Source organism: Triticum urartu, chromosome 1, assembly GCF_003073215.2.
Source record: "Triticum urartu cultivar G1812 chromosome 1, Tu2.1, whole genome shotgun sequence".
In the NCBI taxonomy this organism is placed as follows: Eukaryota; Viridiplantae; Streptophyta; class Magnoliopsida; order Poales; family Poaceae; genus Triticum; species Triticum urartu.
Genome location: NC_053022.1, coordinates 347,374,694 through 347,446,782, shown reverse-complemented (window position 1 = coordinate 347,446,782; position 72,089 = coordinate 347,374,694).

Genomic DNA, 72,089 nt, shown 5'->3' with positions numbered 1-72,089 from the left:
AAAGGAAAACGCTCCCGAGGACACATGGGAATTATCGTCAAGTTAGTTTTCATCATGCTCATATGATTCATGTTCTTTACTCTGATAGTTTGATATGTGGGTGGACCGGTGCTTGGGTACTGCCCTTCCTTGGACAAGCATCCCACTTATGATTAACCCCCCTCGCAAGCATCTGCAACTACGAAAGAAGAATTAAGGTAAACCTAACCATAGCATGAAACATATGGATCCAAATCAGCCCCTTACGAAGCAACGCATAAACTAGGGTTTAAGCTTCTGCCACTCTAGCAACCTATCATCTACTTATTACTTCCCAATGCCTTCCCCTAGGCCCAAACAACGGTGAAGTGTCATGTAGTCGACGTTCACATAACACCACTAGAGGAAAGACAACATACATCTCATCCAAATATCGAATGAATACCAAATTCACATGACTACTTATAGCAAGACTTCTCCCATGTCCTCAGGAACAAACGTAACTACTCACAAATCATATTCATGTTAATAATCAGAGGGGTATTAATATGCATAAAGGATCTGCACATACAATCTTCCACCAAATAAACCAACTAGCATCAACTACAAGGAGTAATCAACACTACTAGCAACCCACAGGTACCAATCTGAGGTATTGAGACAAAGAACGGATACAAGAGATGAACTAGGGTTTGAGAGGAGAAGGTGCTGGTGAAGATGTTGATGGATATTGACCCCCTCCTGTTGAGAGGATCGATGGTGATGACGATGGTGAAGATTTCCCCCTCCCGGAGGGATGTTTCCCCGGCAGAACAGCTTCGCCGGAGCCCTAGATTGGTTCCGCCAAGGTTCCGCCTCGAGACGGCGGCGCTTCGTCCCGAAAGCTTCCTTCTGATTTTTTTCCAGGTCAAAAGACACCTTATACCAGAAGATGGGCATCAGGGGGCTTCCAGGTGGCCCACGAGGCAGGGGCACACCCAGGGGGTAGGCGCGCCCTCCACCCTCGTGGACAGTGGGTGGCCCCCCTCTGGTGCTTCCTTCGGCCAATATTTTTTATATATTCCAAAACTGACTTTCGTGAGTTTCAGGACTTTTGGAGTTGTGCAGAATAGGTCTCTAATATTTGCTCCTTTTCCAGCCCAGAATTCCAGCTACCAGCATTCTCCCTCTTCATGTAAACCTTGTAAAATAAGAGAGAAAATGCATAATTATTGTGACATAATGTGTAATAACAGCCCATAATGCAACAAATATCGATATAAAAGCATGACGCAAAATGGACGTATCAACTCCCCCAAGCTTAGACCTCGCTTGTCCTCAAGCGGAAGCCGATATCGAAAAATATGTCCACATGTTTGGAGATAGATGTGTCGATAAAATAAAATACGGACATGAGGGCATCATGATCATTCTTAGAATAGCAACATGTATATATTGTCATATGATTTCTTATGCTGAAGTAATGATACATCTCCAACGTATGTATAATTTTTGATTGTTCCATGCTATATTATATTCTGTTTTGGACATTATTGGGCTTTATTATACACTTTTATATTATTTTTGGGACTAACCTATTAACCGGAGGCCCAGCCCAGAATTGCTGTTTTTTGCCTATTTCAGAGTTTCGCAGAAAAAGAATATCAAACGGAGTCCAAACGGAATGAAACCTTCGGGAACGTGATTTTTGGAACGAACGTGATCCAGAGGACTTGGACCCTACGTCAAGAAAGCAACCAGGAAGACACGAGGTAGGGGGCGCGCCTACCCCCCCATGCGCGCCCTCCACCCTCATGGGGCCCATGTTGCTCCACCGATGTACTTCTTCCTCCTATATATACCTACGTACCCCCAAACTACCAGATACGGAGCCAAAAACCTAATTCCACCGCCGCAACCTTCTGTACTCGTGAGATCCCATCTTGGGGAGGGCTTCTACATCAACACCATAGCCTCTCCGATGATGTGTGAGTAGTTTACTTCAGACCTTCGGGTCCATAGTTATTAGCTAGGTGGCTTCTTCTCTCTTTTTGGATCTCAATACAATGTTCTCCCCCTCTCTTGTGGAGATCTATTCGATGTAATCTTCTTTTGCGGTGTGTTTGTTGAGACCGATGAATTGTGGGTTTATGATCAAGTTTATCTATGAACAATATTTGAATCTTCTCTGAATTCTTTTATGTATGATTGGTTATCTTTGCAAGTCTCTTCGAATTATCAGTTTGGTTTGGCCTACTAGATTGATCTTTCTTGCAATGGGAGAAGTGCTTAGCTCTGGGTTCAATCTTGCGGTGTCCTTTCCCAGTGACAGTAGGGGCAGCAAGGCACATATTGTATTGTTGCCATCGAGGATAGCAGGATGGGGTTTATATCATATTGCATGAGTTTATCCCTCTACATCATGTCATCTTACTTAAGGCGTTACTCTGTTCTTTTGAACTTAATACTCTAGATGCATGCTGGATAGCGGTCGATGTGTGGAGTAATAGTAGTAGATGCAGGCAGGAGTCGGTCTACTTGTCTCAGACGTGATGCCTATATACATGATCATACCTAGATATTCTCATAACTATGCTCAATTATGTCAATTGCTCAACAGTAATTTGTTTACCCGCTGTAATACTTATGCTCTCGAGAGAAGCCACTAGTGAAACCTATGGCCCCCAGGTCTATTTTCTATCATATTAATCTTCCATCATGTAACACCCTCGATGCGGCTATATCTCCCACGTGGCTAAGCACGACTTAGAGGCAGAACTGCATTGAAAGCAATGTCGCAAGTGAGGTAATCTTCACAACAACCCATGTAAATAAATAAAGGGAAAGGTACATAGTTGGCTTACACTCGCCACGTCACACAAATACATAAATAAGTCATTACATTCATCCAATACACTCAAGGTCCGACTACGGAACCAAAATAAAGATCAACCCCCAAATGCGACAAAGTCCCCGATCGCCCCAACTGGGCACCACTACTGATCATCTGAGAAAGACACGTAGTAACGACGAGAGTCTTCATCGAACTCCCACTTGAGCTCGGTCATATCATCTGGAGCGGTATCATCGGTCCCTGCATCTGGTTTTGGAAGGAATCTGTGAGTCACGGGGACTCAGCAATCTCGCACCCTCGCGATCAAGACTATTTAAGCTTATGGGTAAGGGTAAAGGTATGCTGTGGAGCTGCAGCAAGCGACTAGCATATATGGTGGCTAAACATACGCAAATGAGAGCGAGAAGAGAAGGCAAAAGCATGATCGAACAACTATGATCAAGAAGTGATCCTAGAAAACCCTACGTCAAGCATTACTCCAACACCGTGTTCACTTCCCGGACTCCGCCGAGAAGAGACCATCACGGTTACACACGCGGTTGGTGCATTTTAATTAAGTCAAGTTTCAGGTTATCTACAACCGGACATTAACAAATTCCCATCTGCCCATAACCGTCGGGCATGGTTTTCGAAAGTTCAAATCCCTGCAGGGGAGTCCCAACTTAGCCCATCACAAGCTCTCACGGTCAACGAAAGATATTCCTTCTCCCAAGACAATCCGATCAGACTCGGCATCCCGGTTACAAGACATCCTCGACAATGGTAAAACAAGTCCAGCAACACCACCCAGATGTGCCGACAAATCCCGATAGGAGCTGCACATATCTCGTTCTCAGGGCACATCGGATGAGCAAGACGCCGGGTAGGCCAGCCCAGAGTTGCCCCTGGTAGCCCCGGACATCGCTCAGTTGGACCAACACTTAGAGAAGCACTGGCCCCGGGGGGGGGGGGGGGGGGGGGGGGGGGGGGGGGGGGGGGGTAAAATAAAGATGACCCTTGAGTCCGCAAAAACCAAGGGAAAAGGCTAGGTGGCGAATGGTAAAACCAATGTTGGGCATTGCTGGAAGAGTTTTATTCAAGGCGAACTGTCAAGGGGTTCCCATTATAACTCAACCGTGTAAGGAACGCAAAATCCGGGAACATAACACCGATATGACGGAAACTAGGGCGGCAAGAGTGGAACAAAACACTAGGCATAAGGCCGAGCCTTCCACCCTTTACCAAGTATATAGGTGCATTAAGATAAACAAGATAATATGATGATATCCCAACAATAAACATGTTCCAACAAGGAACGATCTCCAATCTTCACCTGTAACTAGCAACGCTATAAGAGGGGCTGAGCAAAGCGGTAACATAGCCAAACAACGGTTTGCTAGGACAAGGTGGGTTAGAGGTTTGACATGGCAATATGGGAGGCATGATAAGCAAGTGGTAGGCATCGTAGCATAGGCATAAAAAAAGAACGAGCATCTAGCAAGCAAAGATAGAAGTGATTTCGAGGGTATGGTCATCTTGCCTGCAAAGTTCTTAGAGTTGCCTTGATCCTCGTAGGCGTACTCAACGGGCTCCTCATTCATGTACTCGTCTCCCAGCTCTACCCAAGCAAAAACAACAAGCAAAAAGGGAGACAGTCAACCACGTGCAATGCTCAAGCAACATGATGCAAACATGGTATGACATGCGAGATGCGATATATGATGCATATGCAAGACTTGCAAAGGAATGATTGAACCTGGCTTCAACATGGAAATCCAAGAGTGCCATTAGAAAGGTGAGTTGATTTCGGTCGAAATCGATATAAAGATCACTGAAATCGGATGCACGGTTTGGAAATGGCAAGCAAAACAAATATGGCACCGGTCTGCGATTAACAGCAAGTAGCCTTCCAAATGCATCAAGATAAATATGCTACAGCACTCAAACATGGCAACAAAATACATGGCAGAGATCCACTCATGATGCTTGACAAAAGATGAACACTGAGCTACGGCTGATTCACTCAATAGCAAGCTCAAACAAGCATGGCAAAAGTGCAAAAGATTAATGGTTTCAGACTTAGTGAAATTAACAGCAAGTCAGGAATTTATCATCAGGAAGCAATGTTTAGAGCACGATAACTATATGCTACAGGAACATATCATGGCAAAGCAAGGCATGGCATGAATCTACTCAAAGCATATAACAAAAGTCCCTTAGTGACCATGAGCCAAAAGGGATCATAAAATACAATTACAAGCATGTGAACATAGCAAAAATATAAACAGATTCAGACTTAGTGAAAAACTAGAGCATGCAAAACAGTTAACAAGTGGGCATTTCGGGTATCAAGATGAGCTCAAATGAAAATGATGCAATGAGATGAAATGATGTACTCGTCGAGACGAACATTTTGATATGCTACACGCACGAATCAGAGCTATGATGAGGAAGTTATGGCATGCCAAAGTATGCAAAAAAATCTAGGGTTACGGGGAAAAAGTCAACCCGAGGTGGATCTGGATCTGGGCACTGTAGCTTCACGCGAACCGAGGATCGCTGACCGGAGTTCGAGCTCGAGGAAGGTCGCCGGAGGGAGGGAGATGGCGGATCCGGTATGGGGCGGCGCCGGTGAGCACCCGCGGTGGCGCGACGAGGCGATGAGGGGCGCGGCGTCTTGGACGGCGCGGCGGAGAAGGCGGCGAGGCGGCGGACATCGCCGGGCGGCGAAGGGCGGCGGTCGCCGGCTGCGCGGCAGGGCGGCAGAGGCGGACGGGCGGCGCTAGGGCGGAGGAGTGGCGCGGCGGGGCGCGGCCCGGTGGCGGCGCGGGAGGGCCCGCCCTGGGCCGGGACGGGCCGCGGCGGTGGGAGGAGGCGGCCGGCCACGTGGCAGCCTCCGATTGGCTGCGGGCGGCGGTGGCGAGGCGTCCGGCGCGGACGAACACGTCCGGCGCGCGGAGGAGCGGATTTTTTAGGGTTTGGGAGGAGAAGACCCGGGATTTTCGTGAGGAGGCCTATTTATAGAGGTAGAGGGAGCTAGGAAGCTCCAAATGAGGTGCGGTTTGCGGCCACGCGATCGTGATCGAACGATCTAGATGATGGGGGAGGTTTAAGTGAGTTTTGGGCCACTTTGGAAGGGTGTTGGTCTGCAACACACACGAGGCCTTTTCGGTCCCTCGGTTAACTGTTGGAGTATCAAACGAAGTCCAAATGGCATGAAACTTGACATGTGGTCTACCGGTTGTAAACCAAGGCCGCTTGGCAAGTATCAGTCCAATCCGAAAATGTTTAACACCCACACACGAAAAGAGGTAGAAAGGACCACCGGAGGACATAGGAGCGCTGGAATGCAAAACGGACAACGGGGAAAATGCTCGGATGCATGAGACGAACACGTCTGCAAATGCAATGCACATGATGACATGATATGAGATGCATGACAAAGACAAAACACATGGAGACAAAAACCCGACAATGAGGAAATAAAATAACTTAGTGCCGGAAACGGCAAGAATTGGAATACAAATAAGGTAAATTACATCCGGGGTGTTACACATCAACAAGCTATTTCTTGCACTATTTTTATTTTGCTTTATTTACTTTGCATCTTTATCATAAAAATACCAAAAATGTTATCTTATCATATCTATCAGATCTCACTTTCGTAAGTGACCGTGAAGGGATTGACAACCCCTTTATTGCGTTGGTTGCGAGGATTTTATTTTTTTGTGTAGGTGCGAGGGACTCGTGCGTGGCCTCCTACTGGATTGATACCTTGGTTCTCAAAAACTGAGGGAAATACTTACGCTACTTTGCTGCATCACCCTTTCCTCTTCAAGGGAAAACCAACGCAGTGCTCAAGAGGTAGCAAGAAGGATTTTTGGCGCCATTGCCGGGGAGTCTACGCAAAAGTCAACATACCAAATACCCATCACAAACCTTTATGTCCCGCATTACATTATTTGCCATTTGCCTCTCGTTTTCCTCTCCTCCAATTCACCCTTGCCGTTTTATTTTCCCTCTCTCTCCGTCCTCCTTCCCTTTCCCTATTTGCCTCTTTTTGCCCGTTTCTTGTTTGCTTGTGTGTTGGATTGCTTGCCTGTCACAATGGCTCTACCTAGATTTGGTGATCTTCACCTTAAAAGGTTAGAAGAGATCGAAAGCAACGTCAGGAGTTTTATGGTCTTACAATTTGAGCATAATAATTTCTTTAGAAATGAGCTTAAGGAACAAAAAAGCTTTATGGGTTATATGAATAAAGAGCTCGATGATATGTCTAAAGAACTTGATGGTTTGAAATCTCAGATTGCTCATATTGAGAAGTCAATAGCTGAAGTTTCGGATAAGCAGGCCACCTTAGTTAATAAGATGGCCGCTAAGCCGGATTTTTTTTGGAAAATAAAGATGAATATCTAAAAGTTATTGATGTGTCCCCTATTAAATCTTTGTTTTGCAATATGAATCTTGATAATGATGGGACTGAATATGATCCACCTTTACCTAGAAGGCGTTCCAAAAATTCAGAGTCTTTAGATCTTGATGCTAAAATTGTTAAAAGTGGGATTGAAGAGGTCAAAACTTTAAATATCAATGAACCCACTATTTTGGATTTCAATGAATTTAATTATGATAATTGTTATTTGATAGATTGTATTTCCTTGTTACAATCCGTGCTAAATTCTCCGCATGCTTACAGTCAAAATAAAGCTTTTACTAAACATATCGTTGATGCTTTCATGCAATCTTCTGAAGAAAAACTTGAGTTGGAAGTTTCTATCCCTAGAAAACTTTATGATGAGTGGGAACCTACTATTAAAATTAAAATTAAAGATCATGAATGCTATGCTTTGTGTGATTTGGGTGCTAGTGTTTCCACGATTCCAAAAACTTTGTGTGATTTGCTAGGTTTCTGTGATTTTGATGATTGCTCTTTAAACTTGCACCTTGCAGATTCCACTATTAAGAAACCTATGGGGAGAATTAATGATGTTCTTATTGTTGCAAATAGAAATTATGTGCCTGTAGATTTTATTGTTCTTGACATAGATTGCAATCCTTCATGTCCTATTATTCTTGTTAGACCTTTCCTTAGAACGATTAGTGCAATTATTGATATGAAGGAAGGGAATATTAGATTCCAATTTCCGTTAAGGAAATGTATGGAACACTTCCCTAGAAAGAAAATTAAATTAACATATGAATCTATTATGAGAGCCACTTATGGATTTCCTACCAAAGATGGCAATACCTAGATCTATCTTCGCTTTTATGCCTAGCTAGGGGCGTTAAACGATAGCGCTTGTTGGGAGGCAACCCAATTTTATTTTTATTCCTTGATTTTTGCTCCTGTTTAGTAACTAATAATTTATCTAGACTATGTTTTGGTTGTGTCTTTTGTGCTTAATTAGTCTTTGTGCCAAGTAGAACCGTTGTGAAGACTTGGGGAAAGTCTTTTTGATCTTGCTATAAAAAACAGAAACTCTAGCGCTCACGAGAATTGCTGTCATTTTTATTTGGAAAGTTATATTTAGTTAATTATTTTTGCATATGATTAATAGATAAATTCCTCATGTCCATAAATTTATTTTAGAATTTTTGGGGTTCCAGAAGTTTGCGTTAGCTACAGATTACTACAGACTGTTCTGTTTTTGACAGATTCTGTTTTTCGTGTGTTGTTTGCTTATTTTGATGAATCTATGGCTAGTAAAATAGTTTATAAACCATAGATAAGTTGTAATACAGTAGTTTTAACACCAATATAAATAAATAATGAGTTCATTACAGTACCTTGAAGTGGTGTTTTGTTTTCTTTCGCTAACGGAGCTCACGAGATTTTCTATTTTGAGTTTTGTGTTGTGAAGTTTTCAAGTTTTGGGTAAAAGATTTGATGGATTATGGAACAAGGAGTGGAAAGATCCTAAGCTTGGGGATGCCCATGGCACCCCAATATAATCTAAGGACACCTAAAAGCCAAAGCTTGGGGATGCCCCAGAAGGCATCCCCTCTTTCGTCTACTTACATCGGTAACTTTACTTGGAGCTATATTTTTATTCACCACACGATATGTGTTTTGCTTGGAGCGTCTTGTATTATTTGAGTATTTATTTGTTAGTTTACCACAATCATCCTTGCTGTACACACCTTTTGAGAGAGACTCACATGATTTGAAAATTATTAGAATACTCTATGTGCTTCACTTATATCTTTTGAGTTATATAGTTTTTGCTCTAGTGCTTCACTTATATCTTTTAGAGCACGGTGGTGGATTTTTTTTATAGAAACTATTATTCTCTCATGCTTCACTTATATTATTTTGAGAGTCTTAAACAACATGGTAATTTTCTTAAATTGGGAAATTAATCCTAATATGCTAAGTGTTCGAGACTAGTATTTTTTTTCTTATGAGTGTGTTGAATACTACGAGAAGTTTGATACTTGATAATTGTTTTGAGATATGGAGATGGTGATATTAGAGTAATGCTAGTTGAGTAGTTTTGAATTTGAGAAATACTTGTGTTGAAGTTTGTGATTCCCGTAGCATGCACGTATGGTGAACCGTTATGTGATGAAGTCGGAGCATGATTTATTTATTGATTGTCTTCCTTATGAGTGGCGGTCGGGGACGAGCGATGGTCTTTTCCTACCAATCTATCCCCCTAGGAGCATGCGCGTAATACTTTGTTTCGATAGATTTTTGCAATAAGTATGTGAGTTCTTTATGACTAATGTTGAGTCCATGGATTATACGCACTCTCACCCTTCCACCATTGCTAGCCTCTCTAATGCCGCCCACCTTTCACCGGTATCATACACCCACCATATACCTTCCTCAAAACATCCACCATACTTACCTATCATGGCATTTCCATAGCCATTCCGAGATATATTGCCATGCAACTTTCCACCATTCCGTTTACTATGACACGCTCCATCATTGTCATATTGCTTTGCACGATCATGTAGTTGACATCGTATTTGTGGCAAAGCCACCGTTCATAATTCTTTCATACATGTCACTCTTGATTCATTGCACATCCCGGTACACTACCGGAGGCATTCACATAGAGTCATATTTTGTTCTAAGTATTGAGTTGTAATTGTTGAGTTGTAAGTAAATAAAAGTGTGATGATCATCATTTTTAGAGCATTGTCCCAAGTGAGGAAAGGATGATGGAGACTATGATTCCCCCACAAGTCGGGATGAGATTCCGGACTAAAAAAGAGGCCATAAAAAAGAGAAAAGGCCCAAATAAAAAATGAGAGAAAAAGAGAGAAGGGACAATGCTACTATCCTTTTACCACACTTGTGCTTCAAAGTAGCACCATGATCTTCATGATAGAGAGTCTCCTATGATATCACTTTCATATACTAGTGAGATTTTTTCATTATAGAACTTGGCTTGTATATTCCAATGATGGGCTTCCTCAAAATGCCCTAGATCTTCGTGAGCAAGCAAGTTGGATGCACACCCACTTAGTTCTTTTTGTTGAGCTTTCATATACTTATAGCTCTAGTGCATCCGTTGCATTGAAATCCCTACTCACTCACATTGATATCTATTAATGGGCATCTCCATAGCCCGTTAATACACCTAGTTGATGTGAGACTATCTTCTCCCTTTTTGTCTTCTCCACAACCACCATTCTATTCCACATATAGTGCTATGTCCATGGCTCACGCTCATGTATTGCGTGAAGATTGAAAAAGTTTGAGAACACCAAAAGTATGAAACAATTGCTTGGCTTGTCATCGGGGTTGTGCATGATTTAAATACTTTGTGTGGTGAAGATGGAGCATAGCCAAACTATATGATTTTGTAGGGATAACTTTCTTTGGCCATGTTATTTTGAGAAGACATAATTGCTTAGTTAGTATGCTTGAAGTATTATTATTTCTATGTCAATATTAAACTTTTGTCTTGAATCTTTCGGATCTAAATATTCATAGCACAATTAAGAGAATTACATTGAAATTATGCCAAGTAGCATTCCACATCAAAAATTCTGTTTTTATCATTTACCTACTCGAGGACAAGCAGGAACTAAGCTTGGGGATGCTTGATACGTCTCCAACATATCTCTAATTTTTGATTGTTCCATGCTATATTATATTCCGATTTGGACATTACTGGGCTTTATTATACACTTATATATTATTTTTGGGACTAACCTATTAACCGGAGGCCCGGCCCAGAATTGCTGTTTTTTGCCTATTTCAGAGTTTCACAGAAAAAGAATATCAAACAGAGTCCGAACGGAATGAAACCTTCGGGAACGTGATTTTTGGAACGAACGTGATCCAGAGGACTTGGACCCTACGTCAAGAAAGCAACCAGGAAGGCACGAGGTAGGGGGCGCGCCTACCCCCCAGGCACGCCCTCCACCCTCGTGGGGCCCATGTTGCTCCACCGACGTACTTCTTCCTCCTATATATACCTATGTATCCCCAAACTACCAGATACGGAGCCAAAAACCTAATTCCACCGCCGCAACCTTCTGTACCCGTAAGATCCCATCTTGGGGCCTTTTCCGGAGCTCTGCCGGAGGGGGCATCGATCACGGAGGGCTTCTACATCAACACCATAGCCTCTCCGATGATGTGTGAGTAGTTTACTTCAGACCTTCGGGTCCATAGTTATTAGCTAGGTGGCTTCTTCTCTCCTTTTGGATCTCAATACAATGTTCTCCCCCTCTCTTGTGGAGATCTATTCGATGTAATCTTCTTTTGCAGTGTGTTTGTTGAGACTGATGAATTGTGGGTTTATGATCAAGTTTATCTATGAACAATATTTGAATCTTCTCTGAATTCTTTTATGTATGATTGGTTATCTTTGCAAGTCTCTTCGAATTATCAGTTTGGTTTGGCCTACTAGATTGATCTTTCTTGCAATGGGAGAAGTGCTTAGATTTGGGTTCAATCTTGCGGTGTCCTTTCCCAGTGACAGTAGGGGCAGCAAGGCACGTATTGTATTGTTTCCATCGAGGATAACAAGATGAGGTTTATATCATATTTCATGAGTTTATCCCTCTACATCATGTCATCTTACTGAAGGCGTTACTCTGATCTTTTGAACTTAATACTCTAGATGCATGCTGGATAGCGGTCGATGTGTGGAGTAATAGTAGTATATGCAGGCAGGAGTCGGTCTACTTGTCTCGGACGTGATGCCTATATACATGATCATACCTAGATATTCTCATAACTATGCTCGATTCTGTCAATTGCTCAACAGTAATTTGTTTAGCCGTCGTAATACTTATGCTCTTGAGAGAAGCCACTAGTGAAACCTATGGCCCCCGGGTCTATTTTCTATCGTATTAATCTTCCATCAACAAGCTATTCCTTGCACTGTTTTTATTTTGCTTTATTTACTTTGCATCTTTCATAAAAATACCAAAAATATTATCTTATCATATCTATCAGATCTCACTTTCGTAAGTGACCGTGAAGGGATTGACAAGCCCTTTATTGCGTTGGTTGCGAGGATTTTATTTGTTTGTGTAGGTGCGAGGGACTCGTGCGTGGCCTCCTAGTGGATTGATACCTTGGTTCTCAAAAACTGAGGGAAATACTTACGCTACTTTGCTGCATCACCCTTTCCTCTTCAAGGGAAAACCAATGCAGTGCTCAAGAGGTAGCAAGTAACAATCTATTCACAATGTAAAGTATGAATCAGAAACTTCATTGAAAAACTAGTAAACTATAATCTCAGTCATTGAAACAATTGCAATTTATCATAACATAGGAAAGAGTCAATATAAGAGCTTTTCAGCAAGTCCACATACTCAACTATCATTTAGTCTTTCACAATTGCTAACACTCACACAATAATTATGGTATGAAGTTTTAATCGGACACAGAGAAAGATAGGGGCTTATAGTTTTGCCTCCCAACCTTTTACCTCAAGGGTAACGTCAACAATAATGCTTTATGAAAACCCACATCCAATTGGATATATATATATATATATATCAGGATCTTTCCAACAAATAGTGCTTTCCAAAGGATAAAGTGTAAAAAGGAAAGGTCAAGATCACCATGACTCTTGCATAAGGTATAAGACAAAAATAAAATATAGGCCCTTCGTAGAGGAAAGCAGAGGTTGTCATGTGCTTTTATGGTTGGATGCACAAAATCTTAATGCAAAAGAACGTCACTTTATATTTCCACTTGTGATAGGGACCTTTATTATGCAGTCCATCGCTTTTATTTCTTCCACATCACAAGCTCGTATAAAGATTATTTTCTCCACACTAATAGATCATACATATTTAGAGAGCAATTTTTATTGCTTGCAACAATGACAACTTACTTGAAGGATCTTACTCAATCCATAGGTATATATGGTGGACTCTCATGGCAAAACTGGGTTTAAGGATATTTGGAAGCACAAGTAGTATCTCTACTTGGTGCAAAGAATTTCTCTAGCATAAGGGGGAAAGGCAAGCTCAACATGTTGGATGATCCATGATAATATAATTTATTTCGGATATAAGAAAACATAACCCATTATGTTGTCTTCCTTGTCCAACATCAAATTTTTAGCATGTCATATTTTAATGAGTGCTCACAATCATAAAAGATGTCCAAGATAGCATATTTATATGTGAAAACCTTATTTCTTTATTACTTCCTATTAATTGCAATGATGACCAAAACTATGTTTGTCAACTCTCAACAACTTTTATTCATCATACTCTTTATATGTGAAGTCATTACTCTCCATAAGATCAATATGATCTCTTTATTTTTTTCTTTTTTTCTTTTATTCCCTCAAGATCATAGCAAGATAACCAAGCCCTCGACTCAAGACTAATCTTTATTATATATAGCTCACGCACTCGATTACATAGATAAGGATCAACACAAAACTCAAAGCTAGATCATACTAAACTTTATTCTACTAGATCAAGATATAACCAAAAGGATCGAAGTAAGGAAAACGGTAAAGATGGAAGTGTGATGGTGATACGATACCGAGGCACCTCCCCCAAGCTTGGCACTTGCCAAGGGGAGTGCCATACCCATGTATTTATGTCTCTTTCTTCGGAGGTGGTGATGATGGAGTTGTTGATGATGTAGGCTTGTCGTCCATCTTCCAAGGCATAGGCTCACCATCATAGAAGGATGGTCGAGTCTCCGGGATCCTCAAATCTGTAGCCATACTCATCATCTTGAATCTATATTTATACTGACAGTTTTGGTTTTGCAGGTCATAGATCTAGGCTTGGAGGTGCTCGATTTTCTCGTGAAGCTTGAAGATGGTCTCCCCAATGTTCTTGGCATCCAGCTTGTGGTTGTTGGTGAACTCCGTGATCATCATGTGGTTGGCGTTGAGTCCACATTCCACCATCCCCTGGCACTTGAAAACTGTTTGCTCCATTGCTTTGAGTCTTGTCTCCACGCTTCCGGTCCTCCTTGGTCCCTCAACATCGTGGATGTGCAGCACCCCTCACGCATCTCAATGGTTTGAGGGTGTTGCATCACCTCCGCGAGGTAGGGGTTGATGACCTTCTCGAAACATTTGTCCTTGGGGGCGCTTGAAGACGTCATAGTGATCTATATCTGTCAGAAAAACAGCTCGAAACAAAAGCAGGAGATATTTGCGTGGTACGGTGGTTAAAACCTTCGGGAGATTATATAATGAATTTTTACTGACCAAAAGAAGTATCATGCAAGAAAACGGAGTCCGGAGGGCACACGAGGTGCCCACGAGGCAGGGGGGCGCGCCCAGGGGGTAGGGCGCGCCCTCCACCCTTGTGGATGCCTCGTGTCCTTTTCAGACTACTTCTTATTTTCCTATTTTCTCAAATATTCCAAAACGGAGAAAAATTGCAATTAGAACTATTTTGGAGTCGGTTTACTTACCATATCACATACCTATTCCTTTTCGGAGTCTGAAACATTCTGGAAAGTGTCCCTTATGTACTCCTCCAGGGTTACGGTATCAATAACATTGGTTTCAACATTTGTGGGATTATATGAGATATAATGTTTGATTCTTTGACAGTTCACCACCTTTGGATTTATGCCTTCAAAGTTGTTGATTTTTATGGCACCGGAACGATAGACCTCCTCGATAACGTAAGGACCTTCCCATTTAGAAAGGAGTTTTCCTGCAAAAAATCTTAAATGAGAGTTGTATAACAAAACATAATCACCTACATTAAACTCACGCTTTTGTATCCTTTTGTCATGCCATATTTTAACTTTTTCTTTAAACAGTTTGGCATTCTCATAGGCCTGGGTTCTCCACTCATCAAGTGAGCTAATGTCAAATAGTCTCTTCTCACCGGCAAGTTTGAAATCATAATTGAGCTCTTTAATGGCCCAATATGCCTTATGTTTTAGTTCGAGAGGTAAGTGACATGCTTTTCCATAAACCATTTTATACGGAGACATACCGATAGGATTTTTATATGCAGTTCTATAGGCCCATAATGCATCATCAAGTTTCTTGGACCAATTCTTTCTAGATCCATTAATAGTCTTTTGCAAAATTAATTTAATCTCTCTATTACTCAGTTCTACTTGACCACTAGACTGTGGGTGGTATGGAGATGCAATTCTATGATTAACATCATACTTAGCAAGCATTTTACGAAAATCACCATGAATAAAATGTGAACTACCATCAGTCATTAAGTATCTAGGGACTCCAAACCTCGGAAAAATAACCTCTTTAAGCATCTTAATAGATGTATTATGATCAACACTACTAGTTGGAATAGCTTCTACCCACTTAGTAACGTAATCAATAGCAACTAAAATATGTGTATACCCATTAGAGGAAGGAAACAGTCCCATATAATCAAAGCCCCAAACATCAAATGTTTCAATAACAAGTGAATAGTTCATAGGCATTTCTTGACGTGTACTAATATTACCAATTCTTTGACATTCATCACAAGATAAGACAAACTTACGAGCATCTTTGAAAAGAGTAGGCCAATAAAAACCGGATTGCAATACCTTATGTGTAGTTCTATCTCCAGCGTGGTGTCCTCCATAAGCCTCAGAGTGACACTTGCGTAGGATCTGTTCCTGTTCATGCTTAGGTACACAACGTCTAGTAACACCATCTACTCCTTCTTTATAAAGGTGTGGGTCATCCCAGAAGTAATGTCTTAAATCATAGAAAAACTTTTTCTTTTGCTGGTATGTGAAACTAGGTGGTATAAATTTAGCAACAATGTAATTAGCATAATCAACATACCATGGAGCAGTACGAGAAGCATTTATGATAGCTAATTGTTCATCAGGAAAACTATCATCAATAGGGAGTGGATCATTAAGAACATTCTCTAACCTAGACAAGTTTTCTGCAACGGGGTTCTCAGCTCCCTTTCTATCAATAATATGCAAATCAAATTCTTGCAGCAAGAGAACCCATCTAATAAGTCTAGGTTTAGCATCTTACTTTTCCATAAGATATTTAATAGCAGCATGATCAGTGTGAACAATTACTTTGGAATCAATAATATAAGTTCTAAACTTATCACAAGCAAATACAACTGCCAAAAATTCCTTTTCAGTAGTAGCATAATTTCTCTGGGCACTGTCTAGAGTTTTACTAGCATATTGGATAACATTTAATTTCTTATCATCTCTTTGTCCTAGAACAACACCTACAGCATAATCACTAGCATCACACATAATTTCAAAGGGTAAATTCCAATCAGGTGGCTGAACAATAGGTGCAGAAATCAAGGCTTTCTTAAGTATTTCAAATGCTTCTACACAATCATCATCAAAGACAAAAGGAACATCTTTTTGTAAGAGATTAGTCAGAGGCCTAGAAATTTTTTAGAAGTCTTTAATGGGCCTCCTATAAAAAACGGCATGACCAAGGAAACTTCTTATACCTTTAATGTCCTTGGGACACGACATTTTTTCAATAGCATCAACTTTAGCTTTATCAAATTCAATACCTCTTTCAGAAATTTTATGCCCCAAGACAATACCTTCATTAACCATAAAGTGGCACTTCTCCAATTCAAGACAAGATTAGTTTCTTCACATCTCTGCAAAACTCGATCAAGGTTGCTTAAGCAATCATCAAAAGAAGTTCCATACACGGAGAAATCATCCATGAAAACCTCAACAATCTTTTCCCAAAAGTCAGAGAATATAACAGTCATACATCTTTGAAAGGTAGTAGGTGCATTACGTAAACCAAAAGGCATACGTTTCTAAGCAAAGGTAGTGAAAGGGCAAGTAAAAGTGGTCTTTTCCTAATCCTCTTTCAACACATGTATTTGAGAGAAACCAGAATAACCGTCTAGAAAGCAAAAATGTGTATGTTTGGATAATCTTTCTAGCATTTGATCAAGGGTAATGATCCTTTCTAGTCGCTTTATTTAATTTTCGGAAATCAATTACCATTCTATAACCTGTAACAATTCTTTGTGGGATCAAATCGTCTTTATCATTAGGAACAACAGTAATACCTCCCTTCTTAGGGACACAATGGACATGACTTACCCACTGACTATCAGCAACATGATAAATTATACCTGCCTCTAGAAACTTTAGTATTTCATTTCTTACCACTTCTTTCATCTTAGGATTTAACCGTCGTTGGTGATCAACAACCGGTTTAGCATCTTTCTCCAATTTTATTTTGTGCTGGCATAGAGTGGGACTAATGCCCTTAAGATCATCAAGAGTATATCCAATAGCAGCGCGGTGCTTCTTCAGAGTTTTCAATAATTTCTCTTCTTCCTGCTCTGAAAGGTTAGCGCTAATAATGACAGGATATATCTTCTTTTCATCAAGATAAGCATATTTAAGAGTATTAGGTAATGGTTTAAGCTCAAACATGGGATCACCCTTGGGTGGAGGAGGATCCCCTAGAATTTCAACAGGCAAGTTGTGTTTCAAAATAGGTCCCTATTTAAAGAACACTTCATCTATTTCCCTTCTTTCATTCATAAACATATCATTTTCATGGTCTAGCAAATATTGTTCTAAAGGATCATTAGGAGGCACTACAATAGAAGCAAGACCAATAATTTCATCTTTACTAGGCAATTATTTATCATGGGGTTGTCTATGAAATTTAGCGAAATTAAAATCATGAGACATATCCCCTAAACCAACAGTAACAATATCCTTTTGTAGTCTATCTTGGCATTAACAGTATTCAAGAAGGGTCTACCAAATATAATGGGACAAAAGTCATGTTATGGGGAACCAAGAACAAGAAAATCAGTAGGATATTTAACTTTCCCACACAAGACTTCAACATCTCTAACAATCCCAATTGGTGAAATAGTATCTCTATTGGCAAGCTCAATTGTAACATCAATACCTTCTATCTGAACAGGTGAAATATCATGCATAATTTCTTCGTATAAGGAATGAGGTATTGCACTCACACTAGCACCCATGTCACATAAGCCATGATAGCAATGATCTCCTATTTTAATAGAAACAACATGCATGCCTACAACAGGTCTATGTTTATTTTTAGTATCGGGTCTAGCAATTCTAGCAGCTTCATCCAAGAAGTAAATAACATGCCCATCGATATTATCGACCAAGAGATCTTTAACCACAGAAATACTAGGTACAACTTTCATTTGCTCAGGGGGTGTAGGTGTTCTAGCATTACTCTTACGAACCACAGTTGAAGCTTTAGCATGATCCTTTATTCTAACAGGGAAAGGTGGTTTCTCAATATAATCGGTAGGAACAATAGGATCAACATTATAAGTGATAGTATTTTCTTCAACTTCAATAGGTTCGACTACTTTTACTTCAATGGTAGGATGATGTTTAAACCACTTCTTAGGGAGATCAACATGAGTAGCAAATGATTCACAGAAAGAAGCTACTATCTCAGAGTCAAGTCCATATTTAGTGCTAAATTCACGAAAAGCATCGGTATCCATAAAAGATTTAACACAATCAAACTTAGGTGTTATACCTGACTCCTTACCTTCGTTGAGTTCCCAATCTTCAGAGTTGCGTTTAATTCTTTCCAATAAATCCCATCTAAATTCAATAGTATTTATCATAAAAGAACTAGTACAAGAAGTATCGAGCATGGAGCGATTATTGAGAGAAAGCCGAGCATAATTTTTTTGAATAATAATTTCTCTTGAGAGCTCATGATTGGGGCATGAATATAACATTGACTTAAGCCTCCCCAAGCTTGAGCGATACTTTCTCCTTCGCGAGGCCAAAAATTATATATATAATTACGATCACGATGAACCAGATGCATAGGATAAAACTTCTGATGAAATTCCAATTTCAATCGGTTGTAGTTCCACGATCCAATATCATCACATAGCCTAAACCGTGTCAATGCCTTTCCCTTCAAAGATAAAGGGAAGACCTTATTCTTGATAACATCCTCGGGCATACCTACAAGCTTAAATAATCCACAAACTTCATCCACATAGATTAGGTGCAAATCGGGATGTAATGTTCCATCTCCTGTAAAAGGATTAGCTAGAAGTTTCTCTATCATACCCGAAGGAATTTCAAAGTAAACATTTTCAGTAGGTTGAGGAGGAACACTTTGCTCTACTGGTTGGGGTGAAGATACACCGAACAAGCCCCTCAAAGGATTATTTTCCATAGTAACAAGTGGCAGTAAATTTTCATACACTATAAATTTTTCCTTACCAAATTCCACCTACCAGAGGCGCTTCACTCCCCTGCAACGGCGCCAGTAAAGAGTCTTGATGACCCACAAGTATAGGGGATCTATCGTAGTCCTTTCGAGTGTCGAACCCAACGAGGAGCAGAAGGAAATGACAAGCGGTTTTCAGCAAGGTATTCTCTGCAAGCACTGAAATTATCGGTAACGGATAGTTTTGTGATAAGGTAATTCGTAACGGGTAACAAGTAAAAAAAGTAAACAAGGTGCAGCAAGGTGGCCCAATCCTTTTTGTAGAAAAGGACAAGCCTGGACAAACTCTTATATAAAGTAAAACGCTCCCGAGGACACATGGGAATTATCGTCAAGCTAGTTTTCATCATGCTCATATGATTCACGTTCGTTACTCTGATAGTTTGATATGTGGGTGGACCGGTGCTTGGGTACTGCCCTTCCTTGGACAAGCATCCCACTTATGATTAACCCCCCTCGCAAGCATCTGCAACTACGAAAGAAGAATTAAGGTAAACCTAACCATAGCATGAAACATATGGATCCAAATCAGCCCCTTACGAAACAACACATAAACTAGGGTTTAAGCTTCTGCCACTCTAGCAACCTATCATCTACTTATTACTTACCAATGCCTTCCCCTAGGCCCAAACAACGGTGAAGTGTCATGTAGTCGACGTTCACATAACACCACTAGAGGAAAGACAACATACATCTCATCAAAATATCGAACGAATACCAAATTTGTTGGAAATATGCCCTAGAGGCAATAATAAAAGCTTTATTATTATATTTCCTTGTTCATGATAATTGTCTTTATTCATGCTATAATTGTATTATCCGGAAATCGTAATACATGTGTGAATAACAGACACCAACATGTCCCTAGTAAGCCTCTAGTTGACTAGCTCGTTGATCAACAGATAGTCATGGTTTCCTGACTATGGACATTGGATGTCATTGATAACGAGATCACATCATTAGGAGAATGATGTGATGGACGAGACCCAATCCTAAACATAGCACAAGATCGTATAGTTCGTTTGCTAGAGTTTTCCAATGTCAAAGTATCTTTTCCTTAGACCATGAGATCGTGTAACTCCAGGATACCGTAGGAGTGCTTTGGGTATAACAAATGTCACAACGTAACTGGGTGACTATAAAGGTAGACTACGGGTATCTCCGAAAGTGTCTGCTGGGTTGACATGGATCAAGACTGGGATTTGTCACTCCGTATGACGGAGAGGTATCACCGGGCCCACTCGGTAATGCATCATCATAATGAGCTCAAAGTGACCAAGTGTCTGGTCACGGGATCATGCATTACGGTACGAGTAAAGTGACTTGCCGGTAACGAGATTGAACGAGGTATTGGGATACCGACGATCGAATCTCGGGCAAGTAACATATCGATTGACAAAGGGAATTGCATACGGGGTTGATTGAATCCTCGACATCGTGGTTCATCCGATGAGATCATCGTGGAGCATGTGGGAGCCAACATGGGTATCCAGATCCCGCTGTTGGTTATTGACCGGAGAGTCGTCTCGGTCATGTCTGCTTGTCTCCCGAACCCGTAGGGTCTACACACTTAAGGTTCGGTGACGCTAGGGTTGTGAAGATATGTATATGCAGTAACCCGAATGTTGTTCAGAGTCCCGGATGAGATCCCGGACGTCACGAGGAGTTCCGGAATGGTCCGGAGGTAAAGAATTATATATAGGAAGTGTTGTTTTGTCCATCGGGACAAGTTTCGGGGTTATCGGTATTGTACCGGGACCACCGGAGGGGTCCCGGGGGCCCACCGGGTGGGGCCACCTGTCCCGGGGGGCCACATGGGCTGTAGGGGGTGCGCCTTGGCCTAGATGGGCCAAGGGCATCAGCCCCACTAGGCCCATGCGCCTAGGGTTTCCATGGGGGAGGAGTCCCACTAGTGGAAGGCACCCCTAGGTGCCTTGGGGGGAGGGAAACCTCCCCTTGGCAGCCGCACCTAGGAGATTGGATCTCCTAGGCTGCGCACCCCCCCCCTTGGCCCTCCTATATATAGTGGGGGAGAGGAGGGACTTCATACCCCAGCCCCTGGCGCCTCCCTCTCTCCCCGTTACGTCTCTCCTTCGTAGTATAGGCGAAGCCCTGCTACTGTGACGCCCTGCATCCACCACCACGCCGTCGTGCTGCTGGATCTTCATCAACCTCTCCTTCCCCCTTGCTGGATCAAGAAGGAGGAGACGTCTCCCGTCCCGTACGTGTGTTGAACGCGGAGGTGCCGTCCGTTCGGCGCTTGGTCATCGGTGATTTGGATCACGTCGAGTACGCCTTCCTCATCCCCGTTCTTTGAACGCTTCCGCGCGTGATCTACAAAGGTATGTAGATGCATCCGATGACTCGTTGCTAGATGAACTCCTAGATGGATCTTGGTGAAACGAGTAGGAAATTTTTTGTTTTCTGCAACTTTCCCCAACAGTGGCATCATGAGCTAGGTCTATGCGTAGTTCTTCTTGCGCGAGTAGAACACAATTTGTTGTGGGCGTAGATTTGTCAACTTTCTTGCCGCTACTAGTCTTTTCTTTCTTCAGCGGTATTGTGGGATGAAGCGGCCCGGACCAACCTTACACGTACGCTTACGTGAGACCGGTTCCACCGACGAACATGCACTAGTTGCATAAGGTGGCTGGCGGGTGTCTGTCTCTCCCACTTTAGTTGGAGCGGATTCGATGAACAGGGTCCTTATGAAGGGTAAATAGAAGTTGACAAATCACGTTGTGGCTTTAACGTAGGTAAGAAGACGTTCTTGCTAGAACCCTAATTCAGCCACGTAAAACTTGCAACAACAATTAGAGGACGTCTAACTTGTTTTTGCAGCAAGTGGTTTGTGATATGATATGGCCAAAGTTGTGATGAATGATGAATGATCTATATGTGATGTATGAGATGTTCATGCTATTGTAATAGGAATCACGACTTGCATGTCGATGAGTATGACAACCGGCAGGAGCCATAGGAGTTGTCTTTATTCTTTTATATGACCTGCGAGTCATTGAGAAACGCCATGTAAATTACTTTACTTTATTGCTAAACGCGTTAGCCATAGTAGTAGAAGTAATAGTTGGCGAGCAACTTCATGGAGACACGATGATGGAGATCATGATGATGGAGATCATGGTGTCAAGCTGGTGACAAGATGATCATGGAGCCCCAGATGGAGATCAAAGGAGCTATGTGATATTGGCCATATCATGTCACGTTCATTATTTGATTGCATGTGATGTTTATCATGTTTTGCATCTTGTTTACTTAGAACGACGGTAGTAAATAAGATGATCCCTCATACTAATTTCAAGAAGTGTTCCCCCTAACTGTGCACCGTTGCGACAGTTCGCTGTTTCAAAACATCACGTGATGATCGGGTGTTTTATTCAGACGTTCACATACAACGGGTGTAAGACAGATTTACACATGCAAACACTTAGGTTGACTTGACGAGCCTAGCATGTACAGACATGGCCTCGGAACACAGAAGACCGAAAGGTCGAGCATGAGTCGTATAGAAGATACGATCAACATGAAGATGTTCACCGATGTTGACTAGTCCGTCTCACGTGATGATTGGACACGGCCTAGTCAACTCGGATCATGTAATACTTAGATGACTAGAGGGATGTCTAATCTAAGTGGAAGTTCATTAATAATTTGATTAGATGAACTTAATTATCATGAACTTAGTCTAAAATCTTTGCAATATGTCTTGTAGATCAAATGGCCAACGTAGTCCTCAACTTCAACGCGTTCCTAGAGAAAACCAAGCTGAAAGACGATGGCAGCAACTATACGGACTGGGTCCGGAACCTGAGGATCATCCTCATAGCTGCCAAGAAAGATTATGTCCTACAAGCACCGCTAGGTGAAGCTCCCGTCCCACAGAACCAAGACGTTATGAACGCTTGGCAGACACGTGTTGACGACTACTCCCTTGTTCAGTGCGGCATGCTTTACAGCTTAGAGCCGGGGCTCCAAAAGCGTTTTGAGAGACATGGAGCATATGAGATGTTCGAAGAGCTGAAAATGGTTTTTCAAGCTCATGCCCGGATCGAGAGATATGAAGTCTCCGATAAGTTCTTCAGCTGTAAGATGGAGGAAAATAGTTCTGTCAGTGAGCACATACTCACTATGTCTGGGTTACATAACCGCTTGTCTCAGCTGGGAGTTAATCTCCCGGATGATGCGGTCATTGACAGAATCCTCCAGTCGCTTCCACCAAGCTACAAGAGCTTTGTGATGAACTTCAACATGCAGGGGATGCAAAAGACATTCCTGAGTTGTTCTCAATGCTGAAATCAGCGGAGGTAGAAGTCAAGAAGGAACATCAAGTGTTGATGGTCAATAAAACCACTAAGTTCAAGAAAGGCAAGGGTAAAAAGAACTTCAAGAAGGACGGCAAGGAGGTTGCCGCGCCCGGCAAGCAAGCTGCCGGGAAGAAGCCAAAGAATGGACCCAAGCCCGAGACTGAGTGCTTTTATTGCAAGGGAAGCGGTCACTGGAAGCGGAACTGCCCTAAATACTTAGCAGACAAGAAGGCCGGCAAAACAAAAGGTATATGTGATATACATGTAATTGATGTGTACCTTACTAGTGCCCGTAGTAGCTCCTGGGTATTTGATACCGGTGCAGTTGCTCACATTTGTAACTCAAAGCAGGGGCTGCGGAATAAGCGGAAACTGGCAAAGGACGAGGTGACGATGCGCGTCGGGAATGGTTCCAAGGTCAATGTGATCGCCGTCGGCACGCTACCTCTACATCTACCTTCGGGATTAGTTTTAAACCTTAATAATTGTTATTTAGTGCCAGCTTTGAGCATGAACATTGTATCGGGATCTCGTTTAATTCGAGATGGCTACTCATTTAAATCCGAGAATAATGGTTGTTCTATTTATATGAGAGATATGTTTTATGGTCATGCTCCTATGGTGAATGGTTTATTCTTTATGAATCTCGAACGTGATGCTACACATGTTCATAATGTGAGTACCAAAAGATGTAAGGTTGATAATGATAGTCCCACATACTTGTGGCACTGCCGCCTTGGTCACATAGGTGTCAAACGCATGAAGAAGCTCCATGCAGATGGACTTTTAGAGTCTCTTGATTATGAATCATTTGACACGTGCGAACCATGCCTCATGGGTAAGATGACCAAGACTCCGTTCTCAGGAACAATGGAGCGAGCAACCGACTTATTGGAAATCATACATGCTGATGTGTGCGGTCCAATGAGTGTTGAGGCTCGCGGTGGCTATCGTTATGTTCTCACGCTCACTGATGATTTAAGTAGATATGGGTATATCTACTTAATGAAACACAAGTCTGAAACCTTTGAAAAGTTCAAGGAATTTCAGAGTGAGGTTGAGAATCAACGTGACAGGAAAATCAAGTTTCTACGATCAGATCGTGGAGGAGAATACTTGAGTCACGAGTTTGGCACACACTTAAGAAAATGTGGAATAGTTTCACAACTCACGCCGCCTGGAACACCTCAGCGTAACGGTGTGTCCGAACGTCGTAATCGCACTCTATTAGATATGGTGCGGTCTATGATGTCTCTTACCGATTTACCGCTATCTTTTTGGGGCTATGCTTTAGAGACTGCTGCATTCACTTTAAATAGGGCTCCGTCGAAATCCGTTGAGACGACACCGTATGAATTATGGTTTGGGAAGAAACCTAAGCTGTCGTTTCTAAAAGTTTGGGGATGCGATGCTTATGTCAAGAAACTTCAACCTGAAAAGCTCGAACCCAAGTCGGAAAAATGCGTCTTCATAGGATACCCAAAAGAAACTATTGGGTATACCTTCTACCTCAGATCCGAAGGCAAGATCTTTGTTGCCAAGAATGGGTCCTTTCTAGAGAAAGAATTTCTCTCGAAAGAAGTAAGTGGGAGGAAAGTAGAGCTTGATGAAGTATTACCTCTTGAACCGGCAAATGGCGCAACTCAAGAAAATGTTCCTGAGGTGCCTGCACCGACTAGAGAGGAAGTTAATGATAATGATCAAGATACTTTTGATCAAGCTCCTACTGAAATTCGAAGGTCCACAAGGACACGTTCCGCACCAGAGTGGTACGGCAACCCTGTCTTGGAAATCATGTTGTTAGACAACGGTGAACCCTCGAACTATGAAGAAGCGATGGCAGGCCCGGATTCCGAAAAATGGCTGGAAGCCATGAAATCCGAGATAGGATCCATGTATGAAAACGAAGTATGGACTTTGACTGACTTGCCCGTTGAACGGCGAGCCATAGAAAATAAATGGATCTTTAAGAGGAAGACAGACGCGGATGGTAATGTGACCATCTATAAAGCTCGACTTGTCGCCAAGGGTTATCGACAAGTTCAAGGGGTTGACTACGATGAGACTTTCTCACCGGTAGCGAAGCTAAAGTCCATCCTAATCATGTTAGCAATTGCCGCATTCTACGATTATGAGATATGGCAAATGGACGTCAAAACGGCATTCCTTAATGGTTTCCTTAAGGAAGAATTGTATATGATGCAGCCGGAAGGTTTTGTCGATCCTAAGAATGCTGACAAGGTGTGCAAGCTCCAACGCTCGATTTATGGGCTGGTGCAAGCATCTCGGAGTTGGAACATCCGCTTTGATGAGATGATCAAAGCGTTTGGGTTTACGCAGACTTATGGAGAAGCCTGCATTTACAAGAAAGTGAGTGGGAGCTCTGTAGCATTTCTCATATTATATGTAGATGACATACTGTTGATGGGAAATGATATAGAACTCTTGGACAGCATCAAGGCCTACTTGAATAAAAGTTTTTCAATGAAGGACCTTGGAGAAGCTGCTTATATATTAGGCATCAAGATCTATAGAGATAGATCGAGACGCCTCATAGGTCTTTCACAAAGCACATACCTTGATAAGATATTGAAGAAGTTCAATATGGATCAGTCTAAGAAGGGGTTCTTGCCTGTGTTACAAGGTATGAAATTGAGCTCAGCTCAATGTCTGACCACGGCAGAAGATATAGAAGAGATGAGCGTCATCCCCTATGCATCAGCCATAGGTTCTATTATGTATTCCATGCTGTGTACCAGACCTGATGTAAACCTTGCCGTAAGTTTGGTAGGAAGGTACCAAAGTAATCCCGGCAAGGAACACTGGACAGCGGTCAAGAATATCCTGAAGTACCTGAAAAGGACTAAGGAAATGTTTCTCGTTTATGGAGGTGACGAAGAGCTCGTCGTAAAGGGTTACGTCGACGCTAGCTTCGACACAGATCTGGATGACTCAAAGTCACAAACCGGATACGTGTATATTTTGAATGGTGGGGCAGTAAGCTGGTGCAGTTGCAAGCAAAGCGTCGTGGCGGGATCTACATGTGAAGCGGAGTACATGGCAGCCTCGGAGGCATCGCATGAAGCAATATGGGTGAAGGAGTTCATCACCGACCTAGGAGTCATACCAAATGCGTCGGGGCCGATCAAGCTCTTCTGTGACAACACTGGAGCTATTGCTCTTGCCAAGGAGCCCAGGTTTCACAAGAAGACAAGGCACATCAAGCGTCGCTTCAACTCCATTCGTGAAAATGTTCAAGATGGAGACATAGAGATTTGTAAAGTACATACGGACCTGAATGTAGCGGATCCGTTGACTAAACCTCTCCCTAGAGCAAAACATGATCAACACCAGAATTCCATGGGTGTTCGATTCATCACAATGTAACTAGATTATTGACTCTAGTGCAAGTGGGAGACTGTTGGAAATATGCCCTAGAGGCAATAATAAAAGCTTTATTATTATATTTCCTTGTTCATGATAATTGTCTTTATTCATGCTATAATTGTATTATCCGGAAATCGTAATACATGTGTGAATAACAGACACCAACATGTCCCTAGTAAGCCTCTAGTTGACTAGCTCGTTGATCAACAGATAGTCATGGTTTCCTGACTATGGACATTGGATGTCATTGATAACGAGATCACATCATTAGGAGAATGATGTGATGGACGAGACCCAATCCTAAACATAGCACAAGATCGTATAGTTCGTTTGCTAGAGTTTTCCAATGTCAAAGTATCTTTTCCTTAGACCATGAGATCGTGTAACTCCCGGATACCGTAGGAGTGCTTTGGGTATACCAAACGTCACAACGTAACTGGGTGACTATAAAGGTAGACTACGGGTATCTCCGAAAGTGTCTGTTGGGTTGACATGGATCAAGACTGGGATTTGTCACTCCGTATGACGGAGAGGTATCACCGGGCCCACTCGGTAATGCATCATCATAATGAGCTCAAAGTGACCAAGTGTCTGGTCACGGGATCATGCATTACGGTACGAGTAAAGTGACTTGCCGGTAACGAGATTGAACGAGGTATTGGGATACCGACGATCGAATCTCGGGCAAGTAACATATCGATTGACAAAGGGAATTGCATACGGGGTTGATTGAATCCTCAACATCGTGGTTCATCCGATGAGATCACCGTGGAGCATGTGGGAGACAACATGGGTATCCAGATCCCGCTGTTGGTTATTGACCGGAGAGTCGTCTCGGTCATGTCTGCTTGTCTCCCGAACCCGTAGGGTCTACACACTTAAGGTTCGGTGACGCTAGGGTTGTGAAGATATGTATATGCAGTAACCCGAATGTTGTTCGGAGTCCCGGATGAGATCCCGGACGTCACGAGGAGTTCCGGAATGGTCCGGAGGTAAAGAATTATATATAGGAAGTGTTGTTTTGTCCATCGGGACAAGTTTCGGGGTTATCGGTATTGTACCGGGACCACCGGAGGGGTCCCGGGGGCCCACCGGGTGGGGCCACCTGTCCCGGGGGGCCACATGGGCTGTAGGGGGTGCGCCTTGGCCTAGATGGGCCAAGGGCATCAGCCCCACTAGGCCCATGCGCCTAGGGTTTCCATGGGGGAGGGGTCCCACTAGTGGAAGGCACCCCTAGGTGCCTTGGGGGGGAGGGAAACCTCCCCTTGGCAGCCGCACCTAGGAGATTGGATCTCCTAGGCTGCGCACCCCCCCCCTTGGCCCTCCTATATATAGTGGGGGAGAGGAGGGACTTCATACCCCAGCCCCTGGCGCCTCCCTCTCTCCCCGTTACGTCTCTCCTTCGTAGTATAGGCGAAGCCCTGCTACTGTGACGCCCTGCATCCACCACCACGCCGTCGTGCTACTGGATCTTCATCAACCTCTCCTTCCCCCTTGCTGGATCAAGAAGGAGGAGACGTCTCCCGTCCCGTACGTGTGTTGAACGCGGAGGTGCCGTCCGTTCGGCGCTTGGTCATCGGTGATTTGGATCACGTCGAGTACGCCTTCCTCATCCCCGTTCTTTGAACGCTTCCGCGCGTGATCTACAAAGGTATGTAGATGCATCCGATGACTCGTTGCTAGATGAACTCCTAGATGGATCTTGGTGAAACGAGTAGGAAAATTTTTGTTTTCTGCAACGTTCCCCAACAAAATTCACATGACTACTTATAGGAAGACTTCTCCCATGTCCTCAGGAACAAAAGTAACTACTCACAAATCATATTCATGTTCATAATCAGTGGGGTACTAATATGCATAAAGGATCTGAACATACAATCTTCCACCGAATAAACCAATTAGCATCAACTACAAGGAGTAATCAACACTACTAGCAACCCACATGTACCAATCTGAGGTTTTGAGACAAAGATCGGATACAAGACATGAACTAGGGTTTGAGAGGAGATGGTGCTGGTGAAGATGTTGACGGAGATTGACCCCCTCCTGCTGAGAGGATCGATGGTGACGATTTCCCCCTCCCAGAGGGATGTTTCCCGGCAAAACTGCTCCGCCAGAGCCCTAGATTGGTTCGCCAAGGTTCCGCCTCGAGACGGTGGCGCTTCGTCCTGAAAGCTTCCTTCCAATTTTTTCCAGGGCAAAAGACACCTTATACCAGAAGATAGGCATCGGGGGGCTTCCAGGAGGCCCACGAGGCAGGGGGCGCGCCCAGGGGGTAGGGCGCGCCCTCCACCCTCGTGGACAGTGGGTGGCCCCCCTCTGGTGCTTCATTCGCCCAATATTTTATATATCCCAAAACTAACTTTCATGGAGTTTCAGGACTTTTGGAGTTGTGTAGAATAGGTCTCTAATATTTGCTCATTTTCCAGCCCAGAATTCCAGCTGCCGGCATTCTCCCTCTTCATGTAAACCTTGTAAAATAAGAGAGAAAAGGCATAAGTTTTGTGACATAATGTGTAATAACAGCCCATAATGCAATAAATATTGATATAAAAGCATGATGCAAAATGGACGTATCATGGAACACCCACTCGCACCAAAAGACATTAGCAAGAGTGAGGCCACATCAGAAGAGGAGGGTCTTCAGTTAGCCATAATGTCTTTTGCACCCTCTGAGCACCATGGCCAAGTGCCCTTTTGCACCCTCTAAGCACAAGACCATTCACTAAGACAGAGTTATAGCAATTATTCGCCAAATCACTTGCATCCTCATCCACTGAGCACGATTGAAAACAATGTCATTACAAATTATTTCCACAATGGCCACATAGTAGCAACATGTGCAACACTCGCTACACAATGTTTATTGTCACTAACCCACTAGCTAGAAATACTGAGCAAGTTAACTTCATGCACAAAACTAGTGAGTTTAACAAGAACAACCTCCAAAGCTACAGAACATTCAAAAAAATGACCACATGCCACTATTTCAGAAATGCGCACAACCTTGCCTTCAAGCAGTGGGCACGGGGAAGGTGCTATCGATGCCTTGTGAGAGACCATTTCGTGCGGGACTATTGTGAGCCCTTCGGGTGTCTTGGCTGCCTGCATCCAGGCCACAGGGAGCGCTACTGTCGGCGCCGTTCGGTCATGCCGGATGCCCCCTCACAGGATCTTCACAATTCGCCTCCTAGGTCGCCTCATGCTTGCTCATGGGCCAAGATTGCAGCGTAGCCACCTATGGGAGATGATCGTTCTGCATCGTTGCGGCATCCGAAGGTCCATGGCGCCTTTCGCCATGTTCAAGAGTCCTACGACACTTGCAATGCCCATCATGACGATGTTGTTGTGTGTGATGTCACCAATTAGGCCGTGTTAGATTAGTATTCTCTAGTCAGCTCATGATCTCTTCGTTCTCTTGTATCTAAATTCCCTCAAGTACCTTCGTCATTCTCTAATTCTTCACGGTGATTTGTTCTCTGTATTCATTTGTTTTCTTTTCTTACGGTGGTTCCATCAATACCTTTTCAAGTTTGCGCTATATCCATCCTTAATCCTTCAAGAAGAATAAGTGGCATGCCAATTCCGTTGCTTGTTATCAATTTAAGTTGATGAACGGTAAGCATGACATAATTCTTATCATCGAGGTGATTTAATTCCTTATCCCGGAGGCTCGTCAAAATTCCAGGATCAAGTGTTTCATCCTTTTCTTTCCAGAGTCTCAAGCTCTCAATTATATCATCACAAAGCTTCATCTAAATCATTACAAGGCTTCAATCTTATTATTTTCATCCTTCACTTCTTTCTCATCATCCTTTTATTACCGGAGTTCTCACGAAGGCTCTACATGGTGGTTCATCAAATATTTCATTCCTTCTTCTAGTGTTCATCAACATCCTTGTTGGAGGAGATTGATACGTCTCCAACGTATCTATAATTTTTTATTGTTCCATGCTATATTATATACTGTTTTGGACATTATTGGGCTTTATTATACACTTTTATATTATTTTTGGGACTAACCTATTAACCGGAGGCCCAGCCCAGAATTGCTGTTTTTTTGCCTATTTCAGAGTTTCGCAGAAAAAGAATATCAAATGAGGCCAAATGGAATGAAACCTTCGGGAACGTGATTTTCGGAACGAACATGATCCAGAGGACTTGGACCCTACATAAAGAAAGCAACTAGGAGGGCACGAGGTAGGGGGGCGCACCTACCCCCCAGGCGCGCCCTTCACCCTCGTGGGGCACACGTTGCTCCACCGACGTACTTCTTCCTCCTATATATACCTACGTACCCCCAAACTACCAGATACGGAGCCAAAACCCTAATTCCACCGCCATAACTTTCTGTACCCGTGAGATCCCATCTTGGGGCCTTTTCCAGAGCTCCGTCAGAGGGGGCATCGATCATGGAGGGCTTCTACATCACCACCATAGCCTCTTCGATGAAGTGTGAGTAGTTTACTTCAGACCTTCGGGTCCATAGTTATTAGCTAGATGGCTTCTTCTCTCTTTTTGGATCTCAATACAAAGTTCTCCCCCTCTCTTGTGGAGATCTATTCGATGTAATGTTCTTTTGCGGTGTGTTTGTTGAGACCGATGAATTGTGGGTTTATGATCAAGTTTATCTATGAACAATATTTGAATCTTCTCTGAATTCTTTTATGTATGATTGGTTATCTTTGCAAGTCTCTTCGAATTATCAGTTTGGTTTGGCCTACTAGGTTGATCTTTCTTGCAATGGGAGAAGTGCTTAGATTTGGGTTCAATCTTGCGGTGTCCTTTCCCAGTGACAGTAGGGGCAGCGAGGCACATATTGTATTATTGCCATCGAGGATAACAAGATGGGGTTTATATCATATTTCATGAGTTTATCCCTCTATATCATGTCATCTTGCTTAAAGCATTACTGTGTTCTTTTGAACTTAATACTCTAGACGCATGCTGGATAGCGGTCGATGTGTGGAGTAATAGTAGTAGATGCAGGCAGGAGTCGGTCTACTTGTCTCGGATGTGATGCCTATATACATGATCATACCTAGATATTCTCATAACTATGCTTAATTATGTCAATTGCTCAACAGTAATTTGTTTACCCACCATAATACTTATGCTCTCGAGAGAAGCCACTAGTGAAACCTATGGCCCCCGGGTCTATTTTCCATCATATTAATCTTCCGTCAACAAGCTATTTCCTTTTCTGTTTATTTTGCTTTCTTTACTTTGCATCATTATCATAAAAATACCAAAAATATTATCTTATCATATCTATCAGATCTCACTTTCGTAAGTGACTGTGAAGGGATTGACAACCCCTTTATTGCGTTGGTTGCGAGGATTTTATTTGTTTGTGTAGGTGCGAGGGACTCGTGCGTGGCCTCCTACTGGATTGATACCTTGGTTCTCAAAAACTGAGGGAAATACTTACGCTACTTTGCTGCATCACCCTTTCCTCTTCAAGGGAAAACCAACGCAGTGCTCAAGAGGTAGCAAGAAGGATTTCTGGGGCCGTTGCCGGGGAGTCTACGCAAAAGTCAACATACCAAGTACCCATCACAAACCTTTATCTCCTTCATGACATTATTTGCCATTTGCCTCTCGTTTTCCTCTCCCCCACTTCACCCTTGCCGTTTTATTCGCCCTCTGTCTTCGTCCTCCTTCTCTTTCTCTATTTACCTCTTTTCGCCCGTCTCTTGTTTGCTTGTGTGTTGGATTTCTTGCTTGTCACGATTCCTCAAGATAATACCAAATTGTGTGACTTTACTAATACCAACAACAATGATTTTATTAGCACTCCGGTTGCTCCTCTTACCGATGCTGAATCTTGTGAAATTAATGCTGCTTTGTTGAATCTTGTCATGAAAGATCCATTTTCCGGCCTTCCTAGTGAAGATGCATCTATCCATATAAACAACTTTGTTGATTTGTGTGATATGCAAAAGAAGAAAGATGTGGACAATGATATTGTTAAATCAAAGCTATTTCCTTTTTCTCTTAGGCATCGTGCTAAAGCTTGATTTTTGTCTTTGCCTAAAAATAGTATTGATTCATGGAATAAGTGCAAAGATGCTTTTATCTCTAAGTATTTTCCTCCCGCTAAGATCATCTCTCTTAGAAACGATATCATGAATTTTAAGCAACTTGATCATGAACATGTTGCACAAGCTTGGGAGAGGATGAAATTAATGATACGTAATTGCCCTACACATGGTTTGAATTTACGGATGATTATACAAATTTTTTATGCCGGATTGAATTTTGCTTCTAGAAATCTTTTAGATTCGTCCGCTGGAGGCCCTTTTATGGAAATCACTTTAGGAGAAGCTACTAAACTCCTAGATAATATTATGGTTAATTATTCTCAATGGCACACTAAAAGATCTACTAATAAGAAAGTGCATGCGATAGAAGAAATTAATGTTTTGAGTGGAAAGATGGATGAACTTATGAAATTATTTGCTAATCAAAGTGTTTCTTTTGATACTAATGATATGCCTTTGTCTACTTTAATTGAGAATAATAATGAATCTATGGGTGTGAATTTTGTTGGTAGGAATAATTTTGGTAACAACGCGTATAGAGGAAACTTTAATCCTAGGCCGTATCGTAGTAATTCCTCTAATAATTATGGTAATTCCTACAAAAACTCTTATGGAAATTTTAATAAGATACCCTCTGATTTTGAATCTAATATTAAAGAATTTATTACTTCACAAAAGAATTTCAATGCTTTGATTGAAGAAAAATTGCTTAAGATTGATGAGTTGGCTAGGAACGTTGATAGAATTTCTCTTAATATTGATTCTTTGAAACTTAGATATATTCCACGTAAGAATGATATCAATGAGTCTCTCAAAGCCATGATAATTTCCATTGATGAGTGCAAAGAAAGAACAACTAGGATGCGTGCTAACAAAGATTGCTTTATAAAAGCGTGTTCTTCTAGTTTCCATGATAATAAAGATGAAGATCTAAAAGTTATTGATGTGTCCCCTATTAAATCTTTGTTTTGCAATATGAATCTTGATAATGATGGGACTGAATATGATCCACCTTTACCTAGAAGGCGTTCCAAAAATTTGGAGTCTTTAGATCTTGATGCTAAAATTGTTAAAAGTGGGATTGAAGAGGTCAAAACTTTAAATATCAATGAACCCACTATTTTGGATTTCAAGGAACTTAATTATGATAATTGCTCTTTGATAGATTGTATTTCCTTGTTACCATCCGTGCTAAATTCTCCTCATGCTTATAGTCAAAATAAAGCCTTTACCAAACATATAGTTGATGCTTTGATGCAATCTTATGAAGAAAAACTTGAGTTGGAAGTTTCTATCCCTAGAAAACTTTATGATGAGTGGGAACCTACTATTAAAATTAAAATTGAAGATCATGAATGCTATGCTTTGTGTGATTTGGGTGCTAGTGTTTCCACGATTCCAAAGACTTTGTGTGATTTGCTAGGTTTCCGTGATTTTGATGATTGCTCTTTAAACTTGCACCTTGCGGATTCAACTATTAAGAAACCTATGGGAAGAATTAATGATGTTATTATCATTGCAAATAGGAATTATGTGCCCATAGATTTTATTGTTCTTGACATAGATTGCAATCCTTCATGTCCTATTATTCTTGGTAGACCTTTCCTTAGAACGACTGGTGCAATTATTGATATGAAGGAAGGGAATATTAGATTCCAATTTCCGTTAAGGAAAGGCATGGAACACTTCCCTAGAAAGAAAATTAAATTACCATATTAATCTATTATGAGAGCCACTTATGGATTGCCTACCAAAGATGGCAATACCTAAATCTATCCTTGCTTTTATGCCTAGCTAGGGGCGTTAAACGATAGCGCTTGTTGGGAGGCAACCCAATTTTATTTTTATTCCTTGCTTTTTACTCCTGTTTAGTAATAAATAATTTATCTAGCCTATGTTTTGGTTGTGTTTTTTGTGTTTAATTAGTGTTTGGCCAAGTAGAACCGTTGGGAAGACTTGAGGAAAGTCTTTTTAATCTTGCTGTAAAAAACAGAAACTTTAGCGCTTACGAGAACTACTACAATTTTTATTTGGAAGTGATATTTAGTTAATTATTTTTGCAGATGATTAATAGATAAATTCCTCACGTCCAGCAATTTATTTTAGAATTTTTGAGGTTCCAGAACTTGCGTTAGCTACAGATTACTACAGACTGTTCTGTTTTTGACAGATTCTGTTTTTCGTGTGTTGTTTGCTTGTTTTGATGAATCTATGGCTAGTAAAATAGTTTATAAACCATAGAGAAGTTGTAATACAGTAGGTTTAACACCAATATAAATAAAGAATGAGTTCATTACAGTACCTTGAAGTGGTGTTTTTTTCTTTCGCTAACGAAGCTCACGAGATTTTCTACTTTAAGTTTTGTGTTGTGAAGTTTTCAAGATTTGGGTAAAAGATTTGATGGATTATGAAACAAGGAGTGGCAAGAGCCTAAGCTTGGGGATTCCCATGGCACCCCAAGATAATCTAAGGACACCTAAAAGCCAAAGCTTGGGGATGCCCCGGAAGGCATCCCCTCTTTCGTCTACTTCCATCGGTAACTTTACTTGGAGCTATATTTTTATTCACCACATGATATGTGTTTTGATTGGACAGTCTTGTATTATTTGAGTATTTATTTGTTAGTTTTCCACAATAATCCTTGCTGTACACACCTTTTGAGAGAAACACACATGATTCGTAAATTTTTAGAATACTCTATGTGCTTCATTTATATCTTTTGAGTTATATAGTTTTTTATCTAGTGCTTCACTTATATCTTTTAGGGCACGGTGGTGGATTTGTTTTATAGAAACTATTGTTCTCTCATGCTTCACTTAGATTATTTTGAGAGTCCTACAAGACAGCGTGGTAATTTTCTTTAATTATGTTAGGCATTCAAGATTAATATTTTTTTCTTATGAGCGTGTTGAATACTATGAGAAGTTTGATACTTGGTAATTGTTTTTAGATATGGAGATGGTGATATTAGAGTGATGCTAGTTGAGTAGTTTTGAATTTGAGAAATACTTGTGTTGAAGTTTGTGATTCCCGTAGCATGCACGTATGGTGAACTGTTATGTGATGAAGTCAGAGCATGATTTATTTATTGATTGTCTTCCTTATGAGTGGCGGTCGGGGACGAGCGATGGTCTCTTCCTACCAATCTATCCCCCTAGGAGCATGCGCGTAATACTTTGCTTCGATAACTTGTAGATTTTTGCAATAAATATATGAGTTCTTTATGACTAATGTTGAGTCCATGGATTATACATACTCTCACCCTTCCACCATTGCTAGCCTCTCTAATACCGCGCACCTTTCGCCGATATCATACACCCACCATATACCTTCCTCAAAACAGCCACCATACCTACCTATCATGGCATTTCCATAGCCATTCCGAGATATATTGCCATGCAACTTACCACCATTCCGTTTATTATGACACGGTCCATCATTGTCATATTGCTTTGCATTATCATGTAGTTGACATTGTATTTGTGGCAAAGCCACCGTTCATAATTCTTTCATACATGTCACTCTTCATTCATTGCATATCCCGGTACACCGCCGGAGGCATTCACATAGAGTCATATTTTGTTCTAAGTATTGAGTTGTAATTGTTGAGTCGTAAGTAAATAAAAGTGTGATGATCATCATTTTTAAAGCATTGTCCCAAGTGAGGAAAGGATGATGGAGACTATGATTCCCCCACAAGTCGGGATGAGACTCTGACTAAAAAAAAGAGGCCATAAAAAAGAGAAAAGGCCCAAATAAAAAAATGAGAGAAAAAGAGAGAATGGACAATGCTACTATCCTTTTACCACACTTGTGCTTCAAAGTAGCACCATCATCTTCATGATAGAGAGTCTCCTATGATATCACTTTCATATACTAGTGGGAATTTTTCATTATAGAACTTGGCTTGTATATTCCGATGACGGGCTTCATCAAAATGCCCTAGGTCTTCGTGAGCAAGCAAGTTGGATGCACACCCACTTAGTTATTTTTGTTGAGCTTTCATATACTTATAGCTCTAGTGCATCCGTTGCATGGCAATCCCTACTCACTCACATTGATATCTATTAATGGGTATCTCCATAGCCCGTTGATACGCCTAGTTGATGTGAGACTATCTTCTCCCTTTTTTTCTTCTCCACAACCACCATTCTATTCCACATATAGTGCTATTCCATGGCTCACGCTCATGTATTGCGTGAAGATTGAAAAAGTTTGAGAACACCAAAAGTATGAAACAATTGCTTGGCTTGTCATCGGGGTTGTGCATGATTTAAATACTTTGTGTGGTGAAGATGGAGCATAGCCAAACTATATGATTTTGTAGGGATAACTTTCTTTGGCCATGTTATTTTGAAGAGGCATAATTGCTTAGTTAGTATGCTTGAAGTATTATTATTTCTATGTCAATATTGAACTTTTGTCTTGAATCTTTCGGATCTGAATATTCATACCACAATTAAGAGAATTACATTGAAATTATGCCAAGTAGCATTGCACATCAAAAATTCTGTTTTTATCATTTACCTACTCGAGGACGAGAAGGAATTAAGCTTGGGGATGCTTGATATGTCTCCAACGTATCTATAATTTTTGATTGTTCCATGCTATATTATATCCTGTTTTGGACATTATTGGGCTTTATTATACACTTTTATATTATTTTTGGGACTAACCTATTAACTGGAGGCCCAGCCCAGAATTGCTGTTTTTGCCTATTTCAGAGTTTCGCAGAAAAAGAATATCAAACGGAGTCCAAACGGAATGAAACCTTCGGGAACGTGATTTTCGGAACGAACATGATCCAGAGGACTTGGACCCTACGTCAAGAAAGCGACCAGGAGGACACGAGGTAGGGGGGCGCGCCTACGCCCCCAGGCGCGCCCTCCACCCTTGTGGGGCCCACGTTGCTCCACCGACGTACTTCTTCCTCCTATATATACCTACGTACCCCAAACTTGTTGGGTTTCGTAGTAATTTCAAAAAATTTCCTATGCACACACAAGATCATGGTGATGCATAGCAACGAGAGGGGGAGAGTGTGATCTACGTTCCCTTGTAGATCGACAACGGAAGTGTTAACTTGGTTGATGTAGTCGTACGTCTCCACGGCCCGACCGATCAAGCACCGAAACTACGACACCTCCGAGTTCTAGCACACGTTCAGCTCGATGACGATCCCCAGACTCCGATCCAGCAAAGTGTCGGGGAAGAGTTCCGTCAGCACGACGGCGTGGTGACGATCTTGATGTTCTGCCGGAACCCAAAATCCGACATTTGGCGCGCCAGGTAGGGGTGCGCCGGAGTCCTCCCTCCTGATGACCCGCTCTCCCCCGACATCGCATCCCGCCCTCATGGCGGACAACGCGCCACCCGCTCCAGCGACGGATGCCGACACTGGGGCCAGGGGGCTCCGGGCCTTGGCCCCCGCCTTGCGACAGGTGCAGTGGCCGCGCAAGTTCAAGCCCGAGACACCGCTGCGCTACAACGGCGTGACGGACCCGATGATTTTCCTGCTGGCGTACGAGGAGGCTGTCCTCAGAGCCGGGGGCGACGACCGGGTGATGGCCAACTGGCTACCCATGGCCCTCACTGGCGTCCCGCGCGTGTGGCTCCTCCACCTGCCGGCGGCTTCTGTCACCTCCTGGGAGGAGCTGCGCGACCTCTTCCTCGCCCGTTTTGCCGAACCAGCGCTGCCTGTTGTCGCAGCTCTCCTGGGTGGCTCCCAGGCGCCACCCTCGAGCCATCACGTCAAGCCGTTCACCCGCTGGATCAGCACCGCCTCCAAGCGCCGAGAAGCCCCCCCAGGCTGGGTGGCGCCCGAGGCCGATCTAACCTTTGACCCGGAGGATCACCCCTTCAACCCCATCGGTTCGGGCGCGCTCCCGATGATGTGCACCCCCACCATCTGCCAAGTGGCCGTCACCAGGACCCTCATCGACAGTGGTGCCAGCCTCAACGTGCTCTCGGTGGAGGCCTTCAGCCTCCTCCACGTACCGCTGGAGCAGCTCCAACCCAGCAGGCCTTTCTCGGGCGTCGGAGCCGGTTCCACCGCCTCCTTGGGACAGATCCGCCTCCCAGTGACCTTCGGCACCTACGACAACTTCCGCACGGAGCTGATCGACTTCGACATCGCCCCCATTGGCCTTCCCTACAACGCCATCCTCGGCTATCCGGCCTTTGCTCGGTTCATGGCAGCAACTCACCCGGCGTACAACCTCATGAAGATGCCTGGGAGCAGCGGCGTCCTCACCGTGTCAGGAGACACAAGGGATGCGCTGCAGGTGCTCCAGCTTGTCTTCAGGGTGGCCGCGGTGGCACAACCCACTAGCACCGATGCCCTTGAGGCCAAGGGGGCTGCGCCGGCTAAAAAGAAGCAGCTATTCACCCAAGACAAGGCAGAAACCGAGCAGGTACCAGTCGACGAGGACGGGCCCACTGGCGCCACCTTCACCATAGGGGCCAACCTCGAGCCCAAGCAGGAGAAGGCCCTGATCAGGTTCCTGCGTGCGAACAAGAAGGTGTTCGCGTGGGAACCTGATCAGTTAGCAGGGGTCCCAAGGGAAGTGATTGAGCATCACCTCAACGTGTGCCCCAATGTGCGCCCCGTGAAGCAGAAGGCAAGGCAGCAGTCTACTGAGAAACAGGCTTTCATCGTTCAAGAGACCCGGAAGCTAGAGGCGGCAGGAGTTATCCGCGAGGTCTGCTACCCTGATTGGTTGGCTAATCCGGTCGTTGTGCCAAAAAAGGGAGGAAAGGAGCGCATGTGCGTTGACTTCACCAACCTCAACAAGGCCTGCCCGCAGGATCCATTTCCGCTCCCCCGCATTGACCAGATAGTCGACTCCACCGCATAGTGTGACCTATTGTGCTTCCTAGATGCCTTCTCGGGCTATCACCAGATCAAGATGGCGGTAGAAGATGTGGAGAAGACGGCTTTCCTGACCCCGTGTGGAGTGTACTGCTATACGTGCATGCCGTTTGGGTTGCGCAACGCAGGTGCGACCTTTCAGCGGCTGATGCACATTGCCTTAGGCCGGCAGCTCGGGAGGAACACTGAAGCTTACGTCGATTACATTGTGGTGAAGTCTCGTGAGGCAAGAACGTTTATACAGGACCTGGAAGAAACCTTTGCGAGCCTCAACGAAGTGGACCTACGGCTCAACCCGGAGAAGTGCGTGTTTGGAGTCCCCTCGGGCAAGCTCCTGGGTTTCCTCGTGTCCCACAGGGGCATCGAGGCCAACCTAGAGAAGGTCAAAGCAGTCGAAGACATGAGCCCGCCAAGGACCCTCAGAGAAATGCAGAAGCTCACCGGTCGTGTAACTGCGCTGGGGCGCTTCATCTCCAAGCTGGGGGAACGAGCGCTGCCCTTCTTCAAGCTAATGAAGAAAAAGGGCCCCTTCGAATGGACTGAAGAGGCTGACAAGGCATTCCAAGACCTCAAGAGGTACCTTACCAGCCCACCAGTGATGGTAGCTCCGCGTCCTCGGGAGCCCCTGGTGCTCTACCTCGCGGCCACCCCTACTCCGCCAGCGCGGCCCTGGTGGCGGTCAAGGAGGAGCGCTGTGCCAAGGCCGCATCGACTGTCTGAACTGAAGCAAAGCAGGGCCAGGAGGGCCTCGCGAAGGCCGCAACCGCAGCCGGAAAGGAACAGCCGCAGTAGGGGAATGCGGCCGGAGCAGGAGAGGCCTCTTCAGGCGACCAAGCGCTGGGGGCTCCATCGTCTCAAGAGATGCCTCGACCACTGGAGGATGCAAGCTGCGCCAGCACCCTCAACCACGTCGAGCATCCCGTGTACTTCGTCAGCACTGTGCTACGGGACGCAAGGGCACGGTACCCCATGCCTCAGAAACTCCTCCTTGCGCTACTAGTGGCCTCACGCAAGTTGCGCCACTACTTCCAAGGCCATCCCATCAAAGTCGTCTCAGCATACCCCTTGGAAAGAGTACTCAGGAGCCCCAACTCAGCTGGGAGGGTTGCTGAATGGAACATTGAACTACATGCATTTCAGCTAGAATTCAGTACGACCAGAGTCATCAAGGGAGCCGCACTTGCGGATTTCATGGCAGAATGGGCAGAAGCGCCGGGCCTCGAGGTAGGCGAAGACCGATCGCTTTCCCTGGGAAGTGAAGCACCGGACAGCTGGGTCATGTACTTCGATGGGGCATTCTCCCTACACGGTGCGGGAGCTGGCGCAGTGCTCGTATCCCCTACCCAGGACAAACTCTACTATGCCGTACAACTCTGCTTCCAGCTCGGAGAAAAGGTCTCCAACAACATAGCGGAGTACGAAGGCCTAATAGCAGGCTTGAAGGCCGCAATTGCCTTAGGAGTAAAGCGCCTCATCATCAAGGGCGATTCGCAGCTCCTCGTCAACTTCTCCAACAAGATATACGAGCCGAAGGATGAGCACATGGAAGCCTACCTCACTGAGGTTTGCAAGATGGTGAAATAGTTCTGGGGGCTGGAGTTGTAGCATGTGCCTCGCGACACCAATCAGGAGGCTGATGACATTGCCAAGAGGGCATCCAGGCGGCTGCCTCAGGAGCCTGGCGTCTTCAAGGAGCGGCTCTTCAAACCCTCGGCGGTGCCGTCACTGTCGAGCACGGTGCAACCAAGGGAGGAGCTCCCTCAGTCACCTGCCTTAGGAGCCCCGGTCTGCGGCCCGGCCTCAGGGCACGCCTGCTCCTGGCGTTAGAGCCTCAAGGAGGGTGTTGGATCCCGGAGCTCAAGAACTACCTGATGCAAGGGACTCTGCCGGAAAACAAGGAGGAAGCGGAGTGTGTGGCGCGACAGGCCACAACTTATTGCATCAAGGATGGAGAGCTCTACAGGAAGCGACCAAATGACGTGTCCCTATGTTGCATTTCCCGAGAGCAAGGGAAGGAGCTACTGGCGGACATACATGGCGGAGACTGCGGGTACCACTCGTCGTCACGGACCCTCGTTGACAAGGCGTTCCGTAGTGGATTCTACTGGCCCACGACGCTCAACAACGCCGTTGAGCTTGTGAAGGCTTGCGAGGCCTGCCAGTTTCACGCTAAGCAGATCCATCAGCCTGCGGGGGGTCTACAGACTATACCCTTCTCATGGCCGTTTGTAGTTTGGGGGCTGGACATTCTGGGCCCGTTCACTCAGGCGCCAGGGGGCTATCGCTACCTCTACGTCGCCGTGGACAAATTCACCAAGTGGGCCGAGGTGGAAGCCGTCCGCACAATCTCGGCAGGCTTTGCGGTCAAATTCATCAAGGGCCTCGTGAGCCGATTTGGGGTGCCCAACCGCATCATCACCGACAAAGGTTCGCAATTCACCAGTAATCTCTTCAAAACGTAGTGTGCTAACCTTGGAACGCAGATATGCTACGCTTCGGTAGCACACCCCCGGAGCAACGGCCAGGCCGAGCGGGCCAACGCGGAGGTCCTGAGGGGCCTCAAAGCCAGGACCTTCAAGAAGAAGCTGGAGGCCTGCGGCAGGGGCTGGTACGACGAGCTCCAGTCTGTGTTGTGGTCAATCCACACAACTGCGACCAAGCCGACTGGCGAGACCCCGTTCTTCCTTGTCTATGGAGCAGAGGCTGTTCTCCCTCACGAGGTCAGGTGTCACCAAGCACGGGTCCTGGCGTTCGACAAGACGCAGCAGGACGCCATGCGGGGGACGGATCTTGTGCTGGGGGAGGAACGCCGTTGAGAAGCTGCGCTGCGAGCGGCAAGGTATCAACATGCGTTGCGACAATACCACTGCCACAACATCCGCCCTAGAACTCTTGAGGTAGGGGATCTCGTGCTCAGACGGGTTCTCTCCAGGGAGGGGTCTTGATAACCCACAAGTATAGGGGATCGCAACAGTTTTTGATAAGTAAGAGTGTCGAACCCAACGAGGAGCTAAAGGTAGAACAAATATTCCCTCAAGTTCTATCGACCACCGATACAACTCTACGCGCGCTTGACGTTCGCTTTACCTAGAACAAGTATGAAACTAGAAGTACTTTGTAGGTGTTGTTGGATAGGTTTGCAAGATAATAAAGATTACGTAAATGAAAAGTAGGGGCTGTTTAGATAAAGAAACAATAAAGTAAATATAGCGAGTGTGGAAAATTGGTGGTAGGAGTTGCGGAATTGCCCCTAAGCAATTGACTACTTTACTAGACCGATAGCAAGTATTATGTGGGAGAGGCCACTCCTAGCATGTCATCCCTGACTTGGAATTCTATGCACTTATGATTGAAACTATTAGCAAGCATCCTCAACTACTAATGTTCATTAAGGTAAAACCCAACCATAGCATTAAGATATATTGGTCCCCCTTCAATCCCGTATGCATCAATTTCTATGCTAGGTTGAAGCTTCTGTCACTCTTGCCCTCCAATACATAGTCCTATCAACATACAACTAACCCTATGGTGTGATCCACGTGCGCAATCATATGATGGGCACCAAAGGACAGCAACATAACCACAAGCAAATTAAATCAATCATAGCAATTCATCAACCACCGATAGGACAACGAAAATCTACTCAGACATCATAGGATGGCAACACATAATTGGATAATAATATGAAGCATAAATCACCATGTTCAAGTAGAGGGTACAGCGGGTTGCGGGAGAGTGGACCGCTGTAGATAGAGGGGGGAAGGTGGTGGAGATGTTGGTGAAGATGGCGGAGGTGTTGGTGTAGATCGCGGTGATGATGATGGCCCCCGGTGGCACTTCGGTGCCACCGGAAGCGAGGGGGAGAGAGCCCCCTCCTTCTTCTTCTTCCTTAACCTCCTCCCTAGATGGGAGAAGGGTTTCCCCTCTGGTCCATGGCCTCCATGGCACGGGAGGGGCGAGAGCCCCTCCAAGATTGGATCTGTCTCTCTGTCTCTCTCTGTTTCTGCATTCTCAGATTCTTCCCTTTCACCGTTTCTTATATTCCCGGAGATCCGTAACTCCAATTGGGCTGAAATTTTAACATGATCTCTATCCGGAAATTAGCTTTCTTGCGGCGAAAGAAGGGCTCCAACCGCCTTACGGGGTGGCCAAGAGGGTTAGGGGCGCGCCTGACACCCTGGGGCGCGCCCCCTACCTCATGGGCCCCTCGAGCATCGTCTCGCGTGGATTCTTCTTCCCAAAAATCATATATATTCCAAAAAAATCTCTGTCAGTTTTTATTCCGTTTGGACTCCGTTTGATATGGATATTCTGCGAAACAAAAAACATGCAACAAACAAGAATTGGCACTGGGCACTGGATCAATATGTTAGTCCCAAAAATAGTATAAAAAGTTGCCAAAAGTATATGAAAGTTGTAGAATATTGGCATGGAACAATCAAAAATTATAGATACGATGGAGACGTATCAGCATCCCCAAGCTTAATTCCTGCCCGTCCTCGAGTAGGTAAATGATAAAAAAGATAATTTTTGATGTGGAATGCTACCTAGCATAATCTTGATCACATATCTAATCATGGCATGAATATTAAGACACGAGTGATTCAAAGCAATAGTCTATCATTTGACATAAAAACAATAATACTTCAAGCCTAATAATAAAGCAATCATGTATTTTCAAAATAACATGGCCAAAGAAAGTTATCCCTACAAAATCATATAGTCTGGCTATGCTCCATCTTCACCACACAAAATATTCACATCATGCACAGCCCCGATGACAAGCCAAGCAATTGTTTCATACTTTTGACGTTCTCAAACCTTTTCAGTTTTCACGCAATACATGAGCGTGAGCCATGGACATAGCACTATAGGTGGAATAGAATATGATGGTGGAGAAGACAAAAGGGAGAAGATAGTCTCACATCAACTAGGCGTATCAACGGGCTATGGAGATGCCCATCAATAGATATCAATGTGAGTGAGTAGGGATTGCCATGCAACGGATGCACTAAAGCTATAAGTGTATGAAATCTCCAACTGAAACTAATTGGGTGTGCATCCAACTTGCTTGCTCATGAAGACCTCAGGCATTTGAGGAAGCCCATCATCGGAATATACAAGCCAAGTTCCATAATGAAAATTCCCACTAGTATATGAAAGTGATAACTCAAGAGACTCTCTATATGAAGAACATGGTGCTACTTTGAAGCACAAGTGTGGAAAAAGGATAGTAGCACTGCCCCTTCTCTCTTTTTCTCTCATTTTTTTATTTTTTTATTATTTATTTTTTGGTGGGCTTCTTTGGCCTTTTTTTATTTGGGCTTCTTTGGCCTCTTTTATTTTTTTAAAGTCCGGAGTCTCATCCCGACTAATGGGGGAATCATAGTCTCCAGCATCCTTTCCTCACTGGGGCAATGCTCTAATAATGATGATCATCACACTTTTATTTACTTACAACTCGATATTACAACTCGATACTAGAACAAAGATATGACTCTATATGAATGCCTCCAGCGGTGTACCGCGATGTGCAATGAGCTAGCATAGCAATGACATCAAAAAACGGGCAAGCCATGAAAACATCATGCTAGCTATCTTACGATCATGCAAAGCAATATGACAATGAATGCTCAAGTCATGTATATGATGATGATGGAAGTTGCATGGCAATATATCTCGGAATGGCTATGGAAATGCCATGAGAGGTAGGTATGGTGGCTGTTTTGAGGAAGGTATATGGTGGGTTTATGGTACCGGCGAAAGTTACGCGATACTAGAGAGGCTAGCAATGGTGGAAGGGTGAGAGTGCGTATAATCCATGGACTCAACATTAGTCATAAAGAACTCACATACTTATTGCAAAAATCTATTAGTCATCAAAACAAAGTACTACGCACATGCTCGTAGGGGGATAGATTGGTAGGAAAAGACCATCGCTCATCCCCGACCGCCACTCATAAGGAAGACAATCAATAAATAAATCATGCTCCGACTTCGTTACATAACGGTTCACCATACGTGCATGCTACGGGAATTACAAACTTCAACACAAGTATTTCTACAATCCACAACTACTCACTAGCATGACTCTAATATCACCATCTTTATATCGCAAAACTATTGCAAGGGATCAAACATATCATATTCATGTCACATCCCTGTGTTAGTCCTGCATTAGGTTTGGTTGAACATGTGCATCATGTTTAAATTTATTTTAAATTTGAAATGGGGATGACAGAACCCCCAGCACCCCCCTGGAACAACTAGGGTTTACTAAAAACTTTTTCAATGAACCTGAAATGCCCTTCTAAAAAGCCCACCCTTTTTGTTTTGGGTTAAAACCTTTGACAAAAATGGTGCACATTTTTCTAGGACATCTTAAGGTCATTGGATTAATTCTTATAGTATTTGCATTTGGGCATTTAAATGCTATAAAATATTTTAAATGCTCAAATAATCATAAACCTACGAGGAATTTCATGGCTGATGCGCTAAGTCGTAAATCTTATTGTAACAACTTGATGTTACAACAAAGTCAACCACTTCTCGACGAGGAATTTCGTAAGCTCAATCTTCACATTGTTCCTCGGGGATTCCTATCCACCCTGGTGGCGAAACCTACCCTTACGGATCAGATCATCAAGGCGCAGAAGGTAGATCCGGGAATCTCCCGTATTAGGAGAAACATTAAGAAAGGAGTCGCAAATTGTTTCTCCGTTGATGATCAAGGTGTCGTATACTTTGGAAACCGTTTAGTGGTTCCCAAGGCACGAAACCTGAGGCGGCTGATCCTTAAGGAAGCTCATGAATCCCCTCTCACCATTCATCCCGGTAGTACTAAAATGTATCAAGACCTACGCCAGAGGTTTTGGTGGACGAGGATGAAGAGAGAAATCGCTCAATACATTGCTAATTACGATGTTTGTCGTCGTGTTAAAGCAGAGCATCAACGGCCTGCTGGCACCCTTCAACCGTTGGCTATTCCTGAGTGGAAATGGGATAAAATCAGTATGGATTTCATCACTGGGTTTCCCAGGACCAAGAGAGGGAATAATGCCATCTTCGTCGTGATCGACCGTCTTTCCAAAGTATCCCATTTCCTACCTGTTCGTGAGAGTATCACCGCTAGCCAGCTTGCTGATTTATACATCTCCCGAATAGTGTCTCTTCATGGTGTCCCATTGGAAATTAACTCAGACCGACGGAGTCTCTTCACCTCTCGATTTTGGGAAAGTTTACAAAATGCTATGGAAACTCATCTCTCTTTTAGCACCGCCTTCCATCCTCAATCAAGTGGTCAAGTAGAGCGAGTCAATCAAATTTTGGAAGATATGCTCCGAGCTTCTGTCATCTCATTTGGAATGGGTTGGGAGAAATGCCTTCCATTCGCGGAGTTTGCCTATAACAATAGTTATCAAGCTAGCTTGGGCAAAGCTCCTTTCGAAGTTCTCTATGGACGAAAATGTCGAACGCCTCTTAACTGGTCAGAAACCGGGGAAAGACAACTCTTTGGCCCGGATATGATTCAGGAAGCACAAGAGCAGGTTCGTGTTATTTGTGAGAAATTGAAAACAGCCCAATCTCGTCAAAAGAGCCAATATGATCGTAAACATAAGCTCATGACTTATGAAGTCGACGAGAAGGCTTACCTTCGGGTTACTCCGTTAAAGGGAACCCATCGTTTCGGTATCAAAGGCAAATTGGCTCCTCGTTACATTGGACCCTTTCGCATTCTTGCCAAATGAGGAGAAGTTGCCTACCAATTGGAACTACCTTCGCATCTTTCCAGAGTTCACAATGTCTTCCACGTTTCTCAACTCAGGCCTTGCTTCGCGGATCCTATCCATGGAGTGGACCACGAAACGCTTGATCTACAAGATAACCTCTCATATTAGGAATATCCCATTCGTATCCTTGATCAAGCTGAGCGTACCACTCGACGCCATAATATCAAGTTTCTCAAAGTTCAATGGTCACACCATTCTGAGAAAGAAGCCACTTGGGAAAGGGAGGATCGTCTTCGACTCGAGTACCCCACCTTCTTCCCGGAGGATCCTAAATCTCGGGACGAGATTCTTTTGAGTGGGGGTAAGTTGTCACATCCCTGTGTTAGTCCTGCATTAGGTTTGGTTAAACATGTGCATCATGTTTAAATTTATTTTAAATTTGAAATGGGGATGACAGAACCCCCAGCACCCCCCTGGAACAACTAGGGTTTACTAAAAACTTTTTCAATGAATCTGAAATGCCCTTCTAAAAAGCCCACCCTTTTTGTTTTGGGTTAAAACCTTTGACAAAAATGGTGCACATTTTTCTAGGACATCTTAAGGTCATTGGATTAATTCTTATAGTATTTGCATTTGGGCATTTAAATGCTATAAAATATTTTAAATGCTCAAATAATCATAAACTAAAATGTTTGCTGTTGGATATATTCTAAGCAGTAGCCATGATTAATTTTATGATTTTTGGAAATGCCCTGGCATTTTTAATAAAGCCTTGAAGTTACAGAAATAATAGAATAAATGAAAAACAGAAAAGAGAGAGACAGAGCAGGGACTTACCTGGCGCAGCCCACCTAGCCCACCAGCTCGGCCCAGTCCACTGGCTCCTGCCAGTCGTCCTCCTCCTCTCGCCAGGAGGACGAGAGGCGCGTGGCCTGCGCCCGCGGCCACACGCCGGCCACCTCCTGCTTCCGCCGACGCCCCGGACGCGCCTACGAGTGCCACGCCAACCCCCTGGACCCCTCGACCGCTCCACTCTCCCCCTGTCTCGCCTCTCTCACTCTCTCCCCCGAAGCAGGGCGTAGCCGTCGCCGCCGACAAGCACCACCGCAGCCACCGCCGTCCACTCGCTGCCTCGCCATGCCAAGAAGTTCCACCGTCGTCCACTGCTTCGCCTCGACCCATCCCCGAGCGCTCGCTCGCCCCGGAGAGGCTGCACCGAGCTCGTCTTCAACCTCGGCCGCCGGAGATCCCCCTCGCCGCCCCGCTCGCTCCAGCTCTTCCCCGAGCTCGCCGTTCGCTCCCCTGCAACCGCTGTGAGCTCCGCCACCATTTCCCCCTCTCCCCGCGCTCGTCCGCGTCCTCTAACCACCATGGCCATCGAAGCCGAAGGTCGCCGCCGCCACCGCACGTCACCGTTGTGGCCACAGCCACGTTGGGTCACAACCGAGCACGCCTTCGTCTTCAACGCACTCGCAGGATCCCGTAGCACCCCCGCACGCCCCTCGCCGTGCCTGCTAGTGACTAGTTCAACCTCGCCTGAATTCCGGCCGCCGCGGACGTGCTCGCCGCCGTCGTCTCCGACTACCCCAGCTCCACCTACTGCCACCACTCGACGCGGTTCACTCCCCGCATCACGTAGATGGTCTCCGCCGTCCTTTTGGTCGCCGGAGTGCAAAACCCGAGCCCTCCGCCGCGTCTAGCCTTGCCGGCGGCTAAACGCCGGCGAGTTTGACCCTGTTTGACCCCGTGTGGGCCCAGGTTGACTTCCCCCCTGAGTCTATGACAGGTGGGGCCGGGCTATTAATTAGTTTAGGATTAGTGTTAACTAATTTTAATTAGTTTAGTCACTGACATGTGGGCCCAGGCCCCACTGACAGTTAATTAGTATTAATTTAATCTTGTTAGTTAGCTGAGTCACTGACAGACAAGGCCCACCAGTCAGGTTTGACCTGGCCGACCCAGTTGACCCACTGACGTCACACCTATGTCATGCTGACGCATTAATTCAATTACTGGAATTATTCTTAAATAGGAAATTCCAGAAAATAGCCAAAACTTCTAAAAATCATAGAAAATCAACCATAGCTCCAAATCAAACAAATTATATATGAAAATGATCAGAAAAATTCAATCTATCCATCTGTAATGGTTTCATGCATGACAAAACAAGTTAACCTTGCTGTTTAAGTAAAATAAGACAATGCACTAATAAGGCTATCTTAAATGAACTAACATTTGAATCTTTGATTCAAAGGAGTTCATTCCCTTCTATTCTAGCCTGCATTAGGCCAAGACACATTCATTTTGCCATGTCATAGCATGCATCATATTGTTGCATATTGTCATGTGTTGATTATGTTCGGTGTGTCTTTCATGGTAGGTTCTTCCTCCGAGGATAACCCCGAGTATCCGTCTAAAGGGCAGTACCCTACTACCACTACATCAGGCAAGCAACACATTGATCATTCCGACACAAACCCATGTTCTCACTTCTGCTCTTGTTTACTGCATTAAGACAACGCGATTCAAACTACTGTGTGCTACGGTAGTTGAACCCTTATCCTCTGCATGACCTGTCATTGCCACAGTAACTAGATGAAACCCACTAGCATGTGTAGGAGTTGACCGAGCCATGTATGTGTTTCCTACCTTGCTATGCCTGCTATGCTTAGAGTTGTGTCAGGTCTGGTTCATCTAGGTGATGGGCTAGAGTGAAATGATTATGTCGGTAATGTGAGGAATGTGTTGAACATGATTTGCTAAAGGTATCGATGAGAGGCCATGTAGGAGTACATGGTGGGTTGTTTCATTGAGGCCGTCCATAAGAACTGAGATCTGTATGTGTGATTTAAGATTCAGTTACTACCATACATTGGGCCCGAAACCAATGGACCCTCTCGGCTTCTTATTCACCCTAGTACTCTGTCCAGGAGTTGCAATTAGTTTCTGGTGTTTGTAGGTTATGTGTTGGCAGCCGTGCATAGCGCTGACCCTAGGGGTGGGCTATGTTGCGGTAGATACACCATGGCACGGTGTACCGAGTCACCCGTTTGGTGTCTCGGGAACCCTGTTCACATCGTTCGGGGCCGTATGTGGAAACCTCGGCCGGACTCCCTGCGGATGGAACCTGGATAGGCGATAAAACTGGACTAGAGGCTTGAGTGTTTAGGTAGGCCGTGGCCGACACCCTCGTTGGGCTTCCGCTTGAAGGTTGCCGAGTACATGTCGTGTAAACGGCGGTAAGTGGTGAAAGCATGTATGAAGAAGTACACCCCTGCAGGGTATAAAACTATTCGAATAGCCGCGTCCGTGGTAAAGGACTACTTGGTTGCCTATACAGTTCATAGACAAGTTAATGGATACTACGAAAAGACTCAAGATAAGTGTGAGTACCGAGGATGGCCCTCTCGTAGGATGACGAGGGAGGATCCTCGGTGGAGTATTGTGTTGGTGATTAGTGGACTTGTGTGCGAAAAACTGTTTTACTAGTGGAGTCTCGTAGGATAGCTTAGCCACGAGTCAAAGCTGGCTTGCTGCAATAACTCCACCACCTTCTTGAGAATGAGCATGTATAGTAGGTTCTGATGTAAGACTTGCTGAGTACCTTTGTACTCATGTTTGCTTAATTACTATTTTCAGACGACAACACCGCCCCTCCGATGGGTTTTATGTAGACCTTGATGTCGATGAGTGACTAGCCACCCAGGTGGTGATCCTGGCCATGGAGAGCCCTATGTAGATAAACAGGCTTCGAGAAGCCTTCTTGCTTTCTAGTGTCTGTACTCAGACTATTTGCTTCCGCATGTGCTTGTATGCTTGTATGACTTGAGTGTCGGGTCATGTGACCCCTACCTGTATGAACATGTTATGTATGGCTCTCTGGAGCCTTTAAATAAAGTACTTGAGTTGTAGAGTTTTGTTGTGATGCCATGTTGTATGTACTCATATTGGGCATATTGTGTGTATGATTGAAATGCTTGGTATGAGTGGGATCCGACAATCTAGTTGTTTATCCTTGGCAGCCTTTCTTATGGGGAAATGTAGTCTAGTGTTCCTCGAGCCATAGTAGTCCGCTACAGCCCGGTTCACCGGAGTCCTGCTAGGCCAGCACTACTGCTCAGGACACTTGACTGGCCGGCATGTGTTTCACTTTGTTCCTATGTCTGTCCCTTCGGGGAAATGTCACGCAGTGATATCCGGAGTCCTGCCTAGCCTGGTACAGCCCGGGTTCTCCGGAGTCCTGTTAGCCCAGTGCTAGATTCACTCGCTGATGACCGACATGCTCGATGTGATTCATGTATGCCTGTCTCTATAGGTCTGCGCCGCTTTGGGTTCACGACTAGCCATGTCGGCGCGGGTTCTCTGTCATATGGATGCTAGCGACACTATCATATACTTGAGCCAAAAGGCACAAATGGTCCCGGCCATGGTAAGGCGACACCCGTGGGGATACCGTGCGTGAGGCCGCAATGTGATATGAGGTGTTACCGGCTAGATCGATGTGACATGGAATCGGGGTCCTGACAATTCAGCGATCTACTAGTTTATGTAGGATTTTATGACTAACCATGTGAATGACCAGTTCCTGTCATCTCTCTAAATAGATATAAGTGAAGCAAGAGAGTTTAATTCTTTCTACAAAATATATGCCCATGCTCTAACAAATATAAGTGAAGCAAAAGAGCATTCTACAAATGGCGGTTTTCTATGTAAAGAGAAACAGGCAATCCAAACTTCAAATGATATAAGTGAAGCACATGAAGCATTCTATAAAGCCATACTCAAAAGATATAAGTGAAGTTCATAAAGCATTATATAAATAAACCAAGGACTATCTCATACCAGCATGGTGCATAAAATAAAGATGAAAACTAAATGCAAAAGATGCTCCAATATTGCACATATCACATGAACGAAACGAATCTGAAAACATACCGATACTTGTTGAAGAAAGAGGGGATGCCTCCCCAGCATCCCCAAGCTTAGACGCTTGAGTCTCCTTGAATATTTACTTGGGGTGCCTCGGGCATCCCCAAGCTTGAGCTCTTGCCTCTCTTCCTTCTTCTCACATCGAGAACTTCTCAATCATCGAACACTTCATCCACACAAAACTTCAACAGAAAACTCGGTAAGATCCGTTAGTATAATAAAGCAAATCACTACTCTAAGTACTGTTGCAAACCAATTCATATTTTTTTTTGCATTGTGTCTACTGTAAGATAACTTTTTCATGGCTTAATCCACTAATATAAATTGATAGTTTCATCAAAATAAGCAAACTATACATCAGAAACAGAATCTGTCTAAAACAGAACAGTCTGTAATAATCTGAACATTCACCATAATTATGATACTTGAAAAATTCTACCAAAATTAGGAAAAATAATTTTTTTTATAGGAAGACAGTGCAAAAAGAATCAGAACTATTTGACGTTCCAGCTAAAAATTTAAAATCGCGCACTACAGCCAAAGTTTCTGTCGTACACCGTACAAACCATCGAGCAAATGTAAACATCCTAAAGGCAAACCTTGGCACATTATTTTTATAATACAATGGAATTGTACAAGGGGATAATTATTTTTGTTGAAAAGTTTCTGTAATCAAGATTCACAAAGTTGCCGTGAGCATGAACAAAGTTCAAGGAGCTCTCCCACTTCAACAGTGCTTGTCTTTCTCACTTTCACTTTCCTTTTTGAAAAGTTTTGGGTTCCCCTCTTTATTTTTGTTGTTTTTAAACTATATGAAAGCACTCAACAGAAATAAATGACTATCTAAAACTTCCGGGTTGTCTCCCTGGCAGCGCTTTCTTTAAAGCCATTAAGCTAGGCATATAGTGCTCAGGTAGTGAATCCACCCGGATCCCAAGGTATATCAAAGCCAATTTTAATTAACAATGATTTAGCATTTAGTAGTGAGCACAAAGTAACATATATCATGTAACAACGAAGTCTAACTCTCTTCCTATTCATCGGCATGTCATAAAAGAACAATTCATGCACACATAGTAAAGGCCAATGCATAGTATAAACAGTTTCTTGCAATTTTTTCGTGTTGGAAACCTAGAGAGGTGGAGATATAGTTCCTCTCTCACAATAATTGCAAGTAGGAGCAGCAAGCACATGCATATTATATTTATCAAAATCATCATGTGCAACGGTAAAAGGCAACCCATCAATATAATCCTTAATAAGTGCAAACTTCTCCGATATAGTATAATCGGGAGAATTCAAAAAGATAATAGGACTATCATGCGTGGGTGCAATAGCAACAATTTCATGTTTAACATAAGGAACTATAGCAAGTTCATCTCCATAAGCATAATTCATATTGGCATCTTGGCCATAAGCATAGCAAGCATCATCAAAAAGGGATATTTCAAAAGAATCATAGGGATCATAACAGTCATCATAGCAATCATCCTTCGGTAAGCACGAAGGGGAATTAAACAATGTATGAGTTGAAGAGTTACTCTCATTAGAAGGTGGGCACGAGTGATCAATCCGCTCTTCCTCCTTTTGTTCTTCGCTCTCCTCCTCATCTTTTTCATCCAATGAGCTCACAGTGTCATCAACTTCTTCTTCCATAGATTCCTGCAAAATATTAGTCTCTTCTTGGACATCAGAGACTTTCTTAATAAGTGCATTAATTTCATAATTGTATTCATAATTCTCATAGCAATATTTGAGGATAGCTAAATTTTCAGATCTATAACAAGCATCATCAATATCATCAAACTCTTTAAACATAGATTCAATTTCATAAGCACCTATAAAAGCAATAAATTCTTCTATTTGTTCCACATCATAGTAATCATATATACCTCTAGCATAAGAAGCCAATGTTTCATTATCATTAGATTTGCATGAAAAGGGGAGGTGTGGAGAATTCATCCTAGAGCAACAAGTATAATCATATTCCGAGCATAGTTGTCTAGCATACCACTTCAATATATAAACTTGATCCCATAATAATTTCCCTTTTTGTGTCAAGCGATAATCCCTAAAGTATTCACGTTGATCCAACGTTACTCCCATTACATAATTGAATGGTGTTTTCTCAGGATTATTAAAGTAGTACAAAATATCTTTCACATAACCAGCATCGAGGGTTTTAGGAGGTTCCCCATCTCCATGAGTAGCAAGTACACCTAATTTTTTGGTATTTTGTGTTCCATATCCATAACTAAAGATAAAGAACAACTAAGAACAACAAATAAAAATTACTTAGTGATAAAGCAAACAAGCACACACGAGAATATTCACCCCACGGTATGACTCCCCAGCAACGGCGCCAGAAAAAGGTCTTGATAACCCACAAGTATAGGGGATCGCAACAATTTTCGATAAGTAAGAGTGTCGAACCCAACGAGGAGCTAAAGGTAGAACAATATTCCCTCAAGTTCTATCGACCACCAATACAACTCTACGCGCGCTTGACGTTCGCTTTACCTAGAACAAGTATGAAACTAGAAGTACTTTGTAGGTGTTGTTGGATAGGTTTGCAAGATAATAAATATTACGTAAATGAAAAGTAGGGGCTGTTTAGATAAAGAAACAATAAAGTAAATATAGCGAGTGTGGAAAAGTGGTGGTAGGAGTTGCGGAATTGCCCCTAAGCAATTGGCTACTTTACTAGACCGATAGCAAGTATTGTGGGAGAGGCCACTCCTAGCATGTCATCCCTGACTTGGAATTCTATGCACTTATGATTGGAACTATTAGCAAGCATCCGCAACTACTAATGTTCATTAAGTAACACCCAACCATAGCATTAAGATATATTGGTCCCCCTTCAATCCCGTATGCATCAATTTCTATGCTAGGTTGAAGCTTCTGTCACTCTTGCCCTCCGATACATAGTCCTATCAACATACAACTAACCCTATGGTGTGATCCACACGCGAAATCATATGATGGGCACCAAAGGACAGCAACATAACCACAAGAAAATTAAATCAATCATAGCAATTCATCAACCACCGATAGGACAACGAAAATCTACTCAGACATCATAGGTTGGCAACACATCATTGGATAATAATATGAAGCATAAAGCACCATGTTGAAGTAGAGGGTACAACGGGTTGCGGGAGAGTGGACCGCTGTAGATAGAGGGGGAAGGTGATGGAGATGTTGGTGAAGATGGCAGAGGTGTTGGTGTAGATCGCGGTGATGATGATGGCCCCCGGTGGCACTCCGGTGCCACCGGAAGCGAGGGGGGAGAGAGCCCCCTCCTTCTTCTTATTCCTTGACCTCCTCCCTAGATGGGAGAAGGGTTTCCCCTCTGGTCCATGGCCTCCATGGCACGGGAGGGGCGAGAGCCCCTCCGAGATTGGATCTGTCTCTCTATCTCTCTCTGTTTCTGCGTTCTCAGATTCTTCCCTTTCACCGTTTCTTATATTCCCGGAGATCCGTAACTCCGATTGGGTTGAAATTTTAACATGATCTCTATCCGGAAATTAGATTTCTTGTGGCGAAAGAAGGGCTCCAACCGCCTTACGGGGTGGCCATGAGGGTCAGGGGCGCGCCTGACACCCTGGGGCGCGCCCCCTACCTCGTGGGCCCCTCGAGCATTGTCTTGCGTGGATTCTTCTTCCCAAAAATCATATATATTCCAAAAAGAATCTCCGTCAATTTTTATTCCGTTTGGACTCTGTTTGATATGGATATTCTGCGAAACAAAAAACATGCAACAAACAGGAACTGGCACTGGGCACTGGATCAATATGTTAGTCCCAAAAATAGTATAAAAAGTTGCCAAAAGTATATGAAAGTTGTAGAATATTGGCATGGAACAATCAAAAATTATAGATACGACGGAGACGTATCAAGGGGCTGCACAAGCTCTCTCCCATGTGGGAGGGCCCATTCAAGATTGTTCATGTCTCCAGGCCTGGCTCCGCGCGCTTGGAGACCACTGAGGGGGTACCCATCCAGAACGCGTGGAACATTCGACATCTCCGGAGGTTCTATCCCTGAGCGAGGCCTAGCGCCTAGGAAAGGCCCGGTGCCTGTGAAGAAGGCGAATGCCTGTGAAGCTGCTGCATTTTGGGAAAGGCCTGGTGCCTGTGAAGAAGGCGAATGCGTGTGAAGCTGCTGCATTTTGGGAAAGGCCCGGTGCCTGTGAAGAAGGCGAATGCCTGTGAAGCTGCTGCGTTTTGGGAAAGGCCCGGTGCATGTGAAGAAGGCGAATGCCTGTGAAGCTCGCCGCCCATGACACTCTCACGTAATAATGAGTGGGTCTGTACACGCCCCGGAGTCTCCGGAGGGCCGCCCTCGGGCCTCGGGGGCTCCCGCTCATGCCCAGTGGCAGCAATTAGCTCCGCGCTGGTGAGAAGACGTCGAAGACTAGAATAGGTGCCGGACGTGGCTTTCCCATTTGCTTTCTGCAGTTGGCTTGTTTATTCCCGTTTGAAGTATTATTGGAGTTGTTGACGTTCCTGGCTTGTGGCTCTTTATCTTTTTCACTCGCTTGCCTCATTTTCTCTCGCACAAGTCTCGCAAGGGAGGTTCGGGGGCGCCCTCGCGAGTGTTTTCTGCCCCGATCGTTTGGAGCTTTCCTATCCGAGTCCTCTGCGGGAGCACCCCTCCCAGTCCGTGCCCCACGGGCATCGCGACACGAGTGCAGGACCTGGGCCGATCGCCCCCACAACCAAGACCGAAAGTTACCCCTCCTACTGATCCTTGTAGGGCACAAAGCGCATGGCGAGGCCACGGCCTCAGGAGGCGAGGACCGCGTCAAGCCCCATTGAGCTAAAATAATTCCCGCACATGGGTGCATGGTGCGGAAACACGGCGTAGAAATAGTGGAAGCAACACGATGGTTAACAGTAGCAGTTCTAACACGCCCCCGCGGGGCCCTATACTACCTTCTGTTTCTGCGCAGGAAAGGAAGGAAAACAAAATGGGCGCGATTCCTCCTACAATAGCCCACAGCGAAGGTCCGAGCTGCTCCTGAGGCTCAGGTGGATCCCTCCTCTCGCTTTCATGAGGGCGCGACGGCGGGCTGACCAGCTACCTTCACCCAGGCGGGCGGGTCGGCACGGGGGCTGGTCACGGCCACCGCTGGAGGAGCTGCTGCCTGAGAGGGAGTCGCCGAAGCTCAGCGAACCCCAAGCACCGTCGCCCATATGCCTGTCGCCGTCTTCATCCTGGTCAGTACCGGGGCTAGCCAGGCGGCCGCGGTAGTCGTCTTCGGGGCAGCACCCAGCACGGCGACCGTCTTCCCTAAACACCCTCACGTAGAGGGTGGCGTCGCCATCGAACTTCAAGTGCAGGGTGCACCACTGGCCCAGGCCACGCGCACGGGCAAACGTTTGCCAGCCATGGGTCAGGGCCCCATTCCCAGAAACGGAGACTTCCAGCGAAGCCCAGGAGGCCCTGCTGCAGCAGCCGTCCGCCTGGAGCCAAAAGCCGCACCGGGCGCTGGCCGGCAGTTCATTAACGAAGAAACGGGGGAGCTGGAGCCGGGTGCTGTTTGGGTCCGCCGACCACACGACAAACTCCGGCAGCACCTCCGCTGAGCGAAAGCGTGGCCTAGGGGGGTGCGCAGCCACGACATGCCCCCATCGGCAACCGGGTGCTCACCACCGCGCAGGGAACCGCCTCCATGGCCGCGGGAGGCCACTACGGGGACCGTGGAATACTTGCGAGGGCGGCCTTGGCCGTGCTTGGTCGGGGGGGAGTCAGGCCCTGCCTGACGGGCCTTTCCTTTCTCCACGGCCGAGAATCTCTTTGGAGCCATGGGAACAAAGAGTAGCCAAGAAGGCAAGGAGCAGCAGGAAGGGACAGGCCAAAGGGGCTCGCCCAGCCCCGTACTTATAGCCGGAGGAGGCCAACCGCCGAGCACCACGATCACAGGTAATCATGATCAGTTTCTCTGCATGCAGGGACTTGCCAAGTCATGCGGTCACCAAGGCATCGTGGGGAAGCGCATACGCCCACGTCCAATCAATCGCCACATGGCGCCCAAGGCCACAGGCTGTTAGGGCCCGCGGCGCTTTGCGCTTGCCCCTTCGCTTCCCTGCTAGGCCAAGCCCGGGCGTGCCTTGGGCCCGGGGGCTACTGTCAGCGTTCTGGGAACGGGGGTCCCTAGACTTGCCTGCCTGCAGCCTACGGCGTGGCTCAAGTGGGGGCCCAACGCGGCCCATCTTCATCAGCTCAAGCTCAAGACCCTCGCAAGGGGCCAAGCCTCGCGGGGCAGACAATAGAAAGCTTCCTCAGAGGCAGCCTCATCAGGCAGGCTCGCGAGGAGGCGGAGAGATCAAGGCAGGGGTACCTCGCGAGGAGCCCGTGACGCAAGCCATGACGATCGAGACCAGGCGGGCGCCGGCCTGCACAGTGTCCTTGTTTCCCCTTTGGTGCAAAGGGGGCAAGCACATGCCAAGGCATCAGGCAAAGGTTACCATTCCGGTGCAACGAGACCAAGACCAACAGAGCGGCAGGACGAAGGTCACCGTGGAGCCCAAGACGGCGTCATCACCAGAGCCTTTGGCAGCCGAAGACCACCTTTGGACAGGATAACTTGTACTAGATGTTCCCCTTTAAAATGGCCAATTGTTGGCTCCCTTCCCGCTCATTATTTGGAGAGAGGCCCAGGGCCCCTATAAATAGAGCTAGCCACCACAGAAGGAAAGAGTCACCCAGGGGGATAAAAGAGAGACGGATAGAGATCTGATAGAACCCTTGCAGAGAGAGGTGACTGAACTCACCCAAGCAGTTCATCGCACCAGCTCAAGAACACCTCTTGCGAGGCTGTTCTTCCCTTGTACTGTTCATCATTAGCCCCCGAGACAATCCACCACACCACACACTTGAGTAGGGTATTACACCACAACGGTGGCCCAAACCAGTATAAATCTCATGTCCCTTGTGTTGTTCGTTGTTTCCAGCTTAGATCACGTGGGGAGATTGGACGTAGATCGGTAGGGGAGAGATCTCCATGCGCACCCCAGTGTTCGAACCTCAAGGGTCTGCCGGAACCTGAAATCTGACACATTTCTTTCTACATTATCTTTTGAGGTGGTGTTATGTCATTTTTGACAATTTCCTTCATGTTTCATGATTCACATGTTGTCAAGAATGAGCTATTTTAAATCCATCAATCTCTTCATTGGAGTTAGCTTGGTAAAGATTACACCTAAAGCCTTCCCTAAGGAATGTTGCTAATTGGGGTGCTTAACAATGATCCAAGTTATCTCTTTATCATCTTGGTGGAAGAAGTTTTTCATCTCTTTGGTGCTCTCAATCAAATCTTTTTTCCCGTGAGTGGCAGATTGTCACGTCATAATGTTGAGATGTTTTCATAAGCCCACTACAAGCTTATTCTTTTCGTTGTTGGTTTTCCAACAACTCCGTTCTAACCTCCTTGGAAGGAGGCTTTCCAAATTCAATTGTGGTAGAAGCTGGGGCTGCTGCCTCTAACCACGTGGTCGTTGTGTTTCTCGTGCAAGGGATGCGCCACCAAGTCAAGAACATCGTTGGCCTCGTCAACTCTCCTTGCTACCTCCGATTCGAACCTCTCGCCTTCGTCTGCTCGCGCCTGAGCCAAGGGCCCCGACGCCCCGCTTGACCTTCAGCCGCAGCCCAATCCGGCCTCTGCTTCACCATGACCACACCTCTGCTTCGCTCGAGCAGAGGCAAATGAACCGCGCCGCTCCAGCGAACCCGCGACCCTGCCGATGAGTTCTACCATCTCGGACGCCCTGGCATGGCGCCCGCCGTTTCAAGCTTCAAGCCCGGACGTCAAGTCACCTTTCATGGTCGTCATGGAGGCCGCCCCATGGAGCTCCACCACCGGTCCTCCTCCGCCTCGCCACCACCGGCTAGGTCCGGCATCCCCCTGGCTGGATCGGGTCCTCCTCGAGTTCCCCGCCAAGGATCCATGCTCCGCCGTGCCAAGTTCGTCCTCCGCCGCCGGCTCGATCTCATTCGATCTCCAGGCCGATCCCTCTGCATCCCGCAGCACCAAGGCCTCTGCTTCTTCGTGCGTTGACCCCGCGGATCGCCTCGATCTGCCTGCATGGCCCGCAGCCAGCGCCAAGTTCCGATTCGTCGTTGACTGACTCCTTGCTCGATCTGGTCAGGTCGTCGACCAGGACATAGCCGGCCCACCGTGTTTCCAGGCCCAGCCCTGTGCTGCTGGTTGGCTGCTGCACCGACAGGCCGTGAGGCCCAATGTGAGTAGCTCCCCCAACCCATCCAATTTCAGCCCATAAACCTGTTTTTTTTCTATTGAGCGAATTTCCAAATTAACCAGGGATTACTGTTTTGCAGAAAAGTCCCTCATGTTCATGCATTTAATGAAGTAAATATGCCCTAGAGGCAATAATAAAGTTATTATTTATTTCCTCATACCACGATAAATGTTTATTATTCATGCTAGAATTGTATTAACCGGAAAGATAATACATGTGTGAATACGTAGACAAACATAGTGTCACTAGTATGCCTCTACTTGACTAGCTCGTTGATCAAAGATGGTTGAGTTTCCTAGCCATAGACATGAGTTTTTATTTGATCAATAGGATCACATCATTAGGAGAATGAAGTGATTGACTTGACCCATTTCGTTAGCTTAACACTTGATCGTTTAAGTTTACTGCTATTGCTTTCTTCATGACTTATACATGTTCCTATGACTATGAGATTGTGCAAGTCCCGAATACTGGAGGAACAGTGTGCCACCAAACATCACAACGTAACTGGGTGATTATAAAGGTGCTCTAGAGGTGTCTCTGATGGTTTTCGTGGAGTTGGCATAGATCAAGAATAGGATTTGTCACTCTGATTGTCAGATAGGTATCTCTGGGCCCTCTCGGTAATGCACATCACTATAAGCCTTGCAAGCAATGAAACTAATGAGTTAGTGAAGGAAATATTCCCTAGAGGCAATAATAAAGTTATTATTTATTTCCTTATATCATGATAAATGTTTATTATTCATGCTAGAATTGTATTAACCGGAAACATAATACACGTGTGAATACATAGATGGTTATGTTTCCTAACCATAGACATGAGTTGTCATTTGATTAACGGGGTCACATCATTAGGAGAATGATGTGATTGACATGACCCATTCCGTTAGCTTAGCACATGATCGTTTAGTATTCTACTATTGCTTTCTTCATGACTTATACATGTTCCTATGACTATGAGATTATGCAACTCCCGTTTACCGGAGGAACACTTTGTGTGCTACCAAATGTCACAACGTAACTGGGTGATTATAAAGGTGCTCTACAGGTGTCTCCAAAGGTACTTGTTGGGTTGGCGTATTTCGAGATTAGGATTTGTCACTCCGATTGTCGGAGAGGTATCTCTGGGCCCTCTCGGTAATGCACATCACTTAAGCCTTGCAAGCATTGCAACTAATGAGTTAGTTGCGGGATGATGTATTACGGAACGAGTAAAGAGACTTGCCGGTAACGAGATTGAACTAGGTATTGAGATACCGATGATCGAATCTCGAGCAAGTAACATACCAATGACAAAGGGAACAACGTATGTTGTTGTGCGGTTTGACCGATAAAGATCTTCGTAGAATATGTGGGAGCCAATATGAGCATCTAGGTTTATGCGTAGATGTTATATGCACGAGTAGAACGCAAGTGAGTTGTGGACAATACAAGTCATACAGCTTACCAGCATGTCGTACTTTGGTTCGGCGGTATTGTTGGATGAAGCAGCCCGGACCGACATCACGCGTACGCTTACGCGAGACTAGTTCTACTGACGTGCCTTGCACACAGGTGGCTGGCGGGTGTCAGTTTCTACAACTTTAGTTGAACCGAGTGTGCCTACGCCCGGTCCTTGAGAAGGTTAAAACAACACTAACTTGACGAACTATCGTTGTGGTTTTGATGCATAGGTAAGAACGGTTCTTGCTCAGCCCGTAGCAGCCACATAAAACTTGCAACAACAAAGTAGAGGACGTCTAACTTGTTTTTGCAGGGCATCTTGTGATGTGATATGGTCAAGACATGATGCTATATTTATTGTATGAGATGATCATGTTTTGTAACGGAGTTATCCGCAACTGGCAGGAGTCATATTGTTGTCGCTTTATTGTATGCAATGCAATCGCCATGTAATTGCTTTACTTTATCACTAAGCGGTAGCGATAGTCGTAGAAGCAATAGTTGGCGAGATGACAACGATGCTACGATGGAGATCAAGGTGTCGCGCCGGTGACAGTGGTGATCATGATGGTGCTTTGCAGATGGAGATCAAAGGCACTAGATGATGATGGCCATATCATGTCACTTATATTGATTGCATGTGATGTTTATCCTTTATGCATGTTATTCTACTTTGTTTGACGGTAGCATTATAAGACGATCTCTCACTAAATTGTAAGGTAAAAGTGTTCTCCTTGTGTATGCACTATCGCCAAAGTTCGGCGTGCCGAGACACCACGTGATGATCGGGTGTGATAAGCTCAACGTTCAATACAACGGGTGTAAGACAGTTTTGCACACGCAGAATACTCAGGTTAAACTTGATGAGCCTAGCATATGCAGATTTGGCCTCGGAACACTGAGACCGAAAGGTCGAGCGTGAATCGTATAGTAGATATGATCAACATAGTGATGTTCACCACTGAAAACTACTCCATTTCATGTGATGATCGGTTATGGTTTAGTTGATATGGATCACGTGATCACTTAGATGATTAGAGGGATGTCTATCTAAGTGGGAGTTCTTAAGTAATATGATTAATTGAACTTAAATTTATCATGAACTTAGTACCTGATAGTATTTTGCTTGTCTATGTTATTGTAACACCCCGGATATGATGTACCCTATATGTACTCCAACTCTTGCCGTTTCCGGCGTTAAGTTATTTTATTTTCTCGGGTTCAGGTTTTTGTCTCCGTGTGTTGTTGTCGTTGTCATGCACCTCATATCATGTCATCATGTGCATTGCATTTGCATACGTGTTCGTCTCATGCATTCGAGCTTTTTCCCCGTTGTCCGTTTTGCATTCCGGCGCTTCGTTCTCCTCTGGTGGTCATTTCTACCTTTCTTTCGTGTGTGGGGATTAAACATTTCCGGATTGGACCAAGACTTGCCAAGCGGCCTTGGTTTACTACCGCGCCTGTCAAGTTTCGTACCATTTGGACTTCGTTTGATACTCCAACGGTTAACCGAGGGACCGAAAAGGCCTCGTGTGTGTTGCAGCCTAACACCCCTCCAATTTGGCCCAAAACCCACCTAAACCCTCTCCATCACCTAGAGCGTTCGATCATGATCGCGTGGCCGAAAACCGCACCTCATTTGGACTCTCCTAGCTCCCTCTATGCCTATAAATATCTCCCCCATTCGAAATCCGGATGAAACCCTAACCTCCCCATCCCCTCGCGCCGCCGGACGAAAACTGCCGGGCCGGACGTGTCCAACCCGAGCGCCGCCGCCACGTGTCAACCCTCCATTTGCCGCCGTCCTCGCGCCCACATCACCGCGCCGCCACCCACGCCGGCCCGTCGTAGCCCAGGCCGGGCCCTCCTGGCCCGCATCGCCGCCCGACCGTGGCCGCGGGCGCCCGCCTCCTCGCGCCGCCTCTCCCTCGCGCCCGGCCACCGCGCCGCCCCGAGCCATCGCCGGCGGCCTCCACGCAGCTCGCCGGCTGGAGCAAGCTCCGCCGCGGCAAGACCTCGCCTCGCCGGCCCGCGCCTCCTCCGAGCTCCTCCGGCCTCTCCAGCGCCCCGGTCTCTCCTCGCCCCGGCAAGCCCCAAGTCCGGCGTCCTCTCCTCCCCAGTGAACAGGAACTCCGACGAACTCACTCCGGCCATCCTCGGGAAGCGCGCCAGATCCAGATCTGGATCGGATCCGGTTGACTTTTTGCCCGAAACCCTAGTTCATGTTGCCATGTTCATCATGTCGTAACTTTGCATCCGTAGCTCCGTTTTTGGCATATAGCATATCAAAATGTTCGCATCTGAGAGTACATCATTTCATTCCATTGCATCATTTTCATTTGAGTTCATCTTGATGCTAGAAATGCTGTTAGAAGAGTGCTACTTGAGATAATTGTCAGATCTTCTACTCCTTTTAGACATTTGTCATTTTTGCCATGATTATTGTGTGCATGATATGCCCATGAGTTCTACATATGTTTTGTTTAGGGTTTTGCCATCTTCCCAGAGGTGCAACCCATGTATTTTTGTGATGTTTGTGGTGACTAGCACAAGCTTGCAAAGTGAGGCACTTGGTAATGCTGTTTTCAGGGACTTAGCATTTCCACTAAGTCCTTGACCTGTTTATCTCATATGGCCATATGTTCATGTAGTTTCCTAGTGATCCGTGCCTGTTTTGAGAATGATCAGTAAGGATGTTTTGTTAATCTTGTAGTGCTCTATCCATCCATGTCTTTTTTTTGAAATTATGGAGCACCCTAGCTTGAGTCAATCGAGCTCTACTTTTGCTACTTCATGAATCTGGGCAGATTGTCTACTTGTTAGCGATTTTGCCAATGATGTTGTAGTTGATCCGTGCATGCTATGCTATTGTTCTTGCCATGTCTAGCTTGCATTTTGTGTATTCTTGGTGGATGTATGCTTAGCTTATCATGACTTATACCGTAGTGAGTGCATCGAGTTCGTAAACATGCCTACTTGAGATATGTTTCAGCATGTGCCAGTTTTCACAAAGTCTGAAAACTGATTATGTTTTTGCCATGTTCTCATGCTTGCAATTGTATTTTCTGATCCCTTTTGGCTCAAGGTCACTAAGGGACTTTTGTTAAGCTCTTTGTGTAGCTCCATGCCATGCTTTACTTTGCCATGTTCAGGTCCTGTAGTATGTAGTTTTGTTGCTCCAAAGAGTGCTATCTGATCTGAAATTCCAGGTTCTGCTATTGGTTATTGAGCAGAGACGTGTCTCGGTCATGTCTACATAGTTCTCGAACCCGTAGGGTCCGCACGCTTAAAGTTCTGTGGCGATCGGTATTATGAGTTTTTGTGTTTTGATGTACCAAAGGTAGTTCGGAGTCTTGGATATGATCACGGACATGACGAGGAGTCTGGAAATTGTCGAGACATAAAGATCAATATATTGGGTGACTATGTTCGTACACTGGAAGGGTTCTGGGAGGTTTCAGACATATACCGGAGTACCGGGGTTTACCGAAACCCCCCGGGAAGCTATTGGGCCTTAATGGAGAAGAGAGAGGGCATCTAGGAGCTGGCGCGCGGCCCCCCTTGCCCCAATCCGAATTGGACAAGGGGAAGGGGCGGCGACCCCCTCTCCTTCCTTCTCTCCACCTCCTCCTTCCCCCTTCTCCTTCTTGGAATAGGAAAGGGAGGGGGCAAACCTACTTGGAGTAGGATTGCCCCCCCTTGGGCGCGCCTCTCCCTTGGCCGGCCCTCTCCTCCTCTCCCCCTTTATATACGGGGGAAGGGGGCACCCCAAAGACACAACAATTGATATGCTGATCTCTTAGCCATGTGCGGTGCCCCCCTCCACCATAATCCACCTCGATTATATCGTAGCAGTGCTTAGGCGAAGCCCTACAATGGTAGCTTCATCAACATCGTCACCACGCCGTCGTGCTAACGAAACTCTCCCTCGAGCTCTACTGGACCGTGAGTTCCCGGGACGTCACCGAGCTGAACGTGTGCTGAACGCGGAGGTGTCGTACGTTCGGTGCTGAGGATCGGTCGATCATGAAGACGTACGACTACATCAACCGTGTTGTTATGACGCTTCCACTTAACGGTCTACGAGGGTACATGGACGGCACTCTCCCCTCTCGTTGCTATGCATCACCATGATGTTGCGTGTGCGTAGGAATTTTTTGAAATTACTATGTTCCCCAACATTTAATATCTCACAAACCGTGCATCGGATTAAAATAAACTTTATATGTAAAATGCACAGAGTTTCATCTAGTTTCACAATATGTCACTCTCATCCATGTTAAAAATGTTTAACTTGCCGTTTGCATTATTTTGCATATATGTCATGTTGAAATGGTTTATTTAATAACTAAATAACCGTAGCTCCGAATTTAATAATCTTTATATGTAAATGGGGTAGTAAAATGCATAGTTTAACATGGTGTCATTACTTTGCATGTTTAACAACTTTAAAATATGATTTAGGGCAGAACAATACTAAATTCAAAATATGCATACGGGGATTTTCTAGAATTGTTGTTTGTTATTTTCGGCCTCATTTAAACTTGACTAAATAGTTAGTTTACTTATGCTTCACCTCTTTCCATGTTTAACAACATTTAATATTGTTGGGTGCATAATCGAGAGCGAACTAAATAATTAAATGTGGTGTTTCGTCAATATGCAACTCGTTGCATATTGAGCTCCACTTAATTTGTAGTATTGTTTGTTGCACTTTGCCATGCCATGCCTCATTAAACCGGAAATGCATCATACTTGGTTGTGCATCATTCCATGTTTATGTGATGGTTATTTACCATGTTTTTTGCTTCTTTACGGTTGTGCTTCTCCTCGATAGTTCCGGTTTCGTTGCGATCATGAGGATCCGTTCGACTACGCTGGTTTGTCTTCTTCATGGATTCGGTCTCCTTCCTAGCGGGATTTCAGGAAAGATGACCGTCACCTTGGATCTCCCTACTATCTTTGCTATGCTAGTTGTCTCGATGCTATCGCTATGTCACGCTACCTACCACTTGTTTATCAAGCCTCCCAAATTGCCATGATAGCCTCTATCCTTTTTACCCTTCCTAGCAAACCGTTGTTTGGCTATGTTAACGCTTTGCTTAGCCCCTCTTATAGTGTTGCTAGTTGCAGGTGCAGTTGCAGGTTGTTCCATGTTGGGACATGGATATCATGGGATATCACAATATCTCTTATTTAATTAATGCATCTATATACTTGGTAAATGGTGGAAGGCTCGGCTTTTGCCTGGTGTTTGGTTCCACTCTTGCCTCCCTAGTTTCTGTCATACCGGTGTTATGTTCCATGATTTTGCATCCCTAACACGATGAGGGTTTATGGGCCCCTTTTGATAGTTCGCTTTGAATAAAACTCTTCCAGCAAGGCCCAACATTGGTTTTACCATTTGCCTAATAACAAGTAAAACTTGCATGGGGACCAGCTAGCACTCGAGGACTCTTAATCAACCCCTGGGCCAATGCTCCTCATGAGTGTTGGTCCAAACCGGGCGATGTCTGGCACCCCCTGGGCAACCAGGGTCTCAGCCAACCCGACGTCTTGCCCATCCGGTGTACCCTGGGAACGAGATACGTGCGACTCATTAGGCTAGGTCGGTGCATCGGGAGGTCTTGCTGGATTTGTTTTACCATTGTCAAAATGTCTTGTCCACCGGGATTCCGAGTCTGACCGGAGGGTCCCGAGATGGAGGATTGTCTCTGCGGATAGTGAGCTTGTCATGGGCTAAGTTGGGACACCCCTGCAGGGTTTGTTCTTTTGAAAGCCATGCCCGCGGTTATGTGGCAGATGGGAGTTTTTTAATATTCGGTTGTAGAGAACTTGATGCCAGATCCGAAAAAATACACCAACCGCGTGTGTAACTGTGACTGTCTCTTTTCGGGTGCGTTCGAGAAGAGAACACAATTTGGGTTATGTTTGAACGTAAGTAATTCAGGATCACTTCTTGATCATTACTAGTTCACGACCGTTGCATATTTTCTCATCTTATTGTTATACTCGTAAGTTAGCCACCATACAATGCTTAGTCGCTTGCTGCAACCTCACCACTTATCCATTCCATACCCATTAAGCTTTGCTAGTCGTGATACCCATGGTAATGGGATTGCTGAGTCCTCGTGGCTCACAGATTACTACAACAACAGTTGCAGGTATAGGTAATGCGATGATCTGACACGAGCGCGATGCTTGCTTGTTTGGAGTTCTTTCGCTTCTTCTTCTTCTTCTTCTTCGATCAAGGGATAGGTTCCGGGTCGGGAACCTGGGATTAGTAGGGTGGATGTTGTTCTTGTTTTTCATTTGGTTTCATCCATAGTCGGATCCTGCTCTTCTGTATGATGATTGCTATGTACTGATGAACTGTTGTATTGATGTTGTAGCTTGTGGCGAGTGTAAGCCTTTATCGTGTATTCTCATCTATTCAGTACATCATATGTTGTAATGATATCCACCATGCTAGGTGCTCAAAATGCAGTTGTGCCCCATTCATGGATTCATCACGTGATTGGGATATAATCGCATCTTGGGCGCTAGAAGTTGGTATCAGAGCCTTACCGACCTTAGGAGCCCCCTTGATTGATTGAACTGTTGCCGTTGTTGAGTCTAGAAAAAAACTATTTTGAGTCTTAGTTATATCGGAGAGTAGGAATTATTTTTACTCCTCAGCCCCTTCGTCGCTCTGGTGAGGACTCCTGAAGTAGATGTTTTGACTTTACTCTCCTGTTTTTCACTCACATTTTTTTAGGATCACACGGGTATCCTGGAATTGGTCTGATATCACTGTGACGGGAATTCTGTCTTGGTGCCTCCTGACATTTAGGGGTTGTGGCAGTGTCCCGGGGAGTTGAGCTCCAAGGTGTTTTTGTCACAGTGCTCATCGTTTCAGTTCCAGAATACCAGAGGACGCTGACATCGAAAACACTTTTATACTCTTTGTGGTGAGAATTGTTTAACGACACCCAGTACTGGGGAGAGCGATCAGATGTATTGCCAAATCTAGTATATCGGATGTTTTCGAAGGTCTGAGGTACACGATTTACGAGGTTTTCGTGGTTATGTGTTGACAGATGGATACAGTTGGAGTGTAGGATTTGTTAGTTGTATGAGATATTTGTGCCTCCTTGTATCCCCAACACAAGATTGCATAACTAGAAAGTTTCGGGAGTTCTTAGGTGGGAATTCAAGTATCACGTAGGATATCTTTCCATCAGACAGATGATACGATATGGGGTCTATCATATGTTTGTTCCGGCTTATTCTACAAGCCAAATCCTTGTTTTGTTTTTGTTGTGGTTTCGAGTTGCTTCGAAGTCAAGTGTTGATTCCATACCTTCCCTAAGGGGTGTTCTCATATTTCTATGGGAGTGCTAATCCTTGATCATTAAAATTGTCATGTAAATTCTTGTCAACTGGTGCGTTTCTCTTCAAGATGATCCTATCATTTTCTCTATTTCCAAGATCAGTTCTCAGTTTTTTTCTCAACGTTGTTCGTTTCACCCGTCCCAAATTTTCATTCTTATTTTCCCACCATCCCACCCTTTTCTTCAGTGACTCAGATATCTTAATCAAGTATTCATTTTATTCATGTGAAGTCTCTACATTATTTTTTCTTCAATATTCTTACCCGGTGGTTCTCATGAAGATGCTCTACAAGTTCATCATTCTTCCATTCTCATTTTTTCCTACGATGGATTCAATGCAAGCTTTCGGTGTTGATCTTATCCCTTTCCTCCTTTCAAATGCTTTCTCATGTTGGAAGTTCTTATCCAAGCATCTTTTGATCATTAATATCGCGATACTTGTATCTGGAGTGCTGAAGATATCTCAGAAGATTCAAGCTTCCATTCTTAATCCGTCCAAGTTATTTCGAGGTTGTTACCTCATTCAAGCCATTTAATTCAACTGGTGAAATCTCTCTTTTCAAAAACCGTTCAACAGTGTATCTTTGAGTGGGCCCTAACCCACAGGTCTTTTCCCAGCATCTTACCTGACTCTTCAAATTTTTTCGGAGTTATTCTCAAATCCTTTTTCAAAGTTTGACGTAAGAATGAATTATCATCAATCATATTCCTTCTCCAAGATCACTTTCAAAACATTCTCATCCTTGGTTCAACATTTCTATTCTTCATTGTTCTGGAGTGTCTCATCAATTGTCATGGTGGTTCTCATCATCATTCTCAACATTGGAAGACCGAAGAAGAGCTTCTCTTAAATCCTTGTCCGTTCTCTTGATGATTCATGGTTCAAGCTTGTTGCTATTCCCTCAAATTGTTTCGATCGTGAGAAATTCTTTTCATACCCATCCGAAGCATTTTGGGAGTTGTTTTCGTTTCTATATCATTTGAAGGCCATCATTTTTGAAGATTCTATTTGTTCTAAGTTTTCAACTCTCGTTCTCCAATTCTTCCGGTGCATCGTTCAAGTATTCTCTAGTCAGCTCATGATCTCTTCGTTCTCTTGTATCTAAATTCCCTCAAGTACCTTCATCGTTCTCTAATTCTTCACAGTGATTCGTGATAACCCACAAGTATAGGGGATCGTTTGTAGAACTTTTCAATAAATAAGAGTGTCGAACCCAACGAGGAGCTAAAGGAAGAACAAATATTCCCTCAAGTTCTATCGACCACCGATACAACTCTACACACACTTGACATTTACTTTACCTAGAACAAGTATGAAACTATTTTGTAGGTGTGATGCTAGAACTACTTTGCAAGAATAAAACTAGAAGTGCTTTGCAAGATAATTAAAGTTAGGTGTTTAGTAAAAGGGTTTGTGTCAACAAGATAGTTATTTGTCCCTAGGCAATCGATAACAAGTACTGGTAATCATTCTTGCAATTTTATATGAGGGAGAGGCATCAGCTAACATACTTTCTCTACTTGGATCATATGCACTTATGATTGGAACTCTAGAAAGCATCCGTAACTACTAAAGATCATTAAGGCCGTGAAACCCAACCATAGCATTAAGTATCAAGTCCTCTTTACTCCCATACGCCATAACCCGCCTATCCGCGTTTAGGCTGCTGTCACCCCCGCAACACTGACAATAAGCAAACCATGAACATATTGCAACACCCTATAGCGAGGGCCCCTCACGTTTGCGTGAGAACGGAGGGAACCGTAGGACAGCACCATAAATAAAGTAGACAATCATACCAAACAAGATCACGATTAACCCACAGGACAAAATGGATCTACTCAAACATCATAGGATAACTATAGATCATTGGGAAATAATATATGGGGTTGAGCACCATGTTTAAGTAGAGATTACAGCGGGGAGAAGAGGTGTCACACCACTGCATTGAGGGGGAGAAAGTTGGTGTTGACGGTAGCAAGATTGTTGATGTGGATCGCCGTCCCGATCCTTGCCCCCGGCGGCACTCCGGCGCCACCGGAAGCGAGGGGGAGAGAGCCCCCGTCCTTCTTCTTCTTCCTAGGCCTCCCCCTAGATAGGAGGAGAGTTCTCCCTCTGGTCCTTGGTCTCCATGGCCGCGGAGGGGCGGGAGCCCCTCCGAGATTGGATCTCCCTCTCTGCTCTCTTCTGTTTCGTGTTCCCCAGATCTGGCCCTTCACAGTTTCTTAAATTCTCGGAGATCCGTAACTCTGATCGCGCTAAAAGTTTTACACAATTTTTTC